General features: G+C 42.0%; 2 protein-coding genes across 2 annotated transcripts; both read right to left on the bottom strand.

Moving 5' to 3' along the window:
• Nucleotides 1-15,737: 15,737 nt before the first annotated feature.
• Nucleotides 15,738-21,942, bottom strand: IL17F (interleukin 17F). The gene is made up of 3 exons (XM_032410096.1): nt 21,916-21,942; nt 17,347-17,552; nt 15,738-15,978 (listed from the first exon to the last, which is right to left on the bottom strand). Exons 1-3 carry the CDS (start codon nt 21,940-21,942, stop codon nt 15,738-15,740), a joined length of 474 nt encoding a protein of 157 aa, XP_032265987.1.
• Nucleotides 21,943-38,536: 16,594 nt separating this feature from the next.
• MCM3 (minichromosome maintenance complex component 3) lies at nt 38,537-63,233 on the bottom strand. The gene is made up of 17 exons (XM_032409672.1): nt 63,073-63,233; nt 61,867-61,979; nt 61,047-61,255; nt 60,462-60,592; nt 50,887-51,125; nt 50,315-50,423; nt 49,130-49,283; nt 48,658-48,789; nt 47,871-48,079; nt 45,618-45,792; nt 45,145-45,271; nt 44,214-44,364; nt 41,880-42,020; nt 40,667-40,770; nt 39,945-40,030; nt 39,437-39,506; nt 38,537-39,269 (listed from the first exon to the last, which is right to left on the bottom strand). Exons 1-17 carry the CDS (start codon nt 63,148-63,150, stop codon nt 39,071-39,073), a joined length of 2,427 nt encoding a protein of 808 aa, XP_032265563.1. The 5' UTR covers nt 63,151-63,233; the 3' UTR covers nt 38,537-39,070.
• Between the last annotated feature and the right edge of the window lie 8,856 nt (nt 63,234-72,089).

The raw sequence follows: 72,089 nt of genomic DNA, 5'->3' as shown, positions 1-72,089 counted from the left end.
ACCCTATTGAACACCCTCTCCTTCCTAAAACTCTCTCTTGGCTTGGTTTCTGTGACATTCTGATTCATCTCCCTATCAATTTCTTCTGTTTCCATGCCAGTTTCACTTCTTTGTGTTGTGCCCTAAATGTGGAAATGCTTCTAAGATCTGTGACTTCAGCTGTCATCTGTATAAAGATGGCATTCAAATTTATATTTCCAATCCCTATTATCTGACTTCAGCTGTCCAGGACTCCATTGTTCAGGCCTCCATCTCAAGATATTTTTTTTTTAATGGAGCAGATCAATCAGGGTCACTGGGCATTGTGAATAGCACCAAATCAGTTAAGAGAATCAACGATGACTGACCAAAGCTTTCAATATAGGACTATGGTAGAGTGTGGCACAAACATGAAAACCAGCAAAACCCTGTATCACCTGGGGTGTGTGGATTCTGAATAAAGATAAATGCCAGTCTACCAAGAGAAAAGAAAAAGGCAAAAGGTCGACCTGTACTTACAAAGGATGAAACTGGAACCAGATTGCTCACTGAAGGACACGTGACAAGATGCCATATATTCTGTGAAGAAGCTCAAAGGAACCCTCACAAGATCGGACAAGTTGACATAAAAGGTGAAAAATCAACTTTTCTGATAAAGAATTATCTAAGATGGAACTGCTGGTACATGGGATTGGCCACTCATGCGTGCAAGCCCCTGTAAATGGTAACATCTAAATGAAAGGACAGAGCTCTTTAGTGTCACAAATGTTTAAATCAATATAGTGTGACATGCAAATTAAAAGCACATTGATGGGGTACCTGGGTGGCTCAGTCAGTAGAGCATCGACTCTTGATCTCAGGGTCATGAGTTCAAGCCCCACATTTGACATGGAGCCTACTTAAAAATATGATAGATAGATAAATGATAGATAGATGATAGATGATAGATAGATAGATAGATGATAGATAGATAGATAGATGATAGATAGATAGATGATGATAGAAAGACATTAAAACACCCTTACTCACCTACTAGAGAGACACGAATTTAAAAACTGACAATACCAAGCAAGTGCTGACAAGAATGTGGGAGCAACTGGAACTCTCATATGTTTCTGGCAGGAATGCAAAGTGACACAGTCACTTTGGAAAATAGTTTAGCAGTTACACATACATACTATCATAAGCCCCAACAATCCTACTCTTAGGTGGTTACCTAAGAGAAATGAAAACGTATGTCGACACGAAGAAATGTAAAATTCTAGTCAGAGTAGTCAAAAACTGTAAACAACTCAATGCCTATCAACTGGCGTAAGAATAAATAAATTTTAGCATGGGCATACAATGGAATCTTATTCGACAATGAAAAGGAGCAAACCACTGACACACAACAATATGAATGGATCTTAGAAACATCATGCTAACATGAAAGAAGCCAATTGTCAGAGAATATACCCTCATATTACCTGCTGCTCAAATTTTCGCAGAAGCTCTATTATAAGAAGTTGTACTTATATTTGAAAGCCATGCATTCAGTCTACCATTTCACTGTGCTTATGATGAGCCAACAACTGTGCCCAAGGGCAGATTTTAGAAAAGAAGAACAGAAATATTTGCAGGTTGCACTTTATTTTATAAGTTAGAGTTTTTCTATCAGGAGTGCCGTAGCTGCAACTGGGCTTACACATCTGTTTAATATTTCTTTAATGAAGGGTGTCGGATGACTTCCCAAAGTTTCTGAAATGACGGAGGACTATATAGTACAGTATCTGGTTTTAACTTTTGTCCTTGAATAGACTTTGTTGTTGAGTAAAGTATTCATAAAGCTCCTCCCTGGCCCAGATAACCTAGACTCTATCTCTGTGTCACAACCAAGGCTCCTTCCACAAGCCCTGTCCTCTCTCGGCTCTGTCTAGCTTGTGTCTCAGTGAGCCGTGTGGTTAACCAGACTGTCTATACCTCCTGACTAGATGATGGCTCACTGTAGTGATGCTTACCACAAGAATATCATAACCCTTTCTCTCAGCTCCAGAGAGAAAGGGGAAGGAACAAATGCATGTGCTTTCTTCATTTCAACAAAGTCGAAATTCTCATCTTGAATAATAATATGAATGAATCTAGCACAGCCAGAAGGAGAGCTACTCCAGTGCCAGTCTCTTTGGAGACCTTTCCCCTTCCTTTTAAGACCCTTTGCCGGCCCTCAGCGTCAGCTTCAAGTCCAGAACTAAAGTAAATTGAAACAGAAAAAAACTTTTCCGTACTTCTAGAAACAGTTAAATCTTTCACAATCACGGCTCAACCTGAAATACTCCTGAGTTGTTACCGTAGCTGTACTTTTTCTAAATTTCTTCAAACACACGCAGATCAGCAAGTTCAAAGATGTCCTAAACAAAAAAGGAAGAAAGAGAGAGAAAGGAAGGAAGGGAAGGAAGAAAAGAAAAGAAAAGAAAAAAATTCCCCATGAAGGAATACCAGTAGAAAATAGAATGTGGCCTTGAGGAGAGGTAGGTTGGCAGCTTTAGGAACTTGACCTGGTTGTGCACACCGTACATGTTGGCTGGGGAAGACAGCCTTGTCCGGCATGCGGAGATGGATTGGGGGTGGGATCTGCCAGTAACAGGACCCCCACCTTCACCCCTCCTCCAATGGTGTATGTCCCATTCCAGGCATAGCACATATCTACAGGCCTAGCTTGCAGCAGGACAACTGGATCCCAGTGAGATTGAGTAGCTCCCCCTCACCCACGGGCATGAAGTAATTCACCCATCCCAGCAGGATATCCCATTACAAACTCCAGTAGATACTGCCTTTCCCAGGTATGATGGGGCCCGCTGTTCTCAGCAGCATAGCACCTGAGTCCACGGTGAGACTCAAGGCGATGGATGTTTTCCATGACTTCCGTGCCTTTATGGTATTGGGTACCTCGGCAGGGATCTGAAGTCTGGCATATGAGCAACACATCCTACTGAGTGATCATTCAAATGTATTAAAGTCTGGGGCAGTACTTTAATCCACCAGGCCAAGGTGGTTTTAACTGTTAGTAATTTATTTTGCTGCTTTAATATCCCATTTGTCCTTTCCACAACTCTGCTTCTTGCGGGTTATAGGGGAGAGGGACCCTCCATTCAATGTCATGTTCTTTTGCCCCATCTTGTATATCACGACCTTTAAAGCATGACCTCCTATCACTGTCTATTCAACAAGGGTTTCTGTACAGGGCACTTAGCTTCTCTAACCCCCCAGTAGCAGCAGTGCGGTTTGCACAGTGACTAGAGAAGCTCGGGTTAAATCAGATGCAGTGTCCACACAAACCAAGGCATATTTAAAATCCTCACTCACACGGAGGGGGACCACTATGATCAAGGTACCAATCCCTCACCAGTTGGGAACTCTGGTGGAGGACCGCCGCCCATTTTAACAGTGGCCTTAGACATTGTTTGGAAGACACAGAACATGTTGTTACTGTATTAACCAACTCACTGTATTTCAAGGGCCATCTGGCTTCCTTGGCAAAACACCGTCCCACCCGGCACTGTGGTGGCCACTCTTTCTATGCACTCAGTCTGCTGTATCTACTGGTCAGTTGCTAGCGCTTGTACCCACGCAAGGGCATCAGCTTCCTGATTGAATAGAAGACCTCTAAACCCCTAAAACACCTACAAAGATGCGTATCTCCTTTATGTTCTTAGGGGGTGGAGAAGTTTGCATCTTCTCAAACACAACTTTGGGGACAACATGCATCTTACCTGACTCCCAAAACTTTATGGCAGTGTCCGGGCCTTGAATTTTCTGTGGGTTCGTGGCACATCTTCTCCCGCACAGATGTTCCAGCAAAGCCTGCAGGGTGTTGTCCTGCAACAAAGGCAAATATTCACGCGTGAACCTTACATCATTGACGTGATGGGTCCATGCAGGGAGGGAGAACAGGGACACAGCTTAAGCTACCGTCACATGACCTACTGCGAGGCTATGCAGGTAGCCTTGGGGAGACACTTGAAAGGTTCATTAGTGTCCCTCCCCCATGAAGGCAAATTGATCGTAATTATCAGAGTCTTTTCCATGAACCTCCTTGAAGATGAAGCACTTCTGCAGAAATGCTTTTTGCCAAAGCACCAGAGTAAAGCAATAACTATCTGCAAATAACAAAGGACTTAAAAACAGCCATGGTTAAGGATCTGATGAGAGTTCCTTATACTGCAATTGACAAGGGAATTTGGTTATTTCTTTGATACATTTTCAAATGATGACTGACACCATGATACTGGGGCATATCAGATTTAGGAATTTCATACAAATATACTCTAAAGAAAGTCTACATTGCTTCTTATTTGACAATGCTTCCTGTGAAATTTAACATATACAAAAAGTCACATAGTTGTAAAACAAACACAAAAACCTTAGCTCTTTTAGTAGAGAATACTCAGTATCTTAAGCAATCAAAGACCAGATAAAGACAAAATACTGAGTCTTTGTTTCCTAGGTAGATTCCATTAAAGGTAAAGAAAAACTTTGTTTACAATTTCTCATCAAGAGCAGACCAAGAGTCCAAGAAAACTTTGTCCTTTTTTGTTGTTGTTGTTAAGATTTTATTTATTTTATTTGTCAGAGAGAGAGAGCACAAGCAGGGGGAGTGGCAGGCAGAGGGAGAAGCAGGTTTCCCGCTGAACAAGGAGCCCCATGCGGAACTCGATTCCAGACCCCTGGGATCATGACCTGAGCCGAAGGCAGACGCTTAACGGCTGAGCCACCCAGGCGTCCCACTTTGTCCTTTTAACAGAGAAAAAAAACAAATTCTAATTTTGCACCAATGTGCATTTGATATTAAAACTCTCTTTTTTTCCTTCTTACACAAATCCATTCCAATTTTAGCTTAACTGCACATAAAATTCCTTTCTCAATATTCTTTTTCCACAAACTGTCTGCAAATTTCTATATCCATTCAGCTTTTGTCCTATATATTTTTTCCATCCTGGAACAATCACTTTACTTTAGGACAAAATTATTTTTTTTTTCTTTTACAAAAAGAATGGAAGGAAGGAAGGAAGGAAGGAAAGAAGGAAGAAAGAAAGGAAAGGAAGGAAGGAAGGAAGGAAGGAAGGACCTATACCCTTCATACCTTTCCTTATCCAAAAAAAGCCCACATCTATTTTCCTTACCTACTTATCATATATAGTCATTTTCTTTCACCCTTATTATTTCTAGTAGTTTGTTAGAAAAAACAAAAACAAACAAACAAAAACGACCTTAGATCTCTTATGAATCAATTTTCACAATACCTCTGGAGGTAGGGAAATATCACCAGATGTGACTTACTGATCTTTGATTCCCCAGTAGCTGGCACAATGCTGGACCTTTAAGAGGAGAGTTTGGGGAGTCACAAAAATTTAACCTACCTTAGCGGCCTAATGTGTCAACCTCCTGGAGGTGTGTATTTAAAAAAAAAAAAAAGAAAAAAAAAGCCCTCAAAAGCGATGCTTCAAAGGGAGGATTTAAGCAAAACACAAAGATCTATTTTGGAGGCAGAATCCCTTCTCAGTGCCCCCACAAACCACAGCACCTAGAAAATAGTCTGTTTTGCTCAGCCTGAGACCCAACCATAGCTGACAATCCCACATGAGGACGGAAACAAAGAATGAGAGGTTCTGGAAGTGGAGGAGGCAGGTTTTCCTAAAAAAACATCACATCCACAAAGACAAATAGTGACCCACTCAAACTTTTTGGCCCTATCACCCTTTAATATAACAAATTCAAACAGTTTGAGAAGCCAAAGAATTTCAAATAATCTTTATATCAAACATGATTGCCATGCAGTGTTTACTTTTCTGTGTTTAACCCTGCTCGGCCACGGTAGAAGGAAGGTCATTTTGGAGGATGAAAATGTAGGTCAGGCATCTGGGCTTAAGTTCGTGGAAGGAGCACTCCACCGACACTGACTTCCTTCCCCTGAGCTTACTGTAAGAAGTTGCTCGTTTCGGTCAGATGGTGAGAAGCCAACTTTGGGTCCCAGAATGCTTTTCGTGTGTCTCCCACACGGGGTACACAGCAGTCAACCTGAAACAGCATCCTTCTGCATCCTTTCCAACCCACCACAGGGGTGAGTCAGAAGCATTTCCCAGCCTGCCCCTCCTGCAGTCACCGAAGACGCTGTTCAAGTGGGTTGGCCACGAGATAAAGCAAATTGTCCATAAAAAGCAGCCCAAACACAATGAAGCTCAATTACTGCTCTGTGGCAAGGAGAGTGGCCCAGCGATCACCAACGGGTAGATCATGCCTAATAATTCCTAATGCATGCCCTTGCAGCCCGGAAATACAATGCTTAGGCTCATCAAACAACCAAGCTGATGAAGAGTTTCCCATGCAAGAACGATTTTCAAACAAGAAATAAACAATCAGATATGCACTCTATTAGTTTATTACCAGTGCTACAACAAATTACCACTAATTTGGTGGCTTAAAACAGCACATATTTATTCCCTTACAGTTCACTGGGCCAAAACCAAGTTGTCAGCAGGGCCGTGCTCCTTCCAGAGGCTTCAGGGAATTTGCCATTTCCAGCTTCCAGAACTACGTTCCTTGACCGGTGGCTCCTTCCTCTATCCATCACATTATACTCTTCTGTTGTCAAATCTCCCTCTGCTCCCCACCCCCCTTATAAAGACGTTCATGATTATATTTAGGGTCTACCATAAAAATCTAGGATAATCTCCCCATCTCAACAGCCTTCATCTGCACAGACCCTTTTGCCATGTAAGGTAACAATCACAGGTTCCAGGGATTAGGACATGGATATCTTTGGGGGTCAGTATTTAGCCAACTACCCCACGCAAGATTTTCAAAGAAGAAAATAATCAGAGACACTCTACAGCACCCTAACACAATGGAACATAACAATTGCTTGATTATTTAGAAAACATCACCTAAGAAAGAAAGAAAGCAACACCTAAGATTGTTCTCGTTATGAATATCAATTTACCAGATTCTAAGGTCACAAAAGTGCTTGTTAATACAGAATTCTGGCAAATAAATGAAACCAGAGATTCAGCTCTATTTGATTTCAGAATCAACGAGGAGGTATGTTTTCCTCCAGTACGAGTCCCCTAAAATCTTTGAAAGCTTAGTGCAAATAGTAGAATTAGGATATCTGCATTTCCAGGTGGCAAGCAATTTTTTTTTGTCTTGCACAAGTGTGTCTTGAAACTCCCTATTTTTTTCTAAGAAATGCACACAACTAGGCCTTTTAATTATGCAAATATAAAGTGGAACAACTTGAGGAAGCTGTGGTTCCTAGGGATTAAATTGCTCTTTGTAAAAGGTGATTTTGAAGGTCATTGATATTGTCGGCAAAGTTCTACCTCTGCAGACTATGTCCTTTGTAGAAAAAGTGCCTTTTGAACTATCGATATCTTATGCTGTTGTGCACTCTTGCTTGTTATTATACAAGTGGGTATTTTTAATTAGCAGTTGTTGAAATAGTCAAAAATGCAGCAAAGATACCAAGGCACAATTTTCAACTCCAGCTGGAGGACAGAACAATAAATAGAATTGGACTATAGATATAGCCCAGCTCACCTAGACTCACAAACTCAAGGTTAAATGAACTTTTAGAAAGTGTAACAATGCTGGGCTGTTAGAGCCTGAAGTAATTGTCCTTAGGGCTGATACGATTACTGTGGCCCCATAATAAATCACCCCAGATTTTCTGGTGTAAAACAACCATTTTATTTTGATCGCAAAACTTTGGGAAGGGCTCCGCGGCGCAGTTCTGGGGCCATCTTGCGAGCAGGCTGGCTTCGTGCATGTACAACCTGTGAAGTTGCATAGGGACGCTGCTCCAAAATGGGCCCCACACTTGGTTTAATGCTCTGCTTAACAGTCTTGGAATTGTGTGCTTTAATTTTTCACTGGGACCCACACATTATGTAGCTGGTCCTACTGAGGCGGTTGGATTCTGATATTGGCTGGGGCTGCAGTGACTTGAAGTCTCGGCTAGGCTGAGTGTCCCCGATGGCTCTTTCACATGCCTGGGAGTGGATGCTGGCTGTCGGCTGGGAGCTCATCAAGCATTGTCAACTAGAGCATCTCTGCATGGCCTTTCCAGCATGGCATTCTCAGGGCAGCTGGACTTCCTGCATGACGATTGGCTTCCACCAGAATTAGCATGTTAAGAGAACCAGATGAAAGCTGCATGACCTTTGATAGCCTAGCCTTGGAAATTCATAAAGCCTGATAGATTTATGTCAGACGGTGGGGAGAGGCAGGGATTGGTTCTCCAAAGCCAGCCAGTTGACCAAGGTAGTAACCAACCCCGGGAAACATTAGAGGGAAATGAGGGTGTTGCTCAGAGATTCCCAGAAACCTCTGAGGAAGAAGGCCAGGTAAAGGACTGGAATTCTTATGCACAAAGAAGATGAAGGCCATTACAATTTAAGGTATTTCTGGAAGCTGGTGAAGTCGAGGATCTATTGATTCCATTTCCAGTGAGCTTCCCATAAAATTCTATAATTGTATGAGTACGCAAATACTGTAATTCATCTGCTCCCACTTAGAAGGACCTCGCAGAGGAGGATCCTCAAAGAAGATTCCATGGTTGAGGCATTTCAGGACAGGCAAGTGATTCCTGGTGGATCTCTCACATAGAGGCAAGGTAGCTTAGGGACAACAGGCAAGAGTCTACCACCAGATGACTATTGTAACCTCAAGGAAGGTATTCACTCAGTCTGTGCCTCAATTTTCTCCTCTGGACAATGACACTAATTAATAGTTTCTAAATCACTGCATTATTATAATTGAATGAGTAAATGTATATAAGTTAGAAGAGAGTCTATTCTATTGTAATAATTCAAGAAGTCTTAGCTTTCATTATAAAGGGTTCTGCTACTAATAAGAATAATTGGGGCGCCTGGGTGGCTCAGTCGTTGAGCGTCTGCCTTCGGCTCAGGTCATGATCCCGGGGTCCTGGGATCAAGCCCCGTATCAGGCTCCCCGCTCAGCGGGAAGCCTGCTTCTCCCTCTCCCACTCCCCCGGCTTGTGTTCCCTCTCTCATGTCTCTCTCTGTCAAATAAATAAATAAATAAATAATCTTTAAAAAAAAAAAAAGAAGAATTGGGAAGCCTTTGGTATTCACCTTCTGTACAGTAGAAGTAATTCAACCATTTCTTCACCCAGTAAAGTCGCTCTCACGTGCCAACTTCAATTCATCTAAATTCTTAAGCCCAAATGATAGTCGTAGATTTCAAAAGCGAAGCAGCATAGATCCAAAGGATGTGTTTTCTTTTATATATTTCATTCTATTTTCTACATGTTTTCAAATACAGGAACCAGAAGTTTGGCATCCCCTATGCAGACACAGTCCAAAGCAAGTGGCAGAAGCAAACCTTGTTTTCTTAATGGATCTCACTTGGGCTTTGGGGTGAGCACCAAAGGCAGTTAGGCATTTGACAAGTGATCGGTGGGAAATCTGTATCTTTTTTTCTCCTAGCTGTTGAAAAGCCCAGGAGCGCGGAATAGGCAGATGCCTGGGACCCCAGGAAATTTGGAATTTTCCATGAGCGAGGTGTCCCATCTGAGGAAGTCAGGTGCACTCAGATCCTACTCCACCATCCAGCACACGGGGCCCATCCAGAGCGGTGCATCCCAGATCTGGTCTCTGTCAAAATCACGAGAATGTGGTTGTGGGAAATGGTTACATGGCTTCTGGTGCTGTCACCACTATAAACAAGGTCTGGTCCTTGCCTTCAGGCCATGCAAAGGGCTGTGGTGTATCACCTACAGACAGCATGTAAGGAAACCACAGAGGTAAGCCAGTGGAGTAGGAAGTCTGTACATTTTGTGACAGCCACAACCCAGAACAAGTCATAAATCCATCTTTGTCAAATGCATTGATTTACTTGGCTTTGAAAACAAGAACGAAAAGGTGGGAGTATGTATGCAGAGGCCCTATATAAGGTGGTGTATGAAACCAGTAAGTAAGACTAGTAACAGCTAGTTCAAACTCAGAACTGCTATAATGATTTGTATTTATTATTTTTTAATCCACACCACAACTGTAGGAGGCAAATATTATTGTCATCCTCATTTTATAGGTGAGGAAGCCAAGCCTCGAAAAGATTAAGTAACTGGCCCAAGGTAACCTGTAGATAATGAAAACGCACACACATAGAATTTTAACACGGAAGGCAACTATACATATATAAAGATATATACTCTTCTGTCCACATTATATAGTTCATAATAAAAAAACACTAGAACAGCGACAAGCATTATCTAATTTTTGTAAGTGGAAATAAAGGTTTAAAAAAAGGAATAACTAAGAGCGCCTGGGTGGCTCAGTTGGTTCAGCGCCTGCCTTTGGCTCAGGTCATGATCCCGGGGTCCTGGGATCGAGTCCCGTGTCGGGCTCCCTGCTCGGCTGGAAGCCTGCTTCTCCCTCTGCCTGCCGCTCTCCCTACCTGTGTGCTTGCTCGCTCACTCTCTGTCAAATAAATAAATAAATAATTTTTTTAAAAAGGAATAACTGAATAAATTCTGGTTTATCTACCTGAAAGAATAGTATGTAGCCACAAAAATTATTGCGAACATTATATAGAAACATAGAAAATGTGTAAAATGTAATGTGAAGTAAAAAATTACCAAATACAGATTGCATATATATTATGGTTACAGCTATAGAAAGCGGGTGAGACAAAGGAACAGAACAGAAAGCAAAATATGAAAATTAACATGTAATTGGGGTATGCTACTGGATGACTTTTCTCTTTTTTAATAACATACTGGACAATACACGTTCCATGCCAGGTACTAGTCTTAGCATCTTATCTATATGATCTTATTCCAGCCTCTCAACAACCCTCTGAAGTAGGTAGTGCTATCATCCCCATTTTACAGTAGAGAAAAGGGAGGCACAGAGAGGTTAGGTGATTTGCCCAAGATCACGAGTGATGGCGCAGCTAGTAAGTGCTGAAGCTGGCATTTTTACCTGGCATCTGGCCCCGTTGTCCATGTTCTTGGTCATTACTCTGTGATCTCTGATACTGCTACGATGTTTGTACATTTTAAGAGAAAAGATGGCCATTTTGCTGGCAAGAACGTCTTCATGCTCAAATTGGAGTCTTTCTTTTTAAAAATTTAATCTTAGTTTCAACATATGTTCTTTTCACTGCTGAGCAAAATTCTCAAAATCAGCACCCACTAAGTACTGTGAGACAGCAGCACATCACAGTTTTTAAATTTTTTTTTAGGGTCAGGAGGAGCAGAGGGAGAGAGGGAATCTTAAGCAGGCTCCATACCCCGTGCGGAGCCTGTCTCACAACCCTGAGATCATGAGTCAGAAATCAAGAGTCTGACGTTTAACCCGCTGAGCCACCCAGGCGCCCCAGTACATCACAGTTGTTAAAGCACACACTTCACATAGTCCCTATTATAAACTTACAAGACCAAGTTCATGCAACTGGTACTAGTAAATAGATATGTGTTTCTGGAAAGGCAATGAGTAGTGGATCTCCAATGTTCTTCGTAAATCAAGAGTTAATCTTGAGAACCTCCAGTGACCTACGTAAGAAACATAATCATTCTTAATTTTTGACAGAAAAAATCCAGTGAAGAAGTACATACTAGGTAACTTATCCAACTTTACACAAATGGACTGATCAGACGACCAGGCAATAGGGGGTCTTCAGTCCAAGAGATGCAAGTTTAAACCTTGAGGCTAATATTTACTAGCTCTTGTGACCCTGGGCAAGTAATTAATCCCTCAGTTGCCTCATCTGTAAAATGGGGATAATCATCTTTCCAAACTCATGCCATGTGAAGACTAAGATGCATATAAAATAGCACAGTGTCTGACACACATAGCCAATACTCAGTATATATGAACTGCTACTGGTAAGTTTAATAACCCTCTATGGAACTGTTATTGAGTTTAGCCCCCAGGACCACATTAGTACTCCAGACATGAAAAGGAAAGTTCTGTCAGGGCGCCTAGGTGGCTTGGTCGGTTGACCATCCAACTCTTGGTTTCAGCTCAGGTCATGATCTCAGGGTCATGAAATCAAGCCTTACATCAGGCTCCATGCTCAGCAGGGAGCCTGCTTGAGATTCTCTTCCTCCTCTCCCTCTGCCCCTCCCCCTGCTCACACATGTGTGCACACACTCTCTCTAAATTTTTTTTAAAAAGAAAACCAAGGGTCTGTTGCAAATGCAATTAAATCCTACAGCGAACATAAGATGCAGAGTTATGACTTGGTAAGTGCAACCTCCTTGATTGCCCTATTCACAAACATAAGAAACAAATGAAGGAAAACCTTCCATACATAAATGTTTCTCCTCACTACCATCAGGCCAAAACCCCACTTCTGATTTCTCTCACTAACTGAAGGAATTCTCTTTTCTTGGGTACTCTGTAAGGAGGAAGGATTGGGTTTTTCTAGTCTTTTATGATACTTAGGTACAAACAAGGTTCAGAAGCTACCACTTTTTCAGCGATTCTCTTGGCACCAAACAGGGTGCCGAAAAGAACATCTCAGTGTTGAAGAAAATGTGTGTTCTTTTGTACCCTGAGGGAAGTCCAGCTGAACATGTACAATAATATAGCTGTGGTATTTAAGCAGAAAAGTTGGCTATGAGTTAACCGGGGCCAAGCAAATGGGAAACATAAGTTCTGTACTTCCCGGGATAAGGACTACCACATACTAAGTACCTATCATTTCCTGGGTACTGTATTAAGTCTTTTACGTTTTTTTTATTTTGATTACTTTACACTCTACTCTTTAAAATAGATATCATTCCCTATTTAACAAATGAAGAAGCTGAGTCTCAGAAGGACTAAATTGCCTAAATTCATATAACCAGAAAAGGGTAGAACCAGGATTTGAAGCCAAAAGCTAAGTATTAAATGCATTTTTTCTACCACTTCTTCTATTAGAAAAGAAAAAAAAAAGAAAATTAAAGGAAAACTAATTTCATAACCATTTTCCTCACTGTAAATTACAAGTGAAATTTCTCCCATGGAGCATTACAAACATAGATGATTTTTATCTGGATGTGGGAGTAGCGGGGGGAGGGGGAGAAGAGGGAAGGAGAGACAGAGAGAGAGAATATGTACTTCCCCTCAGCCAAGCTGTCATATATAAGAACTGGGTATCAAAAGTAAAGACTACATGCTTCCAGTTCCATGTGGAAAGAGAAGTCCGTCTCTCTACACATTATGATGGCAATGCAGTATTCGAAAATCTGGACTGCTCGACATAGGCCATTTCTCCTGCATTCAAAAAAAGGACCTGTGAGTCCCAGGAAGCTAGGCTCAGCGCTGAAGAACACAGGCTGCTCATTCCACCTCAGCAGTGTCTCCAGTGGCTGCCAAGGACACACTCCCCCCTAAGGGAGCCACTGACCCATGGGCGCAGTGTGCCACCTTGTGAGCCAGAGACAGTGTGCAATTTCCTGAATGACAGCCAGCCCTCAGAGCAAGCTGTAACTCAGGCCCCAGGCCCCAGGGGGCACCAGGTGCAATGTAGTTGGAGGTATGCGAGGTGCAGGTCCTTCTGTACCTGCTCCCAGGCTGCACAGAGAAATGACTGATACGGGTATTTACCGGAAACATGATCGAGTGCTGCAAACCCAACAGAAAAAATTATGAACTTGGAGTCACTGAGCCCCTTTGTGCCACTAACTACTTCACGCGACCTTGAGCAAGTCACCTAATTCCTCTGGGCCTCATCTGCCAATGCGAAAGGTTGACCAGGTGATCTGCAGGGGCCCATCCAGCTCTAACGATATGAACCTACCACAGGAGAGGGCGATTATTGTCGACATCAACAGAAAGAAGGATTCATTGTACAAATCTGAGCACGAAAATGGACTTGTGAGATTCACAGCAAACTTACGAAGCTGATAGCCACGACAGAAAATGTTTTCTAGATTTCAAGAGCCTGAATATTTAAATATCAATAGTTATACCATAAACAAAAGATTCTGCAGCCAAGAGATGAAGAGCCAGCCTACCCAGCTATTCCATTCCCACTCCCACCTAGACTAGAAAAAAGTTGCCCACACTAGAGTTAAAAATGGGTGTCAGGCTTCTGCCACCTGCCTATCCTCAAGCCAAGTTTCAGGTGGGAGTGAGAACTTACGCCCCACTTTTTCTCTCGGACGTGGAAAGCAGCGGCAATGCAGAGGTATACTAAGCCTGTGGCAGCATTAAGGAGAAAATGTGCTGTGCCATATAGAAACAAGGGAGGGTTGAGAAAACCTCTGAGTTTTCCCCAGAGTGGCATGAAGACCAGAATCTGGAAGCTCCTGAGCCCCCAAGAAGCATAAGATATTGATAAAACACAACCAGTAACCCTAAAAGTCCCAGAAGTCAGAACAAGGCCAATGCAAAGGGATTGCATGGCCCCAGTGACCAGGGGCTCGTGGATGGCCAGTCCCAACACTGTGGTCCTTCCATATGCATTTCTTATTTGTCTCTGTATCTCTGCTGACTAGCACAGTGGCCAGTAAATGTTCACTTTGTAATATAATGTAGCCAGGACCATGGAACAGTGAAGAGTTACCAGAGAAACTGAGTTCTGTCGACGCCATTTTCCTTAATTCTCCATGTAACCCCCAAGTACCATTAATAATAAAATAACTATCTCATAGAAACAGAGAGAACAGTAATTGCCAGAAGCTGGGGGCTGGGGGTGGAGAAATGGGGAGATGTTGGTCAAAGGGTACAAAGTTATTTATAAGATGAATAAGTCCTGGGGATTTAATGTATAGCATGGTGACTATAGTTACCAATACTGTATTGTATACTTGAAATTTGCTGAGAGTAGATCTTAAATGTTCTCACTACATACACACACACACACACACACACACAGGTAAAAATGTGAGGTGATGCAAGTGTTAACTACCTTATTGTGGTGATCATTTCACTATATATAGAAAGACAGTCATCATGCTGTACGCTATAAACTTACATAATATTATTTGCCAATTTATCTCAATGAAGCTGAGGAAACAAGTCCCCAAGATCACACACATACACACACACACACAGAGTAATGATGATAATAATAATAATAAAATAACACTAACAGTAGTCCTCTAATGAGGAACTTATGAGAAAATATGAAAAACAAATGACAAGTATTTAGAATTTCACAATCTTGAGGGCTCCAAGCTCTGTGAATACAAGCCAAGACTGGAAAGAAACACCTGAAGTATTTTTCAATCATTAATACTTTATTATATTAATACTTGATATATTAATTTTTCTCCTAAAATTTTATATAAAAATACATCATAAACAGATGGACAGTTTCCTTAAAAATAGGAGCATCAGGCCAACCTCTATTGAGTAAATCTTAATAAGGATGTGTACTAGAGCCTTACCCCATCCCTCCCACCCCACCCCACCCCTCACCCCCTCCCACACACTCATACTGTGGTTACATTTTCTGCATCTTCATCCACACGGAACAGAATTTGCAACAGAATTCGCCGGGAATGGCACCGAATCACAGCGACGGCAGGGCTATGCGCGCCTTCCTTCTCCTCCGTCCATTTTCAAGGGTTTGGGACAGTGGAACAGCTCAGGACTAGGTTATGATCTGGAAGCGCCCCCAGAAAGTTGACACTCTATCTAATACAGAGCTCTGAGAATTCCGCCCAGTCTTATCAAGAGGCCGATGAAGTGGAGAGAACTGGGACCACAGAGGACTAGCTGCAGAGCTCTGGGAGTGGTATTGCAGGGCTTCTTCAGCCAAGCGGACGTTCAGGCGCGCACATAGCGCACGATGGGGGTGACACAGGTGCAGCCCACCGTCACCAGCACTTTCTCCAGCCGGAAGGAGCGAGTGCAGCCCCGGGGCTCCCTCCGCAGGACCAGGAACTCCTGCTGGATGGGAACAGAATTCATGGAGCTGTCTTCCTGCCCCTCGGCATTGACGCAGCCCGAGTACCTGCACTGGGCCTCTGCAATCTCCGAGGGGAACCGGTGGGGGTCCCGGGTGATGCTGCAGGGGGAGCGGACAAAAGCAGATGGTGAGACAAGGGAGAGGGAGATGGACAGATGTGAGCGCCCCGCGCCCCTGGGCAGGGAGGCATTTCCGAGCAACCCAGGGCTGCAGCCAGATGGCCTGGATTCATCCACAGCCCTCCAGGCGGGTGCTTAACTGCCTAAGCCTGTTTCCTCCACTCTAAAATGGGGGTTCTCACAGGTCTCTCTCATCGGACTTCTGAGGATATTCAGTGATACAAATGCACACAAAAGGCTACATGTTGGCATTCAATAAATGTCAGCTCTTTTATTTTTCCTTACACTGTTGTTATTATTATAATTATTATTCATCCTTTGCCTAGATATATGGAATATCACTAGTAGGTCTCCTAATATAAAATCTACGAAGCCTGCTGCTTGGAAAGGAAAGCCAAAGCCCCAGCAGTCTGTGAATCCAGCACATTCCCTGTTTCTCCCTTCAAAGCCCCCTCTGCCAGGAGGTACAAAGGCAGCAAAATCATGCCAGCCAACTTGCCACCACCATACATACTCCCTTCCTCTAGGAAGCCATACAGGAGCCCCAGAAGCACTTTTTTTTTTTTTTAAAGATTTTATTTATTTATTTGACAGGGAGAGACACAGCGAGAGAGGGAACACAAGCAGGGGGAGTGGGAGAGGGAGAAGCAGGCTTCCCACAGAGCAGGGAGCCTGATGCGGGGCTCGATCCCAGGACGCTGGGATCATGACCCGAGCCGAAGGCAGACACCCAATGACTGAGCCACCCAGGTGCCCCGCCCCAGAAGCACTTCTAATTGTCCCTGGAATCTGTTCTCAGACTTCTATCTGGAGCATATAGATGAATGCTTAGTATTCCAAGATCCGACACATCAGACAATATCACAGGACAGTACCCTGAACATCCCATCCCCATCTTGCATCCCCTTTCCCAAACTGGCCTTTCTTGTCTACTCTGCCCTCCTCCTCATTCCTTGAAGACTGATGTCTAATCTGAGTGGATCACTCCACACTGACTTTTCTGGCTCCCACTTAACCCCATGCAGAGATCATTATATGGGCCGCTTTAAAGAGCCCTCTCTTCCAGCACAGAAAGCTTGTCACTTCCAACCTAGGGCATCATGAAGCAGGAAAAGGCAGAGAGTCAGTGAGAAGTTGGAAGCAAAATAGCAGGACCTCTGACCACACAGGAGGACCTAGCCCAAAACAGCAGGAAAAAATGTGAGCTCCCAGGCAAAGTTGGGGTTTCTGTTTTTAAGAGTAAATATTAGGGCTTTTATTTTTTTTCTATATTTTCTAAATTTTTTACATTAGAATAAATTAACATATTTTTCAAAAGAACGTGAAGATCATTCTCATTTACACTTACTTGTAATCCCAAGGGGAGCTGGAGCGGTTCTGAAAATCATTTGAGATGGAAATACCCTGGTTTTGCCTGAGGATGCGGATGTCAACCCTCACACTGTTATCCTCCAGAGGAGGGCACAGGGCAGCATCCCCTGCTTTTGGGTTTTTTCGAGCTGCCACCTCCCTCAGGAAGGTGAGCCCCAACACCACCAGGAGCAGGAACTTGACCTGGAAAATAGAGAAGGTTGAGTTGGTTAGGGACTCTGATGTCATTTGCTGGCAAGAGGCAACCCATGCTCTAGCTGAACTCAGGATCCCCAGTGTTTTATGGGACCACGGCTTCTTTCTGAACCTCAGGTCCTCACCTGGAAATGGGAACAGTCACACATGAAGATATCAGGGTGCCAAAATGAGTAGTAAACTCATTAGCTTGGTGATTGAGCCTCCCAGAGTCTAAGAGCTCCTCAATGTGGGACAGAAAGGTATCAGGATCTGGGACTGGGTTTAAATCTTGACCTGGCCTCATCACTGAACCTCTGGTTTCTCTTCTTTCCAGCTGGATTATAATACTTGCTTTATAATAATATTCACAAGATTAAATGTAATATTCTATTATAAAGTGCCCATAAATTTATCTAATAAAAAAGGATTAATAAATGATAATTCTTGTTTTTATTTCCAACCTCATATTTCATGAATTCTCCACAAAATCCTTCCTCCCAGCCATCCCTCCACCTAGAATACACTACCTCATCTCTACCTTGATGGAAGCCTACCCTTCCATCAAGGCCCCACCCAGAGGTGGTCTTCTCCAGGAACTGTCTCTAAAGTCATTCAATTAGAAATATGTTCATTTTCCTTAAATCATAAAGCACTTGCCATCTAGCATTGAAGCCATAGCATTCAAGTGCTATGTCTTTACTGTCTGGAAATGTATCATTTTTGTTCAGGTCAGACACCTACTGGATTATAAGTTCCTGCAGGAGAACATACCACAGAATAGGTGTTCCACAAATACTTTCTGGATGAATGGAAGAGCAGGTGAGTGAATGAATGAACAAAACAATACAGTCAAATTCAAAGCATTAAGAAAAACACTGTGCAAAACCAACTATAGCAAAGTTTCAATTATCCATGTTCATTGAAAGAAGCAGGGCCACTAATGATGCACAACAACAGAGAATATGAGAACTATTTGTCTTTAGCTCTGGAACATATATTCTTTATACTTACACTGAAATATTGGTCTATCTGGTGTTACAGGAATGCACAAAGAAAGAAAGTGCTCTGTGAAGACTTCCCTAAAAGAAGAGCTAAAAATCTCTCCAGCTTCCCTTTGTTGCAACCACGTTCTGCTCACCCCACTGTCACCACCGAAACTTACTGGGGATGGACAAGGCCTATCACCAACTCTCAACATAATGCAGAACAAGAGCTGAAGCTGAGTTGCTTTCATTCTCTGGGTTCAGTGTTGTTCAGGCTCACACCTTCCACAGGCTACGGTAGGGGAGGTGATTAGACATGTCTGCTTAAAGGACCTCCTTTTTATATTTTGCAGATGCTGAAGGCAAGAAATGACGAGAGTATGCAGAAAGGTCACTGTGTCAATTTCCTGTACTAATGTAGCAGATACTAAAAAGAAGTTGAAAGCAAGATTGACTCTGATAAGCCTGAAGTAGGCTGATTTGCCTTCAGATAATCAGCACTTGTCCACTTTCATCTACTACAATCATTCATTCATTCAACTCTTTCTTGACTCTTTATGTGGTGACTTGGGACACATGCTCTAGAGTCAGATGTCCTGAGTCCATAACTCAGTTTCAGGACTCTGACTGGCTGTGATTCAATTTCTTCCGCCAGAAAATGTAAAGATTAAATGATATGATCCACATAAGGCAGGAAAAGCACTGTCAGCACGGGGCAAGGATTCAACACAGGCAGCCAGTAGGTCAACCTGTCTGAGGATGTGCAGTGGCCAGGAAAGATGTGGAATTTGCCCTCATGCATCTTCTGTCTAGACAAAGCGCTATGAAATAAGTTCGAAAAAGGTAAAAGATGCCTACTTAGACCAGAGGGTTCTTAGCTTCCCAAGTCTACCAATCACTTCCTTTGGTTTCTTAAGGAAATTCCTCCTGTGTGTTTCCTCTTTCCTCTTTGGTATCAAATTCACTGAGTCACTTCTAGCTTTCATCATCAAAGCTTTAAAGTCACTGTATTTTTGGGTTCTATGATTCAGCAATCATTTCCATGCTTCTAACAAATCCTTATATTTGCTTATATTCTTGGAGTATGTTAGAACACACCTTCACATCTCTTTGAATACTGGATTCTCACAACTCCCTCACGAGGTAGGCAGAGCTAGTATGAATTATCCCAATGAGACCGGTGAAAGAGTCATGCCTGGAAAGTAACAACACAACTTGGTTGGGTTCACCAGCCTGTTGGTGCCAGTCTGGGGACTCAAACCTAGGTGTCAGTGGTCAGTACTGTTGCTATTGAAGTCCATTATTATTATCAATATATAGCCACTCGTGGTGTTTAATCTTAGCTTTGTCCCACAGGAGGAGGCAAGCATTGTAAGCAATGTGGCAGCTGTGTCAGAATTGCATGAGCGTTGAAGGTCACAGAGCTCTTTATCAGGAAATCAGATGATGCCTGCAAATCACTCTAGTTTGCTCCACAAAGCTTTTGATCTGAAACTGTAGATTTTAGTGGTTATGCGCCAGAGGCTTTGATATGGCTCTTGCTGATTCTTAAGAATGACATACACAGCACTTCTTCTCTGAGAGGTTCAGAGCATCTTATAGATTTGAATTCTTATAGGCCACCTCTGAGGCAGATAAATAGGTATCACTCCTACTCTGTACAACAGGAAACAGAGGCAGGAGAACACATCAGTGAAGGTGGGCACTGTCAGGACATCGACAGCCCAACTCTACTGCAAGTTCACCTGAGACCATCTGAGTATTTGTCTCCTGAACTTCTCTGTGACGTGTGCTCACCCCTGGGTAGGAATGTGCTCCAGAGCCTGGCCAGTTCCTAGGCACACAAGAATTTGTATCAACTGCTTACCGAATATGTCTTACCTGCCTGTACCTCCCAGCTTCTAATCCTATTCTAATGCCCCTCGAACCACCATGTTTCTAGCAGATGGCCCAACAGATTACTTCAAACAAACCAGAAATAGAAATGGCTTTAGAGCACAAAACTATCCGACAGATTTGTTTAGACACAATGGCTTCAAATTCAGAAATCCTGCCTCTGAACCACTCAAGGAGAACCATACTGTACTTGAGGTTGGTAAACCTAGATTTATATCCCAGTTCTTACGTGTACAGTACCCAGTGATGTTAAATCACTTGGCTTAATTGAGCTGTTTTTCATCTGTATGATGGAGAAAGTAGTCCCAATCCACTTCCCTGGGCTGACAAGAGTTTCAGAGGTAAAAATAATAATATTACTAATATTAATATTTAACACATTGAATGCTTTCTCTATCCTTATTGGCTAATATATTAAAATGACCAATTTAACTAAAAACTAAGCCATTTCAGAGGACAGATTTAGTCATTCTCAATGATATCAATTAATCCCCCAAGAAAACCTCTGAGGGAAATGCCATTATTATTCCCCTATACAGTTAAGGGAATAATTATGCACAGAGCAGCTAAGTAATTTACCCCAAATCCCACATTTAGTAAGTAGTGAAGCCAGATCTGTCTGACTCCAAAGCTTATGCTCCCTAACTACTGCACTTTGCTGCATTTCTGGTATTCTCTAAAATAATACATAAATATAACATAGAATTATCATCACCATATGCCATGATCTTTTATGAAATCCAAGCTCTTTTAAGTTACATGACTTGTAAATGGAGGAAAAAAAAAAAGAGGGCTTATTTAAGCCAATAATATGGCATATAATTTCCCAAGCCCTGTTTTCAAGCTCCTCTACATTATATTCTTCCCAGACTTTACCTGACTAATGCCAGGCAAGATTCTAGACCCAGGAGAGGTAGATTTCCATCATACTAACATCTCTCTCCTCCTCCGTGAGGAATGAGACAATGCAAAAATAATCAGCTATCTGAGACCTAGCAAATTTCCCTCCTCTGGGAGCTATCCAAAGTTCAATACTGAGTGGTTTCACTTCCTTCACCCTGGGCAATCTTTGTCGACTTGTAGTCTTAAGGGAATCATTAAAGCTTTTGAGGACCCACTTTCCTTGGTGAAAATACATGTGTACTATCTAAAAGGCTGGAAGTCCCCATGATGAGATAGGAGCTTTAGACCGATCTAACTCTATAATGGCGGCCACAGGGGAGATCACGTCCAGCTGTCTGTGACACCAGAGTTGAGCAAGCTATCAACTACCTATGCAAAAGCCACCATATGAGGAGCTATGTTTTGCACCCCATTATAACTTCTAGTTATTTGTTCTTTTTCTCCACCAGACAGGGGTCAAAATTAAAGTCAGTCTGTCCTTAAGAAATATTCCCAATAAAGACGCCAATCAGGCCTAATTCTTTAGAAATCTGCTCTCCTGAAGTCCTAGGGATGACGGCTACGAAACAGGAATTATTTTTACTCACCATGGCCGTGTCGCGCAGGATGGTCATTGTCATTTTGCTCTGGTTGCCTGCTTTGTGTAGTAATTCTTCCTGTGTGTGTGTGTCACCCTGTATATGCCTGTGCCGTGTCAAGGAGAGTACCTGTCGGTTTTATAGCAATCACTGTCCTTATTTCAACTGACCTCCTTACTGTCTTAGTTGTGGTTACCCCAGAGTTACTGACGAATGTAGTTTTTTTTTTTTTTCTATTCCACTTCCTGAAGGGGAATCAGAGAGGGACCCTAAAAGGGGATGACGGAAAAAGGACCAAATCTTCCTTTACTTCCACCCCACCCTTGCCCTCAAATTACGGCAAAATTCTTAACTAATTTACTACAGAGATGAACCAAATTACAAATTGCTGTCATGATCTTTTTGTTCTTCCCCAAACGGCTAACAACTCTTGTCACGCACCATATGTTCTACTTTCCAGTCATGCGATATGAACCATGATTTAAGTGGGAGATATGTTATCCTTACAGGGTCCTTGGTGTTAAACGACAGGACTATCTTTACCTCCATTTTATGAATGGGAAAACGAAACCAAAGAAATTAATGACATCAGTAAGAGATTCAGAATTATATCCCCAGGTAGTTTAATAGACTCCCTGAACAAATTCTATTTTAACCCCATGCTTAAAATCCTACTGATGCTTAATAAATAATCATTTTCATAAAGCATATAATTGACCATTATCTTGGCCATCTCTGATTGAGAATTTTTTTTAACAAAAATGAATTAGCAAGTAGAGCCTTTAAATGCTCTAACATAATTTTAAATGACCTAAAGGAAGTTAATTTTTCTCTGTTCCATTTAAGTCAACAAACATCTATTAAGCACATACTATATGTCTGCTAATGTATTCTAGGGATACACAGATATTTCTGAAATAACAGTAAGTTACTTTTTTTTTTGTCTCCAGTAAGATCAGGGAAAATTACACATGTTCTTTTAAAAAGGCAGGGCACACTCTAGCAGGTAAGTTATTTTCCTCTATCACAACATGTTTGAATAACTTTCCTCCATTTTCTTTAAATGAAGGAAATGAAAAGGGAGCAGCTCTTGGGTTCACTGGAAGCCCCTCCAAGACTGATCGAAATGCTTCTATGCTCATGAGCCTTTCACCCATATTTCTCCTCCCCATGCCTGTGGATTCTTCGCTATACCTCCAGATCAATGAGAAGTTTAACTCCTATAAGAAGGCTTCCTTGAATCGTCCCCTCAGGCATCTTTCCCTTCTCTGTGCCCTCTGTGCTCATATCTAATCTATTTAGTACTTGTGTGTATGTTTTAGGAGGGTTTTCTGAGGGCTTCATGGGCTTAGGGTAACTTTAGTTCCTCCTGACCAGTGATCTCTACCAGCCTCCTTCTCTAAATATATATCCCCAAATCTACAACCTAAATTAAAACTGTACATTTTCCATGCATATACAGATTCAAGACAAGTGCCCTAGCTGAGCCCTTCCAGCCAGACTGAAGCCCCTAAGCCCACTGTGTAGAGAATTAAGGCCGTGCCAGAGATGTCCTTTCATAGACTCAGGGAAGCTAGCACATAAAATCAAGAGCCATGCTTTCAAAGTTGCTAATTATCAGTCATGCTACCAAAGCAATATATGTAAAAGATCCTTAAAAGCATATTAAATTGAGTGGGTTGAGTCACTCACTTTCTTCAGTAGTCTCATCTCCATTGAGATTTGAGAGCCAAATCTCAATGCATGGAAGACTACACCAGCTCTCTTGAAAGAAGGAACAAGTCACTCTGAATTAAGGGTGCCTAATTCGGGGTGCCTGGGTAGCTCAGTCGGTTGAGCATCTGACTCTTGATTTCAGCTCAGGTCATGATCTCAGGATCATGAGACTGAGCCCCGAGATGAGCTCTGTGCTCAGCATGAAGTCTGCTTGAGATTTTCTCTCCCTCTCCCTCTGCCCCTTCTCCTACTCACGCTCTTGATGTCTCTCTCTAAAAAAAATAAATAAAATCTTCAAAGAGTGTCTGATTCAATACAAGAGTATCTGCTGCATTGCAGAGGAGAATTAAATGACCCTTTATGTAAGAAGGAAACTGACCTTTTTTACATTCAGCGGTCACAAAGTTCTCCCTCATCAGGGTAAAAGTACCTCATCAGGATGTCAAACTAGTAACCAGCTATTGCTAAGTTCGAACTGAATCAACAGGTCCAGATCATCATTTCATCTAACATTTAGTAAGCACCTCTTACACTGTAAATTATGTGCCAATACTAGGGACACAATAATGAATATATGATTAACACACAGCTGGTTATGGTGGAAGCCCTTCATGACTACCCATGTACCACCCATGATCCAAGCTGTTACCACCTTTCGGAGTCTCAGTAATACACATGGAGCTGTCATTCAACTCCCTGACCACCAGAACACTCTACACACAAGTCCAAGAACCCACAGAAGAAGATGGCAGAAGATGCTGTGGTTCCAAGAACGAGTTACACACAGCCTCGCGTGTGGTAAAATATTAGAGCTGGTCAAACATTCAAGTTAGCAAGATTTTTTTATGCCCTACTATGTGCTGGGAGCCATGCTACGTGTTTTTGGGGCTACTCTTACAGGAAATAGGCTGTACAGTTATAGTCTCTACCTTAATGAGTTTAAAATCTAGTTAGGGAAAGAAAGCAAATATGCATATATTAATCAATAAGATAATAACATGAGAGGGGTGGGGATACTGATAGTTAAATGTACACATTTAGTTTACATCAGAGAGATTTTATCCTCAAAAAAGGTACATCTGATCAAGATAGGCAGTCATAATCTAGCAGTATACGTGTGGGTATAGAAATTGATGCCTAGGGGCGCCTGGGTGGCTCAGTCGTTGGGCGTCTGCCCTCAGGTCATGATCCCAGGATCCTGGGATTGAGCCCCGCATCGGGCTCCCTGCTCCGCGGGAAGCCTGCTTCTCCCTCTCCCACTCCCCCTGCTTGTGTTCCCTCTCTCGCTGTGTCTCTCTCTGTCAAATAAATAAATAAGATCTTAAAAAAAAAAAAAACAGAAAGAAAGAAATTGATACCTAGAAGTGAGGAGCACCACAGCAAAAGGCTAAAATAGCGGCAGGATCAATAACGGCCAGGCAGCAGGCTGCGATGACAGGGCAACCGTAGGCTAGATTAATGACGACCCATGTTATGCAATGGCAAAACAATTAGTAAAATTATTACCTACGATAACCTAGAGGTGTACAAAGAGCAGTGGAGGGAGAGACTGGAAAACAGAAGGTCAGTTGTGTATGTTAGATGCTATTCTCTGCATTTGACAAGGTACTACAAGAGTTGGCAAGTTACAAACAAAAGGAAAGAGAATGAAGAGTCCAGAAATTCAGAGCCTTAAAAAAAAAAAAGAAACAACTATTTCTAGCCTCCAAAAACAAAGGATAGATTGAAAAAGCCTTTGAGGGAGAAATGCCCAGTAAACCCTTTCAACCAAATAAACTTCCTACAGGCAAGAATCAAAATGAAGCATCTAGTAAATGCTTTTAATTGGGTAAAAGGACTCAGAATAAAGAGTGTAAGGGTATAGTTCTAGTAATCTACCCCTAAATCAAGAAGGGAGAGAGACTTACAGGAATGAAAAAGCAAAGAAATAGAGAGTTCTGGGAATTATACCACGAAAAGGACCAACTGAGATAAAAGTTCACTAAGTTTTTGAGAGTTCTCAAAGTTAGTCACAAACCAGCTCTCAGCCCTGTACCCATCTAGGAGCAGGAAGTAAGGCCCCAAGGAAGGTATATTCGCCAAACAACACTATTTCAGATGCGGCCAGAGATTATTGGCGGGGAGGGGGCGGGGGGGAGAAAACTCCCGGGAGGTGGAGTCAGGGACCACATGAGTACTTGGGAACTGGGCCCCTCTCAAAAAACAGAATCCGGGTCTAATCGAAGAACATCCCACATGCCCTGGCTATGGGATCCCCACAGTGTCAACCACGCAGGATTCCAAGGTTGCCACAGACCAAAACTATTATGCACCTCCCGTTCTCTTTCCAAATGGAAGTGTTTTATCCCAGTCTAAACTGACTGATAGAAACATTAAGTAATTTTATAGGCTTTTCTGTTTATTTTCATTTTCTTTATCAGAGCTCTGACTCCTTATCAAAATAGCCAGTTAAATGATATTACCATATACTAGGTCTAAAGAATATTTATAAGGAATTAAATGCAAAAAATAAACTGAGATTATCATTCACTGTCTTATTCACTAAACATAAGCTATTAGTATATAATTTACTTTAACCTCAGTCTTATTTCCAAATGATATTAAAATTTAACACTGCTTTCTAATTTCCCTTCTGAAGCACTTACTTATGTTAGTCAGATCTTTCTGAATACAAGTTAAGAACATTGGGTCAGGGGCGCCTGGGTGGCTCAGTCGTTAAGCATCTGCCTTCGGCTCGGGTCATGATCCCAGGATCCTGGGATCGAGCCCCGCATTGGGCTCCCTGCTCAGCAGGAGGCCTGCTTCTCCCTCTCCCACTCCCTCTGCTTGTGTTCCCTCGTTCGCTGTGTCTCTCTCTGTCAAATAAATAAATTAAAAAAAAAAAAGAAGAACATTGGGTCAGAATGGCCTCAAAGTATTATGGCTTTTAATGCCCATCTTCAAGCTTCTTACAGCTCTTCTCCTCCTCAATCATAAAAATTCTTCCTCTGCCTAGGCTATTCAAACTAATCATATACATGGCTTATTTGCCATTTGAGCCCCTAGATCATTTAGAAAGTCCATGTCCCGTTCCCTTTTATAACCTTACCTTTCTGTCCCCTGTTGAAGAAAACCATGTGGTAACATGACCGCATTTGTTACAGATGTAAAGCTACAGACCCCACAAACTCCACATAATCCTTTTTCCTCCTTTTAATGCAAAAGATCATTTCCAGTTCCAGAATTCTTTGTGCCCGTTAATTTGGTTTTACCTATTTTGTTTGAAGCTAAATTCAAACTCATTGTGTGCTTTCCAGAATCTCCAGAAAAATCACACTCCATAGCAACCAACAGCCGCCCTCTTCTTAAGTTGAACACATTTTCACTGTGAAAAAATTTTCAAGAACAAAACAACTTTACTTTTGATTTAACCACTAGAAAGAGCTTATTATAATGATCATTTGTCAACGAAAATATTGTGTCAGGATTCTCAAATGCTGATGTTTGTGGGCATAAGAATTACGTGGGGCTTAGCTCAACAGGGATAAAAAACCCAGAAAACCCCTCCTTTCCCTTCTCTTTATAAGTGTCTCAATATCTCTCTATGTGTGTTCCCTCTGTCTGTCTAAAACAGAGTACAATTCCTGATCATCTGACGAAAAAATGAATCTGTGTGAAGAGTTGCAGTGAAGAGATATGAAGGAAGAAGACTGGAGACAAAAGCTGACAAAGAAGAAATGTAAAGGGGAAGATAAAGACTTAGCAAAGGTGTTTCCCCAGGGTGCCATGTGAGAATCCTGGGTGAGACAGGGTTGAGGTCACAGCAGAAAGTTCCAGATCAAATGAGGGACCCCTCAATTCTGAATCTATTCTCTGGACTGTGGAAACCTTTTGCACCAGAGCTTTATCTCCTTGTTAACAAAAACACCATTTATTAAATGCCCACTCTGTGCCAGTCACTGTGCTGGGCACCTAAACTAACATGGGTAAGAAGAAAAATAAAAGTACTGTCCAAAAAAGGAAGGAAATCACCAGGACAGTTTCCTCCACCCAGGAGTGCCATGAATTTTATGTCAGACCAGATGGTACCTCTGTTTTGGAGAGGACTTACCGTGGGCCTTTTGGGAAGTGCAATGATAAGAGCCTTTCTCTATCCATGGTAAATACAGAGAGGAAAATGCTGTTCTTCCAGGGTAGAAGCTAAGAGGAAGGCGCTACACATACAAATAACAGGAATCTGAGTTATCCCCGGTGGGAAGAGAAATGAGGGATGCCAGTGAGCAAGTGTGGTACCTGACAGAGCAGGGGAACTTTAAAGAGTCATGAGCCTAGTCTTTAAAGAATTTCTATGCTGACATTGTGCTTTAATTCTCTTCCATCGATTCCAGGTCCAAAATTGTTTACACACAGAGTCCCACGATGTCGACATAGCTGCAAAGCGAGGTGGAGGGAGGACACAGCAGCCTCAGAAACAGAGGCAGCAGGAGTGGAACAACCAAACATTTGCAGTGAGAAAGTAAGCACCGCGCCCACGCCCCCACCACCCAGGGGGCCTTGCTGTTCAGTTTGATCCTGGGAACTTGTTGGCTCCGTTGGTTGTGCTTCTGACTCTTGGTTTTTGCTCACGTTGGGATCTCGGGATCAAGCCCTGCATCAGGCTCCGCGGTCAGCAGGGAGTCTGCTTGAAATTCTCTCTCTCCCTCTCCCTCTGCCCCTCATCCCTGCACGCTCTTTCTCTCCCAAATAATAAATAAATCTTATAAAAAAAAAAAAAAAAGGTAGACTCTCGGTTGACAGATATTAACTAGACTTACTGTGGTAATCATTTTGCAATGTATAAAAATATCAAATCATACACTTGAATATAATGTCGTCTATCAGTTATATCTCAATTAAAAAGAAAAAGGAAACAGTGGACACTAAAAGACATTAAAATAGAAAATATATGAAAAAACAGTTTAACCTCAAGAGTAATCAAAGTAATACAATTTAAACTAAGATAGCATATTTAGCCTATCAAATTGGCATAGATTTTTTAAAAGATTTATTGATTGATTGATTGATTTTATTTATCAATCAGAGAGAGCACACAAGCAAGGGGAGCGGCAGGCAGAAGGAGAAGCAGGCTCCTCACTGAGCAGGGAGCCCGACGCGGGACTCTATCCCAGCACCCTGGGATCATGACCTGAGCCGAAGGCAGACATTTAACCAACTGAGCCACCCAGGCATCCCAAATAGGCATAGATTTTTAAGCATGCAATATGAACAGGAGAATAGGGAAAAGGAGCACTTTCAGGTATTACAGCTAGGGGTGGTTTGGGTAGAATTTTGTGTAGGTCATTTAATAATATCTAACAAAAACCTAAAAAAAAGGTCCACCCCTGGGAATTGTTCTAAAGAAATAGAGATACACTCAAATATCCATATACAAGGATATTTAGGTGGGAAAATTGAAAATGCCGTAGATTTCCAACAATAGAGTAATGGTTAAGTAAATGTCAGCATACAGAACGATAGAATTTTTATGGCCATTAGAAATTGTTTTCCAAGAAAATTCAATAACTTTAAAAATAGCTCTGTTGTAACATTTGTTGAAAATATCAAGAAACAGTTCATATAATGCATGACCTTACTCTGTATGTATAGATACATACATATTATGTATACGCATACAGGTATATATGTGTGTATGTGTAAATGTACACTCACAGAAAAGCGCCTGAAAATATATGCAAAAATAAATGTAGAATCTCTGGCCCCACCCCAAACCTATTGAATCGGACTCTGCATTTTCACGAGTGTCCCTCTGAAAGTCTGGGATGCACTGCTTTACGGAACATTTAAAAAGTATGAGACTTCCCGTAAAATCACAGTGGGGCTCACTCAACGCATTACATTCTCTGAAACAGAAATGGAGAGTCAAGTGCCCTGGAAAAGTGATTGGGACAAGAAAACCTGAGCCTTAAATCTCAAATTTGTCCGCCCTCATAGCTAAGAACCATAAGGTTCCTTGGTGAGGGCAGGATGAAGGGAATAATAGGACAGTGAGGCTCTTCCATGCCATAATTCAGCAACAGCTGCCTTGGGGTGGCCTAACCAAGCTACCCACAGGCTAGCTGAAGGCAACTCAGGTTTCGTGCAGACTTTCACTTACTCAGCAGCCAAGCTCATTTCCTGCATCAAGGTGGATTGAATTAGTCAACATAAAACCCGAGTGCCGATGCCTGGGGAAAGCCCAAGTGAGTGTCTGTCAAATGCTGTCGAATTTTCCTGGCGTCCTCCCACTAAAATTTCTCCTGAGCTTGTTTCTACCAGGGTCATACAGGAACCAGGGATCAGTAACGTTTGCTCCTGGACTTCCCCGCTGTTATCATACTGACAATCAGCAAAGTTCTGGGGTGGTGACCTGGGATGGCAAGTCTAGCCCCAGAAAGATGACCTTGCACTCCATTCTTGCCTCCAGGTTAAACTGCCAATTCCCTGGACACTGGCCCAAGTCTAATGCGTGGCCCCAGCCCACTTCATTAAAGAAAGTCACTTTCCCAAACTTGCCACGTGAGGGAAACTCATTTTTCAGCTTCTGCTCCACAAAATGTTTTATATTTCTGAGCCCTTGCTCTCTCTAGGCCAGTTTCTTTTCCCTGGACTGGCCCTTTCGGTTCTTTCTGCTCATTTAGGTTCACCACAAATTCTTAGCCTCTTCCTCAAAATCTATCTCCTCTGACTGGCAACCCACCTCTTTTCTGATCTCTCAACTTACTCTCATGGCATTTCACTCAGCATTTACTTAGAGACAACTTTTCTACTGTCCACTTGAACAGCTATTTGTACGTGCTTTGGCTTTTTAAGTTTTCAAGTGTTTATTCCTAATGTGTTCTCTGGATCTTACACTCTTTAAAGGAGACAACTGTGACTTCTGCTTTATGTTCCCACCACTCCCACACCCCTAGCAAAATATCCTATTCATAGCTAGTACTCTATGAATATTTATTCACTTGATTTAATTTGATGTTGACACTAGTTTATTGTTTCTTCCACCAAGTTTCTTGCTGATGAAGGGGATCAGAGTATGCCACCATAAAATATGCAGGAAAAGCTCTCTGCCCCCCACCCCGATCTTTCTGTCTAAAAGCATGGCATAAATTTCCCTATTTCCCTTTGTAAAGTTGTCTCCCTCTCCCATTATTAGGAAGAGGAGGATAACTCTTAATCATGGGAGGCAACTCTTATCAATGGGAAAGTCCCGACTGGAGTCTGCATAACAAATCCTACTAAATATCCTTATCTTTTATTAGTTTCCCCATATATCTACCTTCCCACAATTTACTTCCCCCAGAAGCCCAACCCTTTGTCTAGTTTCTTCTCCATAGTTTATCACTCTTTGTTAAAATAGAGTATGAGTCCCCGTGTCTAACTACTTCTTTGGTCCTTCATAGCTCTTCTATGAAGGCCTCCATATGCATACATAACAAACCCTTTCTCTCGTTAATCTGTCTTTTGTCAGTTTAATTTACAGGGCCTGGGTACAGAACCTAAAAGGGTGCAGGAGAAAGTTTTTCCCCCCCTACATTACTTTCAATTCCTAAGAGATCAGATGGGCTGACCAAAAATTTTTAAAGAGGGTTATTTTGAACAAGAGAAAACTTACAGACACATAATATTGTTTTCAAGTATTTGGAAGTTTTGTAAAATGGAGAGAGATTAGACTGTCACCAGAAGGTCACACCAAGATGTTGGGGAATATCAGGTATGACATTCCAGAGGGCAATCATGTATCAGGGGGCTCTTTAGACTGGACCTCCTTCAAGGTCTCTTCAACTTTGGGATCCTATGAAAACCAAAAAAAAAAAAAAAAGTATTGATATTTTAATTAAACATACCCGCAATCTCAGTCTTGGGAGTAGGGGTATTTATGAGTGTGCACACGTGGGTGGATACAGTTATGTATCTTCTGCCCTTTTCTTCAGTTTTTTCCTCTTTCTACGGAAAACAATCACATGACTCCAAATGCTAAAAATTCTAAGTATGTTTCCCACAAAGATCCAGGTTAAGAAGAGAATAACTTGGAGGTGGGGGGAAGACCAGAGAAAGAGCACCGGAACAACCACCCTTCTGAGAAATATGTTACTTTCACTCTTGCCATGGGACTGATTCACAATGATGACTCTCGGGGCTCCCCTCATTTGCGTAGCAACACTGTAGAGTGGCAGGATGAAATGGGTTTCCTGCAAGGGGCGGTTCATTGTTGCGGAGGTGAGGGACTTCAGAGGACACGAGGGAGAAGGGTGGAGTTGGAGGAAAGCAGAGGGGAAGAGACGTGGGAAGGAAAAGCGGAGCCCGTGGGAGCAGAGAGCAAGTACTCCTCGGTTAGCAGGCTTGTTCCGCTGCTCCCTCTGCTGCATTTGACCCGAGAGGAGATCAGAAGATAGTGGATGGGGAAAGATATCAGGGAAAAAACATAGACGCTGAGAAGGTTCTTGGACATGCAGACAGGCGTACTTATTTAAGCTGGAGAGAAAGCTTCCCGTAGATTGCATGTTTATGCCCATTACCCAGGTTTTATGCTAAGCAAATAACGCAGAGAACACCACTGCTGGCTTTCTTACTCCATGACACCTCTCATACTCTACAAATGCATGTGTCCAGAGCACCCCTTCACCTGGCCCCCAACTCACAATAGCCATTAAGGCAGGGAGGCTCCTCTTTACCTTTGCTGTTGGGCCTCCATCGCAGATTTCAGGAGCTGCACAGGTCTTCAGAAGTAACCCCCTTAGCTGATGATGGAGGTTGGATGGCTTTCCCACAGACCACCTCTGGGGGAGGAGCCCGGCTTGGACCGAGGCCTCCTACTCTCTCCAATATCCATCTTCAAATAAAGGGGCCCTTCTCTCCAACTCTTCCAGGGCCATTTTTCTCTTTAACGAAGTGCTATCAAGGAAGGAAAGTGATTCTAATATTAATAGCCTTACATGGTAGGGAAAGCCATACAGCTCACAAAGCATTTTCATATACTTGATTTTATTTGCCTCTCAAGACAATTACATGAGAAAGAGAGGATAAATCTCTCCGTTTTACAAGTTAAGAAATTGAGACCTAAAAAGTATGTGGCAACTGTCCAAAGCCACACAGCTATCAAATAATAGAGTTTGCAGTTCAAAACAGGGCTTCTGACCCCAAGCCCAGAGAGGTAATGCAGATGCAGGCTGGAGAAAAATTTACAACGAAGATACCCAGGGCATGGGGAAAGGAGAGCAGTTGTCAGAGGATCAGGCTTGAAGAGTGAGCAGCATTTTCTTAGTGATGTCTGGACTGGAGTCAGGACACTTGAGTGACTCTGCCTGTTCTCTGAAGATGAGGAGAAATAAAACCAGCCTTCGACTTGTTTTATTCTGAACGCTTTCTAGGCTTTACACATTGTCTTACACACGTTTTTCTGGCTGTGAACCAGATAAATGGAAACAAGAGCAGGCCAGATGGTTTCGGTGACAGCTCTTAAGATGCCTTGCTCTACCGACTTTTCATCTCCAGTTCTCAAAGATTATATAGCTGTGGGAAGTTGCTGTTTGTAGTGATAGAATTTTTAAAGCAATTCCGTAAGTCTGAATTGCAACTACTATGGGAGGTATTATATGGGAAGTACATAGTATGAGATCAAAAAATTAATTTCAAATCCAGAGTAAATTTGGCAATTTAAAAAAGGTGTGGGTGGGGGTGAGCAAGATATCCAATGTCAGCAAGGATGTCAGACAAAGGGCATCTCTCATACATACGTGTGGGGCTATAAATTGGTAACTTAGTGAAACATACCTAAAACTTTAATAATGTTCATATTTTGACCCAACAATTACACTTCTAGAAAATCATCCTAAGGAAGTAAATAAGTATGGACATAAAAATTCGGCAACAGGGCTGCTCAACAGAGTATTATTTATAATCATGAAAAATTAATAACAATAAATGCCCAACTATACAGGAATATATAGAGACTTACCTGGAAAAAAAAAAGAAATCCAAGGTATATTTTCTCTGGGTGACTAGATTACAGGCGCTCCTATTTACTTCTTATGGCTATTTTCTAGAGTTTCTCTAATGAAAAGATTCTGTTTTTATAATAAGAAAAAATTATACTTGTTTTAGTTAAAAAATTTTTAAACAGGTTCCAGAATGGTAGTTTCCTGGTAACTGTAGGGCCCACCCTAGCACAAACTTTGTGAGATGGTATGAAATAGCAAATACCAGTCATTGCCAAACAGGCTTCCAAGGGCAAATTTCCAAGAGCATCACCGATGGTGGAAGGTCTTCAATTTCATCTCTCCACCCTGGGTGCCCGGGCTGTCACACCAGCTCCACTCATAGACGTAGCTGTGACCGACTCCAGCTCCCTAGAGCAGTCTCGGCCCTTTGAAGGCAGCAACACAATATCACGGTTAGACTATAGTAGTTAAGAACCAAGATGGCCCTGAATTTGAATCTGGACTCTACGGGCTACTAGCTAGGAGGCCCTGAGCTAATTCTCTGACCTCTCCAAGCCTACTCCCTCTTCAGAAAAATTGGGAGAGTAAAATGCATTTCAGAGGACGGTAGGGAAGATTTAATGAGATGATTTACATGGCACTTAGTATATATATTATAAGCTCTTAACAAATGATCACTATTAGTAGGGCCAGCTCTTCTCCCCTGCCCCAATCACTAAGTACATGGAGTTGCTGTCTCTGGGAGTTAGTTTGCTTGGGAGCTTGGAACCTGTATACAGCATCCCTCTGTTAATTCTAATTTGTTAAGTGTTTTATCATCCATTCGAGTTAAATGTGACATGTACTTTCACTACTTCTGCAGGATTTTCAGAACTCTGGCTTTCAATTCAAAGTTTCAAAACATTCTTACTCCCTAAATCCCTACAATTATTTGTTAATCTCACTCTCAAGCGCCCTGGTACCGCTGGGTATATTGTGAGGTGTCACTTTCAAAACTGGTTTTAAAGTTCATCAAGAATAAATTATAATAGTTATAGTAAGGTGGTAAAATAATTTTTGTTCTCTATTTTGTCCATTATGTTTTATTAGTCACAGTAACATTTTAAAAAAATAGAACTATGGGGTCGCCCGGGTGGCTCAGTCGTTAAGGGTCTGCCTTCGGCTCAGGTCATGATCCCAGGGTCCTGGGATCGAGCCTCGCATCGGGCTCCCTGCTCGGTGGGAAGCCTGTTTCTCCCTCCCCCACTCCCCCTGCTTGTGTTCCCTCTCTCGCTGTCTCTCTCTCTGTCAAATAAATAAAATCTTTAAAAAAAAAAAATAGAACTATGCGCATAGTTCAACTCCAACTTTAGGCTACATTTTTGGAGATCTTATCCAACTTTATTATAGCTCTCATTCAGGACTCCATCCACTTATATTAATAGAATAGTAGCACACATACGTAAGATGGCATGAGCCAACCTTTCTATGTCAAGGCTAAATGTTGGTACTTAAAGATAGGAAGGCTTAGCTTGCTAGCAAAAGTACCTGCTGGGAGAACGATTATCAGAACGGTAGATCTCAGCAGAGGTTAATATCCTCCTACAGGCTGTGGGAACATACTCAGGGTTTAATAGTAAAAATATTTCAGAAAAGAATTTAGAATCTTAATTCTTTCCCTTGAGGAAGACTGAAGAGAATGAGCTAGGATGACATGCTGGTTAATAACAGACCAGAGAGAAACCAGCATTCAATCCTGAGGCATCAGACCTGACAAAGAAAGTGAACTAGGTTTATAGTTCAGCAAATTAAAATGAAGTTAAACAAAAACAAATTTTATTCTAAAATTTTTCTAGGAATTAAATAAAACCCCTTGAGATAAATGGAAACATCCCAGAGCTCTACCCACAAAATAGAGAAGCCCCAAAATCACTACCCTCAAAAAGGGTATTTAACAAGATGCTAGGAGACTCATTCCAACCTGCCTCCAAGTGGTGCCAGGGCCTATAACGTGTTTTGTGGGTAGAACGGACACTGGGTGCTAAGAGTCATAAGCATTACCAGAAGGGACCTCAGATCGCCCATTTCAACCACCTCCCTTTCCAGATAAAGAAACCAAGTTATTTCCCTCTAAGGAAGTGACTTGCCCAGCCTGGCTCGCTAACTCAGCCACAGTAGGTCAGAAAAGGAACTCGAAGGCAGCACCCTTGCTTCCCAGTGCAGGGCTCATTTCCTCTGCCAAATCTGGGCTCTCTGCAGAGATTTCCTGTGCGACCCGTGCGCAGCACTCCACCTCCCCTCTTCCCTACTCTGAAGCTCAAGTGGTAAGACCTGGCTCCTGGGAGAGGGGAGCGACCATGGCAGGGGAGGCAAACTCCCACAGAGCTCTTGCCAGGACGGAGTGAGGCGGCCAGCACACAGGTGACTCACACCTGCCTTATTCCACTGAGCAAACCCTTTGGGGAACCCTGACCGCGGGAAGTCTGGAATCATTAAGACCAGTTTGAAAACTCAGGAAAAATGAGAAGGGCATAACCTATTTGGTTTCTGTGAGGCTTTCTCCTCGTGACCTTCGTCCTGTTTTCCTAACGACCATACCTCACAGGGCTGTTGTGAGGACGGATGTAACACTGCCCACACCGAGCAGATCCCAGTCCCTGGAAGAAGGCTGAGGAACCCAGTGCCATGAGCTAGGGTAAGGGTCATCCCTGTGAGAAGCACTTGAGTCAGAGCCACACTGACCAGAGGACAGGAACCATCAGGAAGTGGAAAGGCAGGGAAAAGAACAAAATTCAGGAACTCAGCAAGGGGGAAGTTGTTTTAAATGGCTTTGACCAAAGGATGTTTTTTGTAACACATCAAAATGAAACATTTTGTTTTTGTGAAACTTGGAATTTGCAGTAATAATGGAAGTATCATGGCGTATTTCTGTGCTGGCAGGCACTTATCCCTTGCTCTCGGTTATGTCTCACAAGCCTCCCTCCAGGCAGTGAGTACCCCCATTTTACAGATCAAATAACAAGCAGCTCAACACTTACCCTAAGTTATTTGCTAAGTGGCAGAGGAGAGACCCCATTCCAGCAACTCTTATCAAATTGTCTTTTTTGACAACTATCTTTTCATACTGATACTTCATTTATCCAGGAGAGATAAGGAATAAGGTAGCATAAATTTTCCAAGATAGGACATAGTTCTCTAAGGTTTACAAACTATCTTAATTATTTCAATGGCAAAATTAAATGTAAACAGACTTCTCTTTTTGAGTGAAGTATATAGATAATGAAGGGTGTATTTTTTTTTTGTCCTGGTGAATCTGGGCCATCACAGATCTCAGCACTGTGTGGCAGTAACACCCTCAGGGGAGAATGACCTGCAGAGGGGTCCCCCATACATGAGCGGCTGGTCAATGCCTGCAGCAGGAAGAGAAACACAAGGACACTGAGTAGTAGACTATATCCTTTAAATGCTTACCAACTTCTTTAACGTTACTCTAAGTTGGGAAAAACACACACACACACACACACACACGTTTTTAAAATCCTGATATAAAGACTCATTGAGTTCCTAACAGTCAATTTAATCCAATTAGCAACTATTGTGGCTACAGAATACACGGTCTTCTCCCTTCCATTCTTTTGGTTAGCTTGTAGAACGCTGAAAAGTCAGCAAGGTAAACTTGGCTTTACAGCTATTGCAGACTGCTAGATCTGCCTACTCTCCTACTCTGCCTCAGTTTCTCCAGGTGTGAAGGATAGAGAGCAAGAGCCCTCCTGACAAAATGTTGGACCTTTCTGGAAATGATCATTTGAGGAGACCCCCCTTTTCGTCATATCCGTACCCCATGGTAGCCCACACCCCTCTTTGATACACTCATGGCCCCCCTCAATTCCTACAGTTCTTATTGTGTATGCCCTCATTGGATTTTAAAATTTCTCATGGACACATTAGATATAAATCCCCAACCGGTGCCTCAAGAGCATGCAGTTCTATATTTACACCCACTGCTGAGCAGAGCACAATATAGGACTCGTTGCCAGTGCGCAATTCATGTCAAAGTCCGCCCCTGATACCACTGCCCTCTCCTGACTCTCTAGATTACTTCCAATAGGACTTGGATTTCACATCTGGGGAAAAAAAAAAAAATCAAAGTTGAAACTAGAACTCCCCATCTTCTGCCCCATGGTTTCAGGGTAAGGTGTTCCCCCCTCATCAAAAAGGAAGAAGGAAGGGGGTGCGGGGGATGGGTTAGCCCGGTGATGGGTATTAAAGAGGGCACACATTGAATGGAGCACTGGGTGTTATACGCAAACAATAAATCATGGAACACTACATCAAAAAAAAAAAATTAATTTAAAAAAAAATAAAAAGGAAGAATGAAGTATTTCACCAATCTTAGAACCAACACAACCTCCTTTACAGAGCAGCTTCCAGTTCATGTGACGCAGGTCCCCATAAAGTCACACTTTTTTTTAAGTTCTTTGGAAGCTACTCAGAGCATTACAGCAGGAAAGAAACCACCCAGGCCCCTCCACAAACTTCTGCGCAAAAATACGAAGAGCTGAACATCCAGGTGCAAGTGGTTTCACGAGGATCCTGTGAGGGGATCTCTTTATGGGCCAGAACTCACAATATTGAGATGTCTGATATAGCAGGTATTACTTCTCCATGAATGGGCTTTGATTCAGGCTCAAAAAAGGCAGGCAAAGGGTCAACTCTCCTGATTTTCACTTGCTGGCCTCCTGTGGCCATTTAGCTATTCCAAATTGGCAAAGTTTGGCTTGCATAACTTTAACTGATAAATGCTGGTGTCACTGAGGAAGAAAACTGCCTCAAGACCTAAGCCCCAAGGACAGCACAGCAGCCTGCTGCCACCGTGTGGTGACTTGGTGCAAATGTGGAAGCAGAAAATCCTACAGGGCTGAGCTTTCAAGGAAAACAAAATTAAAGGTGTTGACAAAAGCACACAGTATTAAGGCCATGCATATAATATAAAAATAGGTTAAGTTTATTCAAGGTCTTAGATATTTAAGTCAGAAGCATGTATTAGTTTTAACTGGTGCTACAGAAAAGAAAGCTTTCTTGGCCTTCATGACTTGCTGCAGAGCTTCACTCACACCAGCACAGAACAACCCAAAGACTATTCCAGACCAATGTGCTCAGGAAAGAAAAAACAGCCAACGAACAAGGAAAGGATGAGCAGAAACCAGCTGTGCTCCCCCCATATTCTCAGAGGTTATATGTTATTTACCACGAACAATGGTTTGGTTTGTTCTGGGTGGGAGATAAGCAGAATGAATGAATGAATGAATGAAGATACAACAGTCTTAGTCCTTGCCCACTTTCTTCTCTTCACCCCACAACAGCTTTCATTACCCATTCCCAAAGCTCAGCTTTGTCACGTGTCCCTCAACTTCGGTTCAATTAACACTGTTATTCAGGAAATGAAGGCAAAGACTGGCGGGAGCAGGGAGAGGAAATATGGAAGAAACATCCCAAAGTTCAGAGATGAGTTATCCTCAGATAAGGAAGATGATGCCCTCGGAGACCATGACCTGGTTGTCGTCCTGCATCTTGCTCAGCGCAACCTGGATCTCTGCTGAAGAGAAGGGCTCTTCTCTGTCCTGGTTGATGGATTCTGTGAGGCGATTCATGCCCACCGACTGTGCGTGAGCTTCCCGGAACACATCCAAGAGGGCCACCTTGAATTCCTTCAACCTGTCCAAGTCAGGAGAAGATGGATAAAGGAGAAGTATACAAACCGAAAAGCTCTCAGGCAAGATCTATGTAAGTGTTAATACAGTATAGGTATCCCCAACAGTCAATTTTAGAGCTTCCTGCACATTGAGAAATAATACCATTTTAAAAACCACCTTTCTACTCACCTGGATTCACTCAGTTCCACCTTCTGGGACTCCTTGGTCTCCTGTGAGTCTGCTGTCTTTGGAGTGTGTACTTCAGAGGATAAATGGTTGCAGATAATGGGAAGACAACATGGTGAAGCCATTTCCATTTCCAAAGACACCAGGAAAGTAATCTCCACTCCCCACACCTCACTGAGCCTACAGAACACCCACTTCCTAGGGTTCTTCTGGAACCAGTCAGGGTAGAGAAAATGAGTCGGGCAAGAGACCCGCAACATACGTTATCTGGGATGCTTATGCCAGGCTTGGCAAAGAGCACAGTTCCTCAGGAAGGAAGCAGCAACTGAGCAAAGCCCAGTTTCCAAAGTCTTGACTGGGTTTCCCGAGGTTCTCTTGGGACAAACCTCTTGGACACAGGGCCCTGAGCAGGACACCAAATTGGCAATGCACCAGAAAATGTAGTACACAGAGCAACTAAAGTTAGCAGTCAAAGGAACCACCTCTTTATCAATAGGAGACAGTCACTCACCTTGAGGCATTTCCTCCTCTGTGTCACTGAAGTCATAGGGGTCATAGGAGCCCCCATCCTTGGCATCAGTGTGACGAGTCCTCCTCCTAAAATACCCATAGCAGTTAAGAGAAAGGCTTTGGAGAAACCCATCCTGGGCCTCTGACCAGAGAAAAAGAACTAGGACAATCTACAATCAAAGCAAAATGCTAGGCCCAGGCCTATATAAACTGTTACTTTTTCTTGAAAGAGACCAAAAGTCTCTGGACTAGAACACAGACAGGCCCTGCTTCCCAATGCTCTTTTTCTCTATCAGCCACCTTAGACATTCAATCACAGGCATGAATACCATGAGGAAAGGATTCTGAAAAATAATACACTCAAAAACCTGTTTGAGTCAGTGTGCTCCTGCTACTTAGCATTTCTTTAGCAGGAAAGAGGTCAAAAGCATCCTACCAGGGGCGCCTGAGGGGCACAGGTGGTTAGGCATCCGACTCTTAGTTTCTGCTCAGGCCCTGATCTCAGGGTTAGGGGATCAAGCCCTGCTTCAGGCTCCATGCTCAGCACAGAAGTCTACTAAAGTTTCTCCCTCTGCCCTCACCCCCCTACCCCGCCATGCGCGCACCCTACAGATCTAGGCACCTTTTCCCAACAATAACTTGATGTCAACCAGCAGTACTGATTCACCTCCCTCCCCTCCCCCAACTTATGTCTTTGTCTCCTTTCTCTTCGCTCCGCCTTACCTCTTACTCTTCTGCTCTTGGTCCTCCTGGCTTTTCTCCTCTTCATCCTCTGTCTCTGATTCACCCTCATTTCGCTTCTTTCGTTTCTTCTCCTTCTCTAGAACCTAAGACCAAGCCAAGCATGGGTGGGTGGGAAGGGTCACTGACGCTGGGAAACTGAATGAAAAATTCTCAGTAAGAGTCCCTTCTACACCATCAGCAGAAATAAGATGAAAGAGCGAGCCTCTTTCATCCCTGAGTCCAGAACCAGGGGCAGAGGAATAGGCTGCTGCCTATCTTTAAAAATGCTGAGAGGTGGGGCGCCTGGCTGGCTCAGTCGGTTAAGCGTCCAACTCTTGGTGTCAGCTCAGGTCATGATCTCAGGGTCATAGGACTAAGCCCCGTATCGGGCTCCTTGTTCAGCAGGGAGTCTGCTTGAGATTCTCTCTCCCTGTCCCTCTGCCCCTCCTCCTGGGCTCTCTCTAAAATAAATAAGTCTTTAAAAAAAAGTGCTGAGAGGTATGTTCAATCCCTTTGACATAGTAGATACTTAATGAGTATTTAAGGAACAAAGAAGTGAATGAAAAAAAAGCCCAGCCCATAACGGTTAAGTGGAAAACAATCCATTTCTTTATAGATCAGGTGGTTAATTTAAATTTAAGACAACTCCCACCCTAGCAAAAAGAGTAAGCCAGGAAAAGCCTATCAGACCCACAACTAAACCCCAGAGGGCTACAGTTCACTAAACTGGAGAGGGGGTGGGCAACAAGGAAAAGACAGTGAAGGCTTCAAGGCCTGGTGTCTAAAATGAAAGAAACACAATGTTACAAGCAGAAGCAAAAGCAGAAACAGAATGACAGGCCCAAATTTGAGAGTTCAACTTTTGATGTGAGTTTTTGAGATGCCAATGGGATACCTGAAGAGACTGGCAAAAGAAAAGGTACAGAGGGAAGAGGAAGATCACCCAGGTTAATCCTTTGGAAACATCTACTTTTTTAAGAGACAAAGGAAGTATGAATAGGCAGAGAAGCAGTCGATTGATGATGCAGCACATCAATGAAACCAGAATCTCTGGGGCCTCTGGTAGCTCTGGCATCAGTATTTTAAAGCTTCCCAGCTAGATGCTGCTTTCCACTGATGACCTAAATGCAGGTGTCACCATGAAGGGCTGGGCAGCCCAAGCACCAACATTTACTCAGAAGGAGCTCTCAGGCCCAAGCATGTGGACCCTCACCTTCTTGAAGTAAGCGTACTGGACCAACTCCACAGCTACCTCTGCATCCTGCAAGTCCACAGTCTTGCTCATGCGGGCCTTGGCATGGGCTGTGGCCAATCGAATCAGAGTCTCCAGTGTCCGGGCTGTAACTGGTGATGTCTGGGGAAGAAAACAAGGGAGGATTACTTGTCCAGAATTCCTTAGGCTTGCCTATCATTCCCACTGTACAGAAAAGGATAAAGATACTACTGGAATGACTCTAGGAAGTAAAAGCAAAGGATTCAGAGCTCTGTATTCTGTATAAACACCACATAAAATTCACAAAAATAAAAACAGCCAAGAAAATATGAGTGTTGAGGTTCGAGAAAAGGGTAGGTGAACAAGGAAGAAGAAAATGAGGCATCTTACAGCTGGAAAGAAAAAAGGCTAGAAAGACTACAATAGTGAAGGAGGAAAAATAATCCTTACTGCCAATCTGCAATGCTCCAGTAACTTTGCTTTTCTATCAACTGCATTGTTTAACACTCTCGATAACTTCTCCAAATTTTATAGATGAGGAAATAGGACTCAGCGTTTCAAGTAACTTGGGCAAGGTCACACTAAAGGAGGGGTGTGAAAGAGGTCATCTGAGGACAAATTTTTAAAGTTGGATAAATTCAAGTCCAGAGGATGAAGAGAATTCTGGCATGTTCTCATCCAGTGGTTCTCATGGGGGTGGGTGCATACCAAACTGGTGTGCTTCCATCTTTTTTAAATGCTATTGGCTGAATGGCATCTCTGACCTAATGAATCAGAATGTCTATGTTTAGGACTGGCCATGTATTCTTTTTAAGTTTCAGGTGATTATGATGTGCCCACCTAGTTAAGCATCCCTGACATTATCCAACCTTCTCATTTTATGGATAAAAAAAACTGTGAGCTGAGATGTGAAGAGATCTGTGCAAGGCCCAAAAATTAGCTGAAGACCTGGGATCAGAACAGAGGGCTAGTTCTTTCTGTCACACCCCCACATCTCCCATTGTATGATCCTTGATCTGGTCACTTCTACTTTCAAGTTTCCCAAATTATCATGGGGTGGGGTATTATTTATAGCCCATGGAATGGTATAAACAATACCCCATCCCACGTTCAAAAACAAATATATTCACTTTTAAATAAATTCACCAAATCTTTTAATGATTTAAAAGGTACCAGAGTGTGGCAGCTACACACTCCATTATAAGCTCCAATTCCTGGATAACCTAAAAAGCAAGTGAAATCCTAGCTTGCATTAGCAGAACTACAGAATCCAAATTGAGAGATTTATAAGACCCACTAAGACCACAACTAAACCAGTGTTTTGTTCAATGAGAAGGCTTCTGACACACTGGAACATTTTCATGTGGTGAGGGAAACAATTAAAAAGAAAAGGGGCTGCTTAATCTGAAGAAGACAAGTCATACACAATCCCCAGAAAACAAATTAAGCCCCATGGGTTTAAGTCATGGGGAAGCAAGTTTAAATAGAAGAATATTCTAACATTTCAATGCAGTGATGTGCCGGGCATGCTGCCACTGAAGATGTCAAGGAAGGCTTAGCAGAAATTCCAGAAGATGGAATGACTGCCTGGGTGTGAGGCTGGAATAGGTGACCTGGGATCATGTCTAAATCCAAGAGTCTATGTCTATAGCACGTAACAACGGTCTTGGACTTGGGTCTTTCTGCCATGAAATCCTGTATGAACTCTACTGCCCCTAAGAGTTTAGATAAATTCACAGGCAGATTTCTAGAAATGGCTTTGGATAACCATGATGGTTATCCAACTAATCATTTGTCAAAGTCCAGCTCAAATACCATACTCTCTTCCCTCAAATTCATACCCCTTCTATAAAGTCTAAAGGAAAAACTAATAGCTTCTTCATCTATATTCACTCCAACCATCTTTCACATTCATTTCCTTTTAGGTACCACACTGTGGTAGATATTTATAAACAGGCATATATGATCTTTCCATCTACCTTCCTGCCTCCTAAGTTCCAGATCTGAGTTCTCTGAGGATAGCTCTTCCTATTTTAACCCTGCATGCAAGAACAGACACCAGTTCAGTTCCCAAAAGTGGCTCCTTATGTTTGCTGAATGAATCACAGCTTCTGGAAGCCAATGTCCTCTGAACTAATGAGATAAAGGTGTTCTCACTTCGTTTTCCTTTGTAGAAGGAAATGATTAGAATTGGAGAACAGGAAGCCCTTCAGACCAGAAAGTAAAAGGGGAGGAATCACTAAGTTGAAATGCTTCCAGAGCTCCCAGATAACAGGGACTCCCCAGCCTTCTACTTCAGGAATTCCCAGGTCCATCTTCCCTGTGGGGACTCACCCTGGCAGTGTCCGAGCTCATGCTGTCTTGGCTGCGCAGGCGTGAGTACTCTTCTGCAATGTAGGCGGCTGAGTCCTGAGTTAGGATGGGCTTGATGATTTTGGCCACGTGGATGTACTTCCTCATGAACGCTGCACTCACCATCTTCTCCCTGCGGGCACACACAGTGATTTCTTCTTCTTTGCCACACCTCGACACCTGACTGGGCTGGGGGCTTGGCCTCTCCTCAGAGAAGTCAAGGTCAAGTGGCAGAGATACAATCTAGAATACGTTATCAGAAATCCCACTTATATAGAATGTGTACGAGACCCTTTCATGTATGTCAATTGAATCAGAATGTAGCTATTACTTAGGTATTTGTCAGGTAAAAATTTAGGTATTATTTGCCCTATTTAATAGGTTAAAAACTACAGCTCAGAGGAGACTTAAATTCAGTGTTCTGCCTCTAAATTCCATGTTCTTAAACAACAGGTTTGAATCTATATGCTTCCTATTGCACCACAGCCCTAAATACAGGTATAAGATCTCGTATTTTGTGCTTTGAACACTTGAACCCTAGTCTCCTTTATCCAAATCCACCTGCACAGCACCCAGGGCTTGCCATCTACTGTCCCTTCAACAGTAGCTTGTCACAAATGGCTAAAGGACTTGTGCAGTACTTCACGTACGAGGATAACATAACATACCCACCATCAGTTGAGCATGTTGTCAAAGCCTTCCTTTTAGAAGATTAGAACCTAAACTCATTCGCCACAAACACTTACAAGGCAACTGGCCAGGAAAAGAAGTATCTAAGTGTGGGATCCAGAAAAGAAAACAGGGCCACATGGCTACGAATCCAATCATGATCTTGCCTGGGCAGCACATAAAAATATGCTAATATGACAGAAATCTCAGGTTCCTTCAAGGGAGAAGTATGAAGAATGCTCACTTTTTCTTCTTGGTCCCATGCAGAAGGTTGTCATGCTTCTCATAAATCTGGGTGTCTTGCTGGTCTTCCTGGTTAAAATTGGGATCGTCTGTGGCCAGGATATCCACGGCACTACCCAAAGGCATAGCTGGAAAACCCAAGTTGGGAGAAAGGAGAGTAAGAAATTGCTTCTTCTGAAGAGATAAAATACTAATAAAGCAAAGACACATAGACACGTGGAGCCCACAAATAAGAAAGGTGGAACTACCTAGCTCCCAGAAGATGCTCAAAGGTGTTCCTAGACCCAGAAATGGAAAAAAGACACACCTTAGGATAACTCCCAGAGAGCAAGAAGGGAGTGGTCACGAAGGCAAGGCACCTTCAACATCAACCCAGAAACGGAAACACCCACCACGACCTGGGCCAGGTCTGAGATAACCGCATCTGTTTAGGTCCCCCTCCATTAATCAGTCTGACTCTTCCCGTGGCCTCACCATCACCATCCTGTTCCCCGGGGGCCCTGTAACGGTGCATCCTAAGGACATGGTCCGAGATCTCCCGATCCTGCTCAGGGTCCATCTGATCCAACATGATGAAGAGTAAGTCAAACCGGGATAGCAGTGAGTCCTGCAGCCCAATGTTCTCCATGGGGGTCTTATACTGATCATACTGTGCAACGGAAAGAAAAAGGAAAGTGGAGGCGACATCAATGGGAAAAAAGGACAAGGAGGCTATTTAAAGCTATTAAAATACTTACTTCAGTTTGTCTACCTGCAACCCTTCTCTCACTGAAGCTTCGAGAGACCTGAGCGACCTCAGAGCCCCACCTCCTAGCTGAGGTGCCTCTAATAAGCTTATCGTAGGTCTCGAAAACAGCATCCTCCTTCCCAAGCTTTATTCTGCCCCTGCCATTCCCAGGGCAGGACCAACCCTGAAAGATGACTCCTCCCCTGCCTGTTATTGACAAGGGGGCTAAGCCAAAAACACTTGGAAACTTTGGAGTCCCTTACTCAGAAGGTAATGAGTAAAATCGCAATGAAAATGGTCAATAATCTATAAATCATAAAGTCTTAAGGATCAAGGGAGATCTTCCCTGGGACTCAAGAACCTCTATACTTTTTTATCTTTCAATTCTGGGCCTATGAGGCTACCCACCCGCAGACACTTCACAGTCAGAGGGTCTAACATCCTTGTGGGTAACATTAATAATGATTCTGACCACGTTCCCATTTCAGGACCTGCCATTTTCTCCCTACATTTCCCAATATAATTCTTCAAGATGACATAAACATATGTTACCATTAATCTAAAAACCAAGGATCTCAACCCAAGCTATGCATTATCACCAACTATGGAGCCTTTCTAAACCATAGTTACCAAAAGCCCCAACCCAAAAACTTGAATTCAGAAACCCTGGACTGGGGACCAGGCACCTGCATGTTTAAAAAACTCCACGAAAACAGGTAACCCCATACACTGTGGAATTGTAAATTGCCAGAGCACAGTATGGGCTCTGGGTTCAAATCCTGACTCTGCCATTTTCTAGTTTGTGATTCTTGAGTAACTTACTTAATTTTTTATGCCTCCATTTTCTCACCTGTAAGATAAGGATAATAACTACCTATCTACAAGGTTATCGTGAGGATAAAAGCAAATTACTTGTAAGTCTTAATTAATAGTATTATTATGGTACAAACTTTAAAGAGGGCAATTTGGCAATCTCTACCAAAATGAAAATGCATATAACTCTTTAATCCACTGATTCTGTTACTAGGTATTTATCATACAGATATCTGTAACAAAATACATATAAAGGGATATTCACTGCAACTTCATTTCATAATAGCAAGGGGGAAAAGGGAAAATGCCAAATGCCCATCAAATAGAGACTAAACAAATTACTATAAATCCATACAATGGAATATAAGACAGCTGCCCAAAAAAAAGAAAGAAAAAATAAAGGCAAAATTTGGCAAACCCCAAGCTGAATAAATATAAAAGATACACCTTAGCACATCATCATCATAGTGAAACACAAAGATAAACAGACACATTTGGTAACAAGGAGCCAGTATGGTTGTTGGTATACACTTAAGTTTTTGTTTCCCCACTCAAGAGTTGTTAGTGGTTATCTCTTGGAGAAGGGATAGGAGAGCAAAGGAAGGCTTTTAATGTCCATACTGCACTCTCTGTTCTGTTTATACATCTAACCATCTGCATATGGTACTTTTGTTGTAATGGCAATACAGGTTACTGGGTTGTGAGAGTGCAGGTCACTTTTGTTTTCTTCTTTGTATTTTTAAAGTTATTTTATTTTATTTTATTTTTTTTTTTTTTTTTTTTTTAAAGATTTTTTATTTATTTATTTGAGAGAGAATGAGAGACAGAGAGCACGAGAGGGAAGAGGGTCAGAGGGAGAAGCAGACCCCCCGCTGAGCAGGGAGCCCGATGTGGGACTCGATCCCGGGACTCCAGGATCACGACCTGAGCTGAAGGCAGTCGCTTAACCAACTGAGCCACCCAGGCGCCCTAAAGTTATTTTAAATAAATAACTTTCCAGGGGATTCTGATGTGGATAAAAAAGTGACGAACCACTGCCCTAAATCAAGGACAACAGCAAAATGAGGGATGAGCTTAACTTAATCTTTGGCCTATTACTCCTCCGGGACACCAAGAATCAACTTCATGGCCCAGCTACTCAGCAAAACCAAAGGTGAGGACAACGGTAAAGTGCTGATTCCACTCACCCTGCCATAGACGGGGTTGGCAGCTGCCAAAACACTGCAGCGGGCATTCAGCCGAGCATGGATGCCAGCCTTGGCGATGGTGACTCGACCCTGCTCCATCACTTCGTGGATGGCCGTGCGGTCCATATCGGACATCTTGTCAAATTCATCGATGCAAACCACACCTCGGTCAGCAAGGACCATGGCCCCTGCTTCCAGCCGGCGCTCCCCTAGGAAATGAGGAGGTAAAGATACGTTTTACTATCCAGGTTGTAGAAGACAAGGGGAGAGATTTCAATCTCCTTCCTAAGCACTCAATGTTGCTCATGAGAATATAATGAGGAGCAGTCAGTTCCTAGAGACTTAGAGAAAAACCCTCGTGGGTCAACCTTTTTAGCTCCAATCTGAATGATCCCGAAGTAGCCAGCCTCCAACAAACTTCTTTCATCAATTCTCTTATCTTCATCCTCAAGTGATTCCCCAACTAGATCTCTGCTCTCTTTTCACTAGGCTTCAAATCCCTTTCTCTAATTTATAAAATAGCACAATCTTCATTTTTATTTCCCTTCCAATTTGCAAAGGTTTCTCCTTCAAAAACTGTCTTCTAGGAGACATTCTTATCCATAGAGGGCCACCCAAAGACTTAAATAATTCACCCCCTATTGCCAGAGATACTCAGTCTTCTACAGCCTGGCTCAAACTAACCTTTCTAGTGTATCTTCCCAATACAAGCTTCCCGAGAGCAAACTCAAGGAAACTATGCTTGATCTCACTGTGGGACCTTTGCCAAAGACCCTTACACCCTTACCGGTTTCCTGGTCTGTAGTGACAGCAGCCGTCAGACCCACTCCAGAGGAGCCCCGGCCAGTGGTGGGGATAGCCCGGGGAGCAGTGCACAGAACATAGCGTAGAAGCTGAGACTTGGCAACCGACGGGTCCCCTGTAATTGGGTGGGGCAGTGGTGACTTGCTAGGAAACTCCTCCCCCCGCCCGAGCAAGTTCTACTTTTCTAGTACAGCTCTTGGCGTAACAGAAATTTACAGTAACTGGTTGTAAATAATATTCCTTTCACTTGTAATGGCAAGTTACAGGAAGAATATATTTTAGACATTATAAATCAGGAAATACAAAAATGAGAATAATAAGGAAAGATTTTTAGTCTTTTGCCCTTTGATGGAAATGAAATATACCATGTAGAGAATACACAATCTTACAGATTATAGATTCCCACAAGCACACTCCACAAGGGAAGACCAAGAATCTGATCCCCAGTGTCATACCGATCAGGAGAATATTGATGTCCCCACGGATGTGGCTGCCATTTTCAAGTTCTCGTTCCACCCCTCCCAAGAGCAAGCAGAGAATTGCCTTCTTAACATAGTCGTGCCCATGGATGCTAGGGGCCAATGACCTGGCCAGCTGGTCAAAGATATCCTACAGGAGGAATAACCAAAGGTGTGAAAAGCCTAGTGAGATTCAGTGGGGTTTTGCTGAGCTCTGCTTTATACTTTAGCTTATAAAAATGCTTGAAGAACTCCACAAGTGTAGACAGTGTTTCTAACTGTACACTGAACAGATCATTGTCAGAACAGATAAAGAGAAAGCCTGTATTCCAAAACCTGCTTAGAGGTTTAATATTTAAGAAAAAAGTATTTCCAGGTTCAAAACATTTTAGGTTTAATAAGAATATATAATGCGATTCCAGTAACCTTTTGTTTTGGTTTGGCTTGGTTTGTTTCTTCAGTAACCTTAATCACACAGGCATACACACATGACCCTTAAACAATGCAGAAGTTAGGGGTGCCAAACCCCCGTGCAGTCCAAAATCTACATATAACTTTTGATCCCCTCAAAACTTTACTAATGTCCCACTGCTGACCTCACCTCACCAATAACATAAAAACATTCAATTAACACATTTTTGTGTTTGATATGTACTATATGCTGTATTCTTAAAATAAGTAAGCTATAGAAAGGAAAATGTCATTAAGAAAATCATAAGGAAGAGAAACACATTTATAGTACCATACTGTATTTATCAGAAAAAAACCCACAGGCAAGCAAACCCACACAGCTCAAACTTGTGTTGTTCAAGGGTCAACTGTATTTTCTTCAATTCTACCTAAAAACAAACTAGAGAACTAAAACAAAAATAACCTATCTTAAACTTAAGTAATGCATCACTACTGTCTTCCATATGGACTTATTGGTACATTGATATTCTCTTATTCTAGTACTTGTATTAGGTTCACTTAGCAGCCCAGCAGGTAACAAAACAGAAATATTAAACAGCAAAAACACCCTTTTACTTGCTGACTGGGTCAAACTAAAAGCTAACACCACATCCTTTAGAGAAAAAACCTTGACCCTCCTCCTGATCCAGTACAAAGATGAAAGGTGGTCCATGCAAAACACAACCCTAACAAATCCATCCCCACCCTCAAATCCCTGAAAGATGCTCAGACCTTAGAACGAGTTTTACTGAACTTCTTGATCTTGGCTATATCCTCAGCAGAGAATGAAGGCTGAACATCCTTGCTCATTTGCTTCACATTACAGGCAATCAGGATAGTCCTGGGACAAAGAGGGGAATAAGAAGAAGCCTGCGGTTTTCAATTCCTAACATCAGAGCCAACAGCAAATCGGAAAACAATAAAGAGAAAAAAGACAAGTTGTTCTGAATTCAACAACTAATACTCTTAGTCTGCGACACAAATATGCTGATGATTCTTCACCTCAGGAATTTATCCTCTGCTGTCCCACAGATCTTCCTTCAGACAGAAGTGTGGATGAGAAGGAGGTGGGAATACATGAGAAACTCATGTAAGCCAAGAGGCTATAATCATGTTACCGGTAACTCCCACTTTTAGCATAAAATAGTACTACCAGTTTTATCTGATGGAAAAGATGTATCCCATCTCCCAGGCAGCTAGACCTGTCTGATGTATGCTCCAGAATATGGCAAACTGGAGCAAGAATACTACCAGAAATGCAAGCTGCCAGCAGCATGCCAAATACCTCACAACTGCCCCTTTACCTGAAGGTCCCTGAGGTGTAGCCTCCCTTCTTTCCAGGAAGGCAACGGTAGGTCCCCACCACCTGGACTCGGTCACCAGGCTTCACTTTATCTACCAAGTCATCATCCAGAATGACGTCCACAGAGCGGGGAAGTTGACCAGCTGGGGCCTTCTCCGGCATCTCCTGGATAGTGACGGTCTGGTGGTCCTTGTAGACAGAAAGGCCATATTCGGTCTCGAGGGGATTGTTTTCCTCGTCCTGAAAAAGACACACAGAAAAGCACTGCTATCTCATCCCGGTGTTAGAAATGCCACACTCATTTTTTGTAGGAAACAAATATAATTTGGAAATGACCTCATGAGATTTTAGTATCTAGGAACAAAAAAAGCCAAATGTCTTCTCCAATTTTTTCCATTCCCATCTGTTCTAGTAACAAATCATCTAATGGAAGGGACAACTATAGTCTGAGGGAACCATGGCTATATTAACATCTAAATTAAGATTCTTATTTCCCCTGTACTATGACATAATATTTCCACTCCTAGGTAATACCCGACAGAAACATTCTTCCAAAGCCACATATTACAATGTTCACAGCAGCATTATTCCCAATAGCCAAAAACTAGAAAATATCCAAATGCTATCAACAGAATGGTTGAATAAATGTGGTATATCAACCCAAATGAACACTATACAGCAATGAAAATGTATGAAATACATCTATACACAACATGGATGAATCTCAAAACATCTGTTGAACAAAGGAAGCCCAACACAGGAGTATTTAGATAAAATATAAAAACCAGGCAAGAGGGGGGCGGAGCAAGATGGCGGAGGAGTAGGAGACCTGGATTTCATCTCCTCTCAAGAATTCAGCTGGATAGGGATCAAACCATTCTGAACACCTACGAACTCAACAGGAGATCGAAGAAAAGAAGAGCAACAACTCTCTGAACAGAAAAGCGACCACTTTCTGGAAGGTAGGACTAGCGGAGAAGTGAATCCGAGGCGATATTCGGGAAGATAGACGGCGGGGGAGGGCCCACGGCCGCTTCTGGCAAGTCATAGAGCTGCGGAGCACAAAATCGGAACTTTTAGAAGTCGGCTCCGCTGAGGGACGTCACTCCGGTGGCTAAGCGGGGGGTGGAACCCTCGCGGGACAGTGTGGTCTCAGGACTCTCGGGGTCACAGAAAGTCCGGGGGTGCCTAAGTGCGGCAGAGCTCCCAGGTATCGGAGCGGGGAAGCCGGCTGCAGAGACGGAGCCCAGGCGTGGGCTCCCAGCTTGGGGTTGCCATAAACCGTGATCCGCGGCACAGTCGGGCCACTGCTCCTCCAGCAGGGACCCAACAAGCGGCAGATCCAGGGAGACTCACCTTCCTCCCCCAGGAGGAGCGGCGCGGGAGCGCACCGCAGGGATCTGCTGGGTTTGGAGACTCCACATGGGGTCGGGTGCCAGAGATAGAAACGCGCGGTCACAGGCCGGGTGAGCACGGAGTGCGGCCGGAGACCGGGGAGACGGGAGTGACTGACTGCTTTTCTCTAGGGGCTCACTGAGGAGCAGGGCCCCGAGTTCTCGGCTCCTCTGAGGCGGAGATTGGGAGGCCGCCATTGCACTCTCCGCCTCCAAAGCTGTACCGAAAGCTTGCAGGGAACAAAAGCTCCGGAGAGCAAACACGGGCAGATTACTTAGTCTGGACTGGGCAAGGGCGGGGCAATTCCGCCTCCGGCAAAGACTTTTGGAAACCACGGCAACAGGCCCCTCCCCTAGAAGATCAGCAAGAACAGCCAGCCAAGACCAAGTTTACCGATCAATGAGAACCGCAGAACTCCAGCGCTAGGAGAATACTGCACATAGAATTCATGGCTTTTTTTACCATGATTCTTTAGTCTTTCAAAGTTAATTTTTTTTTTAACTTTTTTTTTTTTTGAATTTTTCTTTTTCCCTTTTTCAACCAACATCTTATCAATCCCTTTTTTAAAAAAACATTTTTATTTTTCATTTTTAGAGTCATATTCTATCCCTTCATAGTAGTTACCCGTATTTTTGGCATATATATATATAAGTTGTTCTCTCTTTAAAATTTTGAGATAGTTTCTTCTAACAGATCAAAATATACTCTAAATCTCTAGTGTATGGTTTTTTTCTACTCCCCTGCCTGATCACATTCTCTCCCTTTTTTTTTCTTTTTTTTCTTTTTTAAATCCTCTTCTTTCTTTTTTCAAACAACTTCTTATCAATTCCTTTTATAAAATTTTTTATAATTTCCATCTTTACAGTCATATTCCATCCCTTCATCATATCAACCCTTATTTTTGTACATGTATAAGTTTTTCTTTCTTTAAAATTTTGGGAGGCACTTTCTTCTAACAGATCAAAATACACCCAAAATCCAGTGTGTGGCACTGATCTATATACCAGCCTGATCATATTTGATCACATTCTGTTTTTTTTGTTTTGTTTTGTTCTGTTTTTGTTTTTATCTTTATCTTTTTCTTTTTTTTTTCTTTTTCTTTTTTCTCTCTTTCCCTTTCTTTTCCCACTGCTTCAGGTCTTTTCTGATTTGTTTAGAGTATATTTTCTGGGGACGTTGTTACCCAGTTAGCATTTTGTTCTCTCATTAATCTATTCTCCTCTGCATAAAATGACAAGACGGAAAAAATCACCTCAACAAAAAGAACAAGAGGTAGTACCGACTGCCAGGGACCTACTCAATACGGACATTAGTACAATGTCGGATCTAGAGTTCAGAATCATCACTTTAAAGATACTAGCTGGGCTTGAAAAAAGCATGGAAGTTATTAGAGAAACCCTTTCTGGAGAAGTAAAAGAACTAAAATCTAACCAAGTAGAAATCAAAAAGGCTATTAATGAGGTGCAATCAAATATGGGGGCGCTAACTGCTAGGATAAATGAGGCAGAAGAAAGAATCAGTGAGATAGAAGACCAAATGATGGAAAATAAAGAAGCTGAGAAAAAGAGAGATAAACAACTACTGGATCACGAGGGCAGAATTCGAGAGATAAGCGATACCATAAGACGAAACAACATTAGAATAATTGGGATCCCAGAAGAAGAAGAAAGAGAGAGAGGGGCAGAAGGTATACTGGAGCAAATTATAGCAGAGAACTTCCCTAATTTGGATATTGGAGCAAATTATAGCAGAGAACTTCCCTAATTTGGGGAAGGAAACAGGCATCAAAATCCAGGAAGCACAGAGAACCTCTCTCAAAATCAATAAAAATAGGTCAACACCCTGACATCTAATAGTAAAACTTACAAGTCTCAGAGACAAAGAGAAAATCCTGAAAGCAGCTTGGGAGAAGAGATATGTAACCTACAATGGTAGAAACATTAGATTGGCAACAGACCTATCCACAGAGACCTGGCAGGCCAGAAAGGACTGGCAGGATATATTCAGAGCACTAAATGAGAAAAATATGCAGCCAAGAATACTATATCCAGCTAGGCTGTCATTGAAAATAGAAGGAGAGATAAAAAGCTTCCAGGACAAACAAAAACTAAAGGAATTTGCAAACACGAAACCAGCCCTACAAGAAATCTTGAAAGGGGTCCTCTAAGCAAAGAGAGAGCCTAAAAGCAACATAGACCAGAAAGGAACACAGACAATATACAGTAACAGTCACCTTACAGGCAATACAATGGCACTAAATTCATATCTTTCAATAGTTACCCTGAATGTAAATGGGCTAAATGCCCCAATCAAAAGACACAGGCTATCAGATTGAGTTAAAAAACAAGACCCATCAATATGCTATCTGCAAGAGACTCATTTTAGACCCAAAGACACCCCCAGATTGAAAGTGAGGGGGTGGAAATCCATTTACCATGCTAATGGACACCAAAAGAAAGCTGGGGTGGCAATCCTTATATCAGACAAATTAGATTTTAAACCAAAGACTGTAATAAGAGATGAGGAAGGACACTATATCCTACTTAAAGGGTCTATCCAACAAGAAGATCTAACAACTGTAAATATCTATGCCCCTAACATGGGAGCAGCCAATTATATAAGCCAATTAATAACAAAAGCAAAGAAACACATTGACAACAATACAATAATAGTGGGGGACTTTAACACCCCCCTCACTGAAATGGACAGATCGTCTAAGCAAAAGATCAACAAGGAAATAAAGACTTTAAATGACACACTGGACCAAATGGACTTCACAGACATATTCAGAACATTCCATCCCAAAGCAATGGAATACACATTCTTCTCTAGTGCCCATGGAACATTCTCCAGAATCGATCACATCCTAGGTCATAAATCAGGTCTCAACCGGTACCAAGAGATTGGGATCATTCCCTGCCTATTTTCAGACCACAATGCTTTGAAGCTAGAATTCAATCACAAGAGGAAAGTCGGAAAGAACTCAAATACATGGAGGCTAAAGAGCATCCTACTAAAGAATGAATGGGTCAACCAGGAAATTAAAGAAGAATTAAAAAAATTCATGGAAACCAATGAAAATGAAAACACAACTATTCAAAATCTTTGGGATGCAGCAAAGGCAGTCCTAAGAGGAAAGTATATAGCAATACAAGCCTTTCTCAAGAAACAAGAAAGGTCTCAAGTACACAACCTAACCCTATACCTAAAGGAGCTGGAGAAAGAACAGCAAATAAAGCCTAAACCCAGCAGGAGAAGAGAAATAATAAAGATCAGAGCAGAAATCAATGAAATAGAAACTAAAAGAACAGTAGAACAGATCAACGAAACTAGGAGCTGGTTCTTTGAAAGAATTAACAAGATTGATTAACCCCTGGCCAGACTTATCAAAAAGAAAAGAGAAATGACCCAAATCAACAAAATCATGAATGAAAGAGGAGAGATCACAACCAACACCAAAGAAATACAAACAGTTATAAGAACATATTATGAGCAACTCTATGCCAGCAAATTAGATAACCTGGAAGAAATGGATGCATTCCTAGAGATATATCAACTACCAAAACTGAACCAGGAAGAAATAGAAAACCTGAACAGACCTATAACCACTAAGGAAATAGAAGCAGTCATCAAAAATCTCCCAAAACACAAAAGCCCAGGGCCAGATGGCTTCCCAGGGGAATTCTACCAAACATTTAAAGAAGAATTAATACCTGTTCTTCTGAAACTGTTCCAAAAAATAGAAATGGAAGGAAAACTTCCAAACTCATTTTATGAGGCCACCATTACCTTGATCCCAAAACCAGACAAAGACTCCATCAAAAAGGAGAATTACAGACCAATATCCCTGATGAACATGGATGTAAAAATTCTCACCAAAATACTAGCCAATAGGATCCAACAGTACATTAAAAGGATCATTCACCATGACCAAGTGGGATTTATCCCTGGGCTGCAAGGTTGGTTCAACATCCGCAAATCAATCAACGTGATACAATACATTAACAAAAGAAAGAACAAGAATCATATGATCCTCTCAATAGATGCAGAAAAAGCATTTGACAAAGTACAGCATCCTTTCTTGATCAAAACTCCTCAGAGTATAGGGATAGAGGGTACATACCTCAATATCATAAAAGCCATCTACGAAAAACCTACAGCGAATATCATTCTAAATGGGGAAAAACTGAGAGCTTTCCCCCTAAGGTCAGGAACGCGGCAAGGATGTCCACTATCACCACTGCTATTCAACATAGTATTAGAAGTCCTAGCCACAGCAATCAGACAACAAAAAGAAATAAAAGGCATCCAAATCGGCAAAGAAGAAGTCAAACTCTCACTCTTTGCAGATGATATGATACTCTATGTGGAAAACCCAAAAGACTCCACCCCAAAACTTCTAGAACTCATACAGGAATTCAGTAAAGTGGCAGGATATAAAATCAATGCACAGAAGTCAGTGGCATTCCTATACACCAACAACAAGACAGAAGGAAGAGAAAATAAGGAGTTGATCCCATTTACAATTGCACCCAAAACCATAAGATACCTAGGAATAAATCTAACCAAAGAGGCAAAGGATCTGTACTCAGAAAACTATAAAATACTCATGAAAGAAATTGAGGAAGACACAAAGAAATGGAAAAACGTTCCATGCTCACGGATTGGAAGAACAAATATTGTGAAGATGTCAATGCTACCTAGAGCAATCTACACATTCAATACAAACCCCATCAAAATACCATCCACTTTTTTCAAAGAAATGGAGCAAATAATCCTAAAATTTGTATGGAACCAGAAAAGACCCCGAATAGCCAGAGGAATGTTGAAAAAGAAAAGCAAAGCTGACGGCATCACAATTCCGGACTTTCAGCTCTATTACAAAGCTGTAATCATCAAGACAGTATGGTACTGGCACAAAAACAGACACATAGATCAATGGAACAGAATAGAGAGCCCAGAAATGGACCCTCTACTCTATGGTCAACTAATCTTTGACAAAGCAGGAAAGAATGTCCAATGGAAAAAAGACAGTCTCTTCAACAAATGGTGTCGGGAAAATTGGATAGCCACATGCAGAAGAATGAAACTGGACCATTTCCTTACACCACACACAAAAATAGATTCCAAATGGTTGAAAGACCTCAATGTGAGACAGGAGTCCATCAAAATCCTAAAAGAGAACACGGGCAGCAACCTCTTCAACCTCAGCCGCAGCAACTTCTTCCTAGAAACATCGCCAAAGGCAAGGGAAGCAAGGGCAAAAATGAACTATTGGGACTTCATCAAGATAAAAAGCTTTTGCAAAGCAAAGGAAACAGTCAACAAAACCAAAAGACAACCGACAGAATGGGAGAAGATATTTGCAAATGACTTATCAGATAAAGGGCTAGTATCCAAAATCTATAAAGAACTTATCAAACTCAACACCCAAAGAACAAAGAATCCAATCAAGAAATGGGCAGAAGACATGAACAGACATTTTTCCAAAGAAGACATCCAAATGGCCAACAGACACATGAAAAAGTGCTCAATATCGCTCGGCATCAGGGAAATCCAAATCAAAACCTCAATGAGATACCACCTCACACCAGTCAGAATGGCTAAAATTAACAAGTCAGGAAACGACAGATGTTGGCAGGGATGCGGAGAAAGGGGAACCCTCCTACACTGTTGGTGGGAATGCAAGCTGGTGCAGCCACTCTGGAAAACAGTATGGAGGTTCCTCAAAAAGTTGAGAATAGAGCTACGGTATGACCCAGCAATTGCACTACTGGGTATTTACCCCAAAGATACAAAAGTAGGGATCCGAAAGGGTACGTGCACCCCGATGTTTATAGCAGCAATGTCCACAATAGCCAAACTATGGAAAGAGCCAAGATGTCCATCAACAGATGAATGGATAAAGAAGATGTGGTATATATATATACAATGGAATATTATGCAGCCATCAAAAGGAATGAGATCTTGCCATTTGCAACGACGTGGATGGAACTGGAGGGTATTATGCTGAGCGAAACAAGTCAAACAGAGAAAGATATGTATCATATGATCTCACTGATATGAGGAATTCTTAATCTCAGGAAACAAACTGAGGGTTGCTGGAGTGGGGGTGGGGTGGGAGGGATGGGGTGACTGGGTGATAGACACTGGGGAGGGTATGTGCTCTGGTAAGCGCTGTGAATTGTGCAAGACTGTTGAATCTCAGATCTGTACCTCTGAAACAAATAATGCAATATATGTTAAGAAAAAAAAAAAGAAGATAGCAGGAGGGAAGAATGAAGGGGGGGACATCGGAGGGGGAGACGAACCATGAGAGACGATGGACTCTGAAAAACAAACTGAGGGTTCTAGAGGGGAGGGGGGTGGGAGGATGGGTTAGCCTGGTGATGGGTATTGAGGAGGGCACGTTCTGCATGGAGCACTGGGTGTTATGCACAATGAATCATGGAACACTACATCTAAAACTAATGATGTAATGTATGGGGATTAACATAACAATAAAAAAATTTAAAAAAAAAACAGGCAAAAGTACTCTATGTTGCTAGATATCAGGATGGGGTTAACCTTGGGGAGTGTGGGCCCTCAAACACTTCTGAGTGCTAGGAAGGTTCTGTTTCCTGGTTTGGATGCTGATTTTACAGGTATTTTCAGCTTGTGAAATTTCAGTGAGCTGCATCTTATATAAACTTTCCTGTATGTATATTAAACTTTAGTAAAAACGTTTTTAACTTTTACTTCCTTGCCATTTGAATTTTCTAAAAACACAACAGCTGCCACTTACTGAGTGCTTACTACGTACAAGGTATTGTGCTATTATTTTATGAGATTATCTCACGTAATCCATCCAAACAACTCAGTAAAGCAGGTACTTTTCACATGTAACAAATAAGGAAACCGAGGCTGGAGAGGTTCAGTAAGTTCCCCAAGTCACATAGGAAATTGCAGAGCCAGGACTTGAGGCAAGTGTTAACTCCAAAGCCATGTTCTTCAGTACCACAGTAGATGACCTCCAGGAGTCCAGTGTATTTCAGGTCTTGAGCAAAGAAGCTTGGCCCCAGTAATCAGAAGAGTACTCCCTGGGTAGTTACTGAAGACATTCTAGAAGGAGGGATCTTACTGAAGAGAGCAGGGTGACTTAGAAAATGCAACTGGCCTGAAAGTAAAAGGACTTAGGTCCTAGTCCTTAGGGTCATCATTAAGGACTGGACCATGTGCAAGTCACTTTTTTTTTTTTTTTTTTTAAAGATTTTACTTATTCATTTGAGACACAGAGATACAGAGAGAGAGAGAGAGAGAGCGCATGAGCGGGGGGAAAGGCAGAGGGAGAGGGAGAAGCAGGTCCCCATTGAGCCAGGAGCCCGATGTGGGGCTCGATCCCAGGAAGCTGGGATCATGACCTGAGCCGAAGGCAGACGCTTAACCATCTGAGCCACCGAGGCGCCCCATCTGCAAGTCACTTAACCTCTCCAAATCTCAGCATTTCACCTGGAGACAGACTAAATGATTCTAAAGTATGCTTCAGTTATAATTCTAAGATACTCATTCTTGTTTTATGTTAAGATTCCTGCCCCAATTGCGTTGAAAATAAGAACTGGGTCTCATTCATATCTGTATCCTCCACAGTGCTTAACAATTCTTTGGATACAGTGGCTCTCAATTAAAATTTGATGGCAGCGGCAGGTATTTTTGATAGAATGGGAATTCAGACATCAAGTAACCAACATTAATCATCTTGTTTCATTAAGAGACCCTCACATTGTCCTCAGTTCAAATCAATCTGAACACTATAAAGCCATTTCCAATGCCATTCTTCTCCCAACCCAAAGTAAAATATCTGCAAATATTTCATGGTAACATTATAGAGTAAGTATTCTCCCATATTACTTTAAGTAGATTATAAAGTTATATATAACTTTGCTAAAAGATCTATGTAGATTAATGACTTTTTTCAATCCTTCCATAATTTGCCAAATTTTATAGAGTATTTATTCTTTTTTAAAAAAATAAGAATTAAAGACTTTCATATTAAACTCTGGTTAACAATCAATCTTTCCTTTAGATTAATCCTTACTTTTCATCTGATTTACTTCAGAAGACTTCAGGTATCACTCAATTATTTGCATTAAAACAGACATCTTTGATTCCAACCCCCAAGCCCAATTAATTAATTCCCCTCACCTTGGTGGGATACACAGAGCTGGAAGGAAAAGCCACCAGGGTGGTGAGATCAGAATAACGTCGCTCTATAGTCTTCTTGGTAGCAGGGCAGTAGTGGACACTGCGGACGACTTTGGGACGAACTAGAGAGCCTAGCAATGGAAAACATGCATATAAAGTCATGCAACTAGACAGTGACAGAGGTGGAATCTGACCCAGGCAAGTCTATCGTGACTCTAAATACTGTGTTCTTCTGACTAGTTTAAGCTGCTTCAATAATACTTGTCATTTATTCATTTTTATATTTATATTTAGAACATCAACATGTCTATATAAAACTTCAAGTACAACCGATCCTGACCAAGAAATGATAGGAGTTCAGAGTTAGAATGAGGAGACTGCCAAAAGCAAGACTCCCCTACGCTCAGCGGAATTCAGCATTCTGGACCCCCTAATCTTTGTGCACACTACAGCTCCTTCCAGCTTCACCCTGTTAAGTTCAATGCTATATGCTACCTAACTCTACTCGGCCTCTCCTGCTTCCCCAGCCCCTCTTAACGGGCTATCCCAGCTCCATTCCCTTAGCCCCGACTTGAAGCCACTCACACTTAGTGACAATGCCCTCCACGCAGACCACACAGCTGAGGAAGCAGGAGGTAAGAGTCCGGGGAGAGACATGCTTGGAGCCAAAGCTGCCCTCCAATCCTATGTAGAACTCCTCATACTGCTTGGCATAGGTAGCATCAATGGAGGCCACAAAATCCTTTAAAGCCCGCTGGAAGGCAACCAGCTCCTCAAAGGCATTGCTCAGGAGGCTGGACATGGACGACAGAGAGAATAATTAGGCAGAGAGAGAAAAACTCGAAAAAATCGACCCTCAAAAACAAAAGTAGTGTAAAATCTAGTGCCCTTCTGCTGTCCTAGAAGACTCAGTAAAATACATCATAACTGACAGTTAACTTGAATTCAACTTCTCAAAGATGCAGAAATGGTAACTCAGTTAAAACATGGAAGGAGAAGCTCTTAAGAGGAAAACACCCAGGATGTCTGGGTGGCTCAGTCGATTAAGCAGCTGCCTTCAGCCTGGGTCATGATCCCAGAGTGCTGGGATCCAGTCCTATATCGGGCTCCTTGCCCAGCGGGAAGCCTGCTCCTCCTTCTCCCTCTCCCTCTGCCTGCCGCTCCCCTGCTCGTGCGCTCTCTTTCTCTCTGAGAAATAAATAAATAAAATCTTTAAAAAAAAGGGGGGGGAAACACCCACCACCTACTTTGGGAAGAAGAGAAAAACAGAAGCGGGTGAGGCAATGAGGGTCAAAAACATTTCATCCAGGTCCTCTCTTGGGAAGCCTGTCCAATCCGGGGAAGAGAAAGGGAAGCCATTGTCACCCAGAGCCAGGATATCCTCTTGGGAACCCTTACCACTTACCGGTTAGCCCTCTTCTCGTTTTTCCTGCGCAAGTCATTCACATTGACAATCAACCGGTATTGGTTGTCACTGATCAGCTCCCGAACTTTGCTCTGATAAACTCCCTGGTCTTCCTGCAAAATAACCACCACATATCACAACAGCCACAAATTCAAAAATAGGACTGTATTTGAACAGAGGCAGTTCTCACAGCAAGATAAATCAATCTCTGCAGCAGAACTGACCTCAAATTTCTCCACATTTTCACTCACTAGCATGAGATTCCAAATACACCCTAAGAGGCTGTTGCAGGAGTTATAATGATCTCCTCAACGTCCATGCTATTATTTCTATTACTATCTGCAGCTTTTCTGTATGCAGTCATTTCTCAACTTCTAACGGGGAATTAAAACAAGCTCATAATAAGTCTAAAAGGACAAGTAAAAATCTTGTCAAAATGTAAATTAGCATATTAAAATGACTTTTCATTTAAGAATTACGTAGGGAATTAAAATACTGTATTTCCCGATCTGCTGTATAATAGGGAAAGAGTTCTCTCATATCCGGACCTAAAGGAATAGGGAGCCTTACTATTTGTTTACAGACCCAGCATTATCAACCCTTTCAAGATGCTTTACCAATATTCTACGGCTTCCAGTCCTGGGTGGCATACAAAACCCCCTTTGCCAGCATAGCAAACACTTCTCTTCTGCATCTCCTTTGGCATTGAAAAAGAATGCGGCCAAGTTAGGAAGTCTTTTCCGCCCGGTTGGAAAGCCAGTCCTTAAAATCTGCACGTCTATAAGGTAGCGGGTCACTACGTTCTACAGCATTCTCCCCGCCCCCCCACCCCGACTCCTGCCAAATTCAGAGAGCGGGGAGTGATTTCCGAAAGGCCACAGGGACCTTTGCCATTTCGTGTGCACTTGAAAGAAACCCGTCGCCTTTCGCGAGACCCCGCCACCATTTGCACTTAGGAGAGTTACAGGATCGCTCTCTCAAGGCTGCACGTACATGAGACCAACCAACTACGCAATCCACCGCGAGAAACGTTACGAGATCCGGGATGGAAGACTCCTGAGGGCGCCGGCCCGGCCGCAACAGTCCGGGAGCTCCGGGCCCTGCCCCGGCTCTGCGTGGAGCAGCATCTGCCGCGGCCTCGCTTGGCCCGTCAGCGTCACCAGGGGCTCCAAGCGCCAGAGTCTCGCGCCCCCGCGCCTCCCTCACCTCGTCATCCAAGAAATCCAGGTAATCTCTCTGCGCCTCTCGCAGCTCTATGTCGTCCAGTACCACTGTCCCCGCCATGCTCGCCGCCAGAGAACCGCTTCCTCCAAACCCGCGCGGAGGGTCGTCAGATGACCCCGCCCCGGCGCGAAAACTTCCGAACTTTTCCCGCCACCAAAGGCTACGTCGAGAAGGGGCGGGGTTTTCCGGGAGGATATACACATTCTGATTGGCTGATTCCTCTTACGCGAGAATAGCGAGTATCCAATCGAGAACTTCTTCCACTTCGGCTTTCCTGAACGGCGCCTCGCACTGGCGGGAAATATGACATCCCGAGCCCTCTGTTTCTCCCCTCACTGACAGGCAAGCTGACCAACGGAGCCGAGAGGAGGCTCGCGGAGTCTGATCATTGGACAGCCGGGCAAGACGAGGACGCGCTGCATTCTGGGAGTCGTAGTCTTCCCCCTTTTACCGGATGTTTTGTTTTGTTTTGTTTTGTTTCAAACTGCGGTGCCCTGACTTGTCGCAGAGTGAGAGGTTGTACTAAAAGTAGCCTAAATGTCAGAGACTGGGAGTTTATACGCAGGGAGATATAAAAACATAAAAGCAAATCGTTTCTTAAATGTATACAAATCAGGTGTGCTGAGTATGTTTCTCAAGCAACTGCCCTCAAGTGGCATTCCGAGAAAAAAAAAAGTGAATTTTGACAATCTGTGGGATGGAAATAGAATAATAGCATCTTTGGGAAAGGTTCTTTAGTTCAGCGACCCATTTGTTCTCTCAATACCATTGCCTGAAGTACCCCGTAAAAATAGGCGGCGGAAGAGGGCGAAGTGAAAGAAACATTTTCAGTGTTGTATCCCGCCCCATAGAGATGGCCTCATGTGTTATTCTACAAAATTCTGCACATAATTACTACACCATCTTACTTGCAAATGGGTAAGTTAAAGCCTTTTTCGCCTTATAAGGAGATCACAAGATCTTTTAAAATAACTTAGTTTACTGAAAGATAAACAGAAGAAACAAAAAAGTGTTTCAAGCCACTCAAGTATCGTAATTAAGATATAGCAAATCTGAAGTTACAAACAGCTAAAAGACCAATTGCATGTTTGCAACCTTTGCAAAAAGGTGGGGTTTTTTGCTTGTCTCTAGTCTTTTGTGGTTTATATTTTTTAGTTTTATTCTTGAGGTATAACATATACAATAAAATGCACAAATCTTAAGTGTACAGCTCAATGAATTTTTATTATTTGTATACCCATGTAACCACCCAGTGCAGTCAAGAACAGTCCCATTGCCCCAGCATGTGTTTTTTATTTTACTGAACAGGACTAGACACCTGTTAATTCTATATCTGAAAGTTCAGCCAATTAACATTAGCTTATGTTCAAAGGTCTCCAGGACTCACTGTGCCCTAATAAGTATTCTAAGTATAACCTGCCTAAACAAAATATATATGCCGTCTATTTGTGTGTGAATATGTATTTTTAGTTATTATACATTTTATAGTTTCTATGTGTTTGGTGTCATACTTGTGGGTAGATACATTGATCCTTAGTCAAGGAAAAAAGGTCATCTGACTGCTTCCTTTTGTTTATATTAACAGGCAAAATTTTTTTTAAAAAATGTAAATTCTAGATGAGGATCCTGTTTGCAATTATATAGTAAGAGATAATTACTTATTAGCTTAAGAGTGCCTTTATCCCTTGATCATAACTATCATTTTATGAATAAATTGAAGGCAGTATTGACATATTCTCAGCTCTGGAAACAAGTTGAAATTGATAATAAAAGAACCAGGAAGCTTAGTTCAAGCAAGCAAATTAAGCAAATAATTTCATTTGCAAAGGAAAAGTCCGAAGGAGCGGGAGTATGAAAACCAAATCCTTGACTCTAACGCACTTTTCTGTGGGCTTCAGTTTCCTCATATAAAGGATGAGGAAATTAGAAAATTCATAATAATTTATCCCATTCTAACATCCCATGAGCCCATGGCAAATTTGGGAACTGTGTAAAGACAATTCCATTTAAAATTAATCATGCTGTGGTTCTTGATAAAGACTTAATTTGCCTTAATGTCATAATCTTCAGTCATGAAGGGCATGTGGATATTTAATCGGGTTTCTCCCTTTCATTAGGGCATGAGATCTTTGAGCAAAGAAAGTGTTTCATTTGTTATTCCCTACTCCTCCAAACCACTCAGAAAGAAAATTCAATCAGGTTGTTACTAAAAAAAAAAAAAAGAAAAAAAAATGTTAGGGGTATTTGTATACATCTCATATAGAGTCGATATAGAGTCTACCTGAGCTTAACCAATGGCCTTCTTCTACTTCTTGTTCAGAATGAAGAAGCACATGTAACCTGATGAAGTAGTGGATCATGGTTTCTATTGTTGCTCACATTCTTGCTTCCCCTCTGTATCCATTTTCTCTCCACCCTTTGCCCTGATGGACCTAAGCCAGTCTCCGAGGCTAAGGAAACACTAGGGAGCTCCTTGGAGAGCAGAAGCATGCAGGAAGATGGTGGAAAACAAGACTGCAAAGTTCATGTAGTACTTCCATTTAACATGTCCTTAGGGACCAAAGAGTATCCAAAGGCATCATAATAAAAATGATTTATTCTCACTAAATGATACATCTCTCTCTTCAAACCAGTGAACAATATTATGTGTTACAAAACTTGAAACAATACTCTGTGATTAAGAATGAGCTTTAGGCACTCAGGAAAATGCCATATGCCATTATACACCTTTGACACTCACTCAGAGGCCACAAAAGATTGGAGGTAAAAAACTCTACACCTCTAGGTGCCAGAGCAGCCTAAGGAATAACTTACAGGACCAGGCTTGCCCTGGCTAAGCCGATCTGTTCTCTTATGTTCTGTAGACTAGTCAGAATCTTCTCCAGATGCTATAGTCTGGGGTTTTGAGCACCAAGAGCAGCAGGCTAACTTCTCTTTCTGGCTGCTCTAATTATTAGTTGAGCGACTGTGGGCAACTTAACTACCCTGCACCTCAGTTTCCTCATCTTGAAAATTAGGAGTGTATCTAAGGAATGGTTTGAGTATTCAGTGAGGTAATACATAAAAAATATTGAGAAAAGTGCCTGGCATGTAGTAAGCACTAAATAAATGTTAACCACTGGTGGTCGTAGTGAGATGGTGGTGGAGGTATTAGTGGTTGGAGAAGAGTCAACAGATGTTGGGGAAAAGGGGGAGGAAGCACCCTGGTGCATTCTGGAACAATTCAATCATATTCAAGCCCCCTTCCCACTCCCACCAAAAGCTTAGAATAGAACCAATCCAGACATTTCTTTCAGTGAGATCTTGTTTGCTGCAAATCCAATTGGCTAAAGGAGTAATACATTCAGAGAGTATTATCTGGCTCCAGTTCTGCCTGTGTTTAAAACCATCAGAGACATTTGTTCCATGCTTATGGAACATTATGGAAGAAGACCAAATGGTCTCTGGAGTTAGCCAGCATGTCTTGTACTGACAGGAGAGTGTCATAGCATCTGCCCCCATCCTTTGCTTCCTGGAGTCCTTCCAGTTAGATATGCTATAGAGATCAGGAAAATGCAGGAGCCAGAGGGCATCAGTGATCCTGATTTGCCCATTAGATGTGACAACATAGCTGGCCTGCAGACAATTTGTGATTCATTGTCATTTGCCAAAGTTAATTTCAGCAATTGGATTTCTTAGTCCCGGAAAGGTCATCTCCGTTCTTTTTTGGGTTTTGTTTTGTTTTGTTTTGTTTCAGCTTTACTAAGGTATTATTGACAAATAAAAGGTCATTCCCGTTCTTAACTGCACAAATTTCACTAAAGCTCTGTTTGAAGAGTTTTGCTTCAGTGCTTAAAGATTTGCAGGAGAAAATCACCAAAAACTTACTGAGTAAATAACTCATTTACACATGAGATTCTCTAATAATAACCACTCTGTAAATCTGTCTTGATTTGTGGGCACTTGAAAAAACACAGTCTCTTATGCTTTTAATTTTGCCATTGTTATGAAATGATGAAGAGATTTAGCCATATCAACCAACCAGTCATGTATTAGTGGAACATCTGTATACCTAATTCTGTCCTTACCGGGGACTTTAGCTTTGTGCTGCCCAATAGAAATACAATGCAAGACTCATATATAATATAATTTTTTAGTACCAACATTTTAAAAAGTAAAAACAGTTTTTACTTTTGAGAGGTGAAAATTAATTTGGCGATACATTTTATTTAACCCAATTTATCTAAAATATCAGTTCAATGTGTAATTGATATAAAAGAAGTATTTATGTGATATTTTACTTTTTTTATACTGAGTCTTTAAAAATCCAGTGTGATTTTTATACCTACCCACATCCCAATTCAGACTAGCCACATTTCAATTGCTCAATTACCACGTATGGGTAGTGTCTACCATTAGACAGCACAACTTTTGAATACAAAAATCTGTCTCTTGAAATAGGTTATGATTTAACTTGAAAAAATAGCAACCATTTATTGAACGTGTACTATATGCCAGACACTGTGCTAAGCACTTTACCATATAATCTCATTTAATCTTTAAAATACTTTGTGATGTGGTATTTTTGATCCTTATTTTACAGATGAGAAGAGTACAGCTTTAAAGATCCCAAAATCCCATACCAGTAAGGGACAGAGGCAGGATATGAACCCAGGTCTGTATGGCTATATATTATACACTCATTTAAGAACAGCTGAGTATGTTAAGATCCAAATGCAGAATCTGACCCAACAGATTCAGTAGAATTTACTTAAATATTAAGCAAACAGATATTTTATATTTTAAAATACTTTACTTGAGGGATGCCTGGGTGGCTTAGTTAGTTAAGCGTCTGCCTTCGGCTCAGGTCATGATCCTAGGGTCCTGGGATGGAGTCCCACATAGGACTCTCTGCTCAGCGGGGAGCCTGCTTCTCCCTCTGCCTACTGCTCCCCCTGCTTGTGCTCTCTCTCTCTCTTTCTCTGATAAAAAATCCTTAAAAAAAAAATACTTTACTTGAGTTAAAAAGACAGTGTATTGTAATTTAACCTTAGTGCATTACAGTTTTTCTTATTCATTTTACTGTTTAAAGTATAAAGAGACTTTTTCTCTGGACATGATGAATACCTTCTGCTAGTTTACAGATGGGCTAGTGTCTGTATGTGTCCTGTAATGTTTGTTTATTCATTCATTTAATCAATTATGTGTGAGTTATGTATGGTACAGTAAATTAGATATTATTTGTCATCAGTTTTTATTCTATCTTATCAAGTAAACTGTATATCATAATTTTGAAGTTTCAGAATCATTTAAGTGCCTGTTTTTATTCAGCCAACAGAGCTTTGAGATGTGAATATTTATTCATACTACAAATAATACTACCAGTATTTTATTATATTATATGCAAGGTATTCAGGAGGATACCAAGATGAATAAGATGAAAAGTTTACAATCTGGTATGGAACTTAAGGCACAAACATAAATTGCCATGAGAAAAGGCAACATGTGTTCTGGCATGGTACAAAGTGCCATAGGAGTTTAAAATGGCAGATATAAATTTGCATAGGAGTGATGATAGAAAGCTAGAGAAAGGGGATAGTATTTGATTTGAGGATCAACAGGTGGGCAGTATTTCCTGCAGGGAGATGTGACAGTAATGACATTCTAAGCAAAATATGAAGGCAGGTGAGTACACGGTAGGACTAGAAGCAGGGATGCATTAGGCCTGACTGTAGAGGACACTGACCAGCAGAGTAAGGCTGTGCTTGATTTAGTAGGCAGAAGGGAGCCATTGATAGCCTTTGAGCAAAGGAGAGACAGTATGAAGTGCTTTAGGAAGATTAATCTGGCTAGAGAATATGTAGAATGGATTGTTTTCATCAGATAAAAGAAATGAGGCCTGGGAAGGGTGTTCAAAGAAGGAAAAAAAGAAAAAGATGAGAGTGAAACATTTCAGAGGAGAAATAGATCTAAAAGCTATTTAGATGAAAGTAGGAATGAAGGAGAGAGACATAAAAATTACGAATAAACACATATGCCTCACACACAATGCCTCAAGGGCTTACAAAAAGCATCTCATTGCTAATGATCTTCATTTAGATCTCTGTTTAGAATGAAAAATTGTTTTGCAGTTACGACACAGAGGAAAAGAAATTTAAGGGGCAACCACATCTTTCAAAACACCAGTAGTCAGGAGAGCTATACAACTTTGACATTTAGTCCAAAACTTTGTCTAGGACAGCATGGAAAAGGAAGGAAAATTATACTTTGTTGAATTTTAAAACAAAGTATATATAAACTACACCTCAATAAAGCAAAGTGTACATAGATTATGTCTCAGTCAACTTTATTCTAAAAATCTAAGCAAAAGAAATAAATCATAAAAGCGGCATGACTGTATCTGGGCAGGTGGGAGAGGATGCTGGGGAAAACCAGTGCCCTTTGAAGTAAGCTGAATATCAATTTTAATTGGCTCCATGCCATTTGCCAAAGAACCTACAGGCCCTGTCCACAGCATTCACAGTCAGTCTGATAGACCAGAAGCCAGGGTTTGGGAAGACTGAGTCTCATTGCGTCCTCTATTCACTGAACATTTGACATCATAGGAGCAGAATTTGAAAGATGCTTGTGAGGCACTTTGGGATACAAGCTGCAGAGATGGTTGTATTGATCACTCACTTTCCTTTTATAGAAATATATTAAAATCATGTCCTACATTCTTCACCCCACAGTTCACTTCCAGCACCTTCTTATATTCTTCTAGCTCAATTGTGGTAATCTTTAGGTAAAAAGAAATACAGGCCTTCATTATCCTTCTTTCAGCCCTCCAATATTCCAGAGAGTGTAGAGAAACTATTATCACTCTAATTTTATATTTTAAGTGCTACAACAATCAATCCAAAAATCTCTGAAAAGCTGAGAGGTTTAGTGTTTACCTTTTTTCCCCAGCCTTTCAACTGGATTCTTTGATGAGCCTCCAAAAAATATCTCTGATCTGAAACCAAACCCAGATGGATATTTTTCCTGGCCTGTTTTCATCTGGTTAGCCACCTGTTTCTCTCTGTGCTAATACAGGAAGGGGAGATGAGAAAATGGAAGATGTTGGCTCAGAGCCCTAGAGGTCTGGTGAAGGTGGCTTTTAAAATAATCATTCTTTAGTCACTGCCAGGCTCCAATGCCACCTTCATTGATTGGAAATGCAAAGTATGCCAGCAGTGTTTATAAAAAAATAAATGGGGTGCCTGGGTGGCTCAGTCGTTAAGCATCTGCCTTCGGCTCAGGTCATGATCCGGGGGTCCTGTGATTGAGCCCCACATCGGGCTCCCTGCTCCACGGAAGCCTGCTTCTCCCTCTCCCACTCCCCCTGCTTGTGTTCTCTCTCTCTCTGTTGAAAAATAAATAAAAAAATAAATAAATAAATGAATATCAGAGTGCATACTAGAATTTCAGAGGTGGAAGTCACTGCAGAAGCCATTTAATTTAATGCCACAGTTCATAATCTAGACAACTGAAGTCCAGAGAAATTCAATTAGATTCTAAAATCAATATATTTACAATAAATAGGTAAAGAAACATTCGGTACACAACAAGACCCCAAAAGAAAGGTAGGTTTGAGCAAATCAAACTCTTAGAATTGCAAAATATAGTTATTGAAGGAATAAATTAATGGACTGGTTAAAAGCAGAATAGACACATTTGAAAAGAGAATTAGGAAACTAGAAGGTGAAGCTGAGAAAATTGCCATAATGCAGCAGAGTAGAGGAAATGAAAAATACAAAGAGGAGTTAAGGGAAATGAATGATAGAATGAAAAGTTTCAATATATTAATGGGAATTCTAGATGGAGAAAAATTAAGGAAATAAATAATAAGTAAACATTTTCCAGAACTGGTCAAAGACAAGAATCCTCAGATTAAAGAATCACAATGAACCCAAAGCAAGGAATATGAAATCACACCTTCACTTAGACACATTGTAACAAAACCCAGAAAATTGGGGGAAATATTAAAAGCAACCCAAAAAAAGAAAAACATTTTAGACTGGCCACAAATTTCTCAATTATAACAACAAAGGCTAAAAAACAATGGAATAATATTTTCAATTCCCAAGGACGATAACTGACAGCCTAGAATCCTATACCCTGCTAAACTATTATTAAAGAGTTAGGACAAAATAAAGACTTTCAGAATAACACTTGAGACCTTTGTTGAACAGACTCTATATTTGTGTTTTAGGGCTGCCATAACAAAATACCACAGACTAGGTGGCTGAAACAGTAGAAACTTATTTCTCCCAGTTCTGGAGGCTGGAAGTCCCAGATTGAGGTCTAGCAGGGTTCGGTTTCTGGTGAGAGCTCTCTTTCTAGCTTTCAGATGTCCACCTTCTTGCTGAGTCCTCACATGACCTTTCCTATGAGCCTATTCAGAGAGAGAGAGCAAGAGATTGAGAGAGAGAGGGAAAGAAGGGTCTCTCTTCCTCTTCTGTTCTAAACAAAAGATTCACAACAGCCATATTTTGGTTTCAAAAAGGAAAGAAAACTTTATTATTATAGAAACCTAGTAGAAACAGAAGAAGAAAGGAATCTACGCATAGATAAAGGTAATAGCAGGCAAGAAATGAGAATAAGGCAAAATTACATCAAATCGGGTACCTACAACATCCAACCTCATTAGCTGGGGAAGCGCCATGGAAACAGCCAGGCTGGAGTCCTGATTGAGAGGCCTGGGCAGAGCATCCTCCCCTCAGGTGAGACTTCCAACTGATCATCCCCATAAGGCCATATTTATATGGCAAATAACAGGGTTTGAAATTAAACCATTTGTTCCTACGTGCAGTTTGGAGCAAGCTGTATTTTCTATGTTATCATGTTTCTATATTTTCAAGGAACCTGGGCTATGTGTATCTGCCTCCCCTCCTGGATTCCATTCCAGGGGCCCAACCCAGCCTGGAGCAGGAGGGGATGGGAGACAAGATTTGTAGCTCTCGGCATCCAGAACAGAAGGGCCAGTTCTGACCTGGAGG

This window comes from Phoca vitulina, unplaced genomic scaffold (genome assembly GCF_004348235.1).
Source record: "Phoca vitulina isolate PV1807 unplaced genomic scaffold, GSC_HSeal_1.0 scaffold11, whole genome shotgun sequence".
NCBI lineage: Eukaryota > Metazoa > Chordata > Mammalia > Carnivora > Phocidae > Phoca > Phoca vitulina.
This window is presented reverse-complemented; position numbering and strand designations above follow the sequence as displayed.

Excerpts from the sequence above, each read along its gene's own strand:
- IL17F (XM_032410096.1), bottom strand. The coding sequence starts at position 21,942 with ATGACCATCCTGCGCGACACGGCCATG. Across the intron at positions 17,553-21,915 it reads TCCTGCGCGACACGGCCATG|GTCAAGTTCCTGCTCCTGGT; the intron begins GTGAGTAAAAAT and ends TCTATTTTCCAG. Across the intron at positions 15,979-17,346 it reads AGCTCCCCTTGGGATTACAA|CATCACCCGGGACCCCCACC; the intron begins GTAAGTGTAAAT and ends CTCCCCCTGCAG.
- MCM3 (XM_032409672.1), bottom strand. The coding sequence starts at position 63,150 with ATGGCGGGGACAGTGGTACTGGACGACATAGAGCTGCGAGAGGCGCAG. Across the intron at positions 61,980-63,072 it reads TGGATTTCTTGGATGACGAG|GAAGACCAGGGAGTTTATCA; the intron begins GTGAGGGAGGCG and ends GTTATTTTGCAG. Across the intron at positions 45,272-45,617 it reads CGGGGAACAGGATGGTGATG|CTATGCCTTTGGGTAGTGCC; the intron begins GTGAGGCCACGG and ends TGGGTTTTCCAG.